The sequence below is a fragment of the Fukomys damarensis genome, unplaced genomic scaffold (genome assembly GCF_012274545.1).
Source record: "Fukomys damarensis isolate Sample0158 unplaced genomic scaffold, DMR_v1.0_HiC HiC_scaffold_15, whole genome shotgun sequence".
Lineage (NCBI taxonomy): Eukaryota > Metazoa > Chordata > Mammalia > Rodentia > Bathyergidae > Fukomys > Fukomys damarensis.
Genome location: NW_022900927.1, coordinates 35682044 through 35754132, shown reverse-complemented (window position 1 = coordinate 35754132; position 72089 = coordinate 35682044). Strand labels below are relative to the sequence as shown.

The window sequence follows — 72089 nt, the reverse complement described above, 5'->3', positions numbered from 1 at the left end:
AAGTCACGTGATCCTGGCATCATTCAGTGGTTTGCTTGTCACTACATCTAGACTCTACGGCTGTAGGATGGCCTGCATGTCATTGCCCTGATGACACAGGAAGCTGACCTTGGGATAACAACTACTTAAGTACCACACTCTGTCATAACTCATTTGATTGGAGAGGACTTCATTGTTTATCAAACTTAAGAGAAACCTGATATCAAAGGCTCCTATATAAAAATTCTCACATATCTCTACCGACAATGAATATTCTTAATCCAGCTACCTTGCTCCCAGTCAAACTGAGAGCCTTCATGATTATGTGGAAATTGTAAAGTATTCTCAAGCAGGGTTGATCTCAGAGATGCACTCTTCAGAGAGATGTTAAATATTTCACAGATGAAAAGTGATTTTATGCTAGAAGGAGACCAACAGGCAGGATATACATTTGTAACATTAGACTCTGTGGCAGAGGCCCAGCCTCTGCCCACCAGAACCTCAGCCCAAAACAGATTTAATAGCTTTGACAGACAAGGGCTCTTTTTCTAGCAAAAGACAAACAAAACAAAACAAAAACAAAAAAGTAGAAAACCTAATATCTATACAGACTCTAAATATGGTTTTGCTATATTACCAGTACATGGGGCTATTGGAGCCCCTTGACTGCTGGAGAAAAAAGTATAATTTTTTTTTAACACCTGCTAGACATAGTATGGACAACCAGAAAAATGGCTGTTGTACACTGCAGGGGGTACCAATGGACTGGAATATTAGAAGCCAGAGTAAACAAACAAACAAAAAGAAACACAACAAAAAAGGCTATTATGACTGACCCCAACCTCAAAGAGGGATCCTAGCCATGACCCTCATCCTGGAACCTTCTCTTCCAGAGACCCCAATTATTCTCCAAATGAAAAAGTCTGCTTTGTCCTAGAAGCTGAAAAGTGTAATTAGTGATGGGAAGCTAACCATCCCCAAAGTACTGGGCCTCAAGTTTATATAATAGTTCCACTAAGGATCTCACACAGAAAAGACATCATTAGAAACATTACCAGGCTGCTATTTATGTGTTCCATGGCTCACTGCCATCACCTGAGCTGTTTCTGAATAATGCTCAACCTGTGCCCAAAACAACCCAAGACAAGGGCTCACTCATCTCCTGAGTGTCCGAGAAACATAAGTTGCCCCATGTAAAAACTTGCTTGGGGATTTTACTGAATTGCTTTGAGCAAGTGGCTATTAATATGTGTTAGTGCTGTCTACACCTTCTCAGGATGGGTTGAGGCTTTTCCCATCTGAACAGATCAGACACAAGAGGTGACCAAGGTGCTGTTAAAGGACGTCATCCAGTATTCACCTAAAGTCTTCCTGTTTCCCATTGGTCTCTCCTGTTTCTTGGATTCTGCAACAATTTCAGAAGGTTTTGGTTACATTTCTTTCTTTTCTTTCATTTTGTCATAGTTCCTCTACCTCTCAATGTAAGATGATTTTGGGTAACATAGTAAAAAGCCTAATCATTCTTCTCTCTCCTAGTTCTAAGACTGAATAATGGAATCATTGTAGTTTTCATCACGTGTCTGTTCCTTTACTCTCAATCTTGGCCCATGTAAGTACTGCACATTGTATGTTGTGTTCTGAAACAACTCTTGGATCTGTTCCAACTTTTTCTGTTCTGACCTTGCCCTGTTGCCTTCTGTTACTCACTCTAGTCCCTTTCTGTACTGGTTTTGACCACAGTAGGTACCATGATGAATCCAATCTACTTCAACTGACTTACTTGTTTAAAATACTTGTGCTACCTCTCATTGCAACCCAGGTAAAGTCCCTTAAATGCAACTAGATATCCACAATTAAGACTTTACAGAAAAATTCTATACTTTATTTTCTTAATATTAGAATATTACGGGCATTAAATTCTCCTATTGACTTAATGGAAGCCTCTCAAAGGGAAGTAAAAAACAAAAGACTGATTTTGTTTCTGAAAGAAGGATGTTAAAATACAATGTGAGAGCATTGTATTTAGTATGTAGCTCATAGTTTTCCCAAGTTGATGTCTTCCAGGTCACTTAGAAGCCCTTTAATTGTTGTGATTTAACATCTAACCAGGAAGGGACTCCTTCAGAAAGCACCATTTCCCCTGCTAATCTCAGATAGTTCGGTAGTTATTTTCAGAAAGAAATAAAACTTCTCCATTCTATTGAAAGCATTTAATTAGTTTACTTTAGTTGTATAAGTGTGAGAAAGTAGGAATCATTGTCCTGATGGAAGGGAGTAATTATCTCTTTCATTTTCTGACAGATTCAAACCATTGTCCAGGAAAATATACTGTATCCTAAGGACAAAATGGTGCTAAGCAATATGTTGGGTGCTTTCAGTGGTAAAAGGAAGAATCAGCCCTCTGGAGAGTGGCTAGTGAAGATCACTAAAATGTGCAAGCATTTGTGATCTAGGAGAGCCAGGACCTTCTGTTTCAGCTGCTACCACATGACAGGTTAGGATTGAGGCGTCTTCAGCAGTGGAGTGTAGAGGAGATGGCTCTCAAGTTCCCAGGCCCTCACAGCCAAAGAAGTCTAAACCCAGAGAGTTCTATTATTAGAATATTAAGAGCTATTTTGATTCTAGAGCACTTTGTTTCATATTTCACTTTTTATTAGACATGTGTGGCAAAAAAGATATGTTTAGTCTTTATTACTGATTTAAATCAAACACATTACAAGCCCCAATCATCCTCTACTCTTCCCGGCCTGAAAAATACTAACCAAAGAGAGTTTTTTTAGAGGCAGTCTGCTGCTGCTGCTGCTGCTTAGTATGAACTTCCGTCATTCTGAGTCTGCCATGTAAGTTAGATTTGAAATTTTACTAACTCATCCAGCTTCCTTTTAGCCCAATATGCCTCAAATAGAACTATAGATCCTTTACAGAAGGTACATTTGAATGTAGTCTCAAAATTCATGGGATTTTTAAATGAGGTACATCTCCTAGGTAGCAAGGATGGTATAACCTCCACCTAGAACTATAGTTGAGAGAAGGCAGATGAGAGGACACCTATATAACTAGCCAAAGGCACCACTCTACAATAGACTAAACCGAAGAGAAAATCCTAGTGTATTATATTGTTTTTCCTCAGCCTTCAGATTTTAAGAGAAAGAGGCAAATGGGTAGAGTATAGTATTACTATACTATAGTATAGTAATACTATACTATAGTATGGTATTACCACAGAGATTTATCTAAAATTTAAAAATCAAGCAAATAATTCTAAAAGCATATGTCACATGTGTTTTCTTTCACCTATGAGGGTAAACAAAACAAAACAAAGCAGAGCATCATGTCTTGTGCATTATGCTTTTTGTTAATGATTTCTTAACCAAATAAATCTTGTTCTCTTAATACACTTGATTGACCTCCCTATACTTTCTTAATCCTTTTGTTTTCTGTATTTTTAGATGTACTTGTCATTAATGTCCAGAATGTTGATGCTAACCATAACAGTTAATATATAGGATTCTTGTTATGACATTATAATTATTATAATAATATTATTAAAATATTAGCATGCAGATACATAGATATTACCATAAAATAACCCTCAGAGCCTAAGGTGTACTGCTGTTATTTTGATTCTAAATACTGGACTGAGGTATAGAAAGGGTTAATTGCAAGGTTGTATAGTTTATTAGTGATGGGATCCTCTGCTAAGTCCTCAGGTAACAAAAACATCTTTAAGTCTGTCCTTCTTAGCTTGCTTACTTAAAGGAGGGGAATGGAGTTGTATAACCTCAGCTAGAAAACCAATCACTATGAGTTCTAATCCTACTTCTTAAATTTTCATGCAGGAAATGGATTAACATGGTTCACTAGACTGAAGGCGCCTCTGTGCCAAACACTGTCCTGAGCCCTCCTGCAGACAACATGTCTGAATGCATAGAGGCTAGTGGGGAAGAATTTCTATCCTTGTTTGACAGGTGAGGTCTGAAGAGTGAAGATGGTTTGCTGAGCTCACGTTGTTGTTAGACAACTGAGCTGGGACTCAAATCTGGGCCCATCTGACTCTAGTTTATTTCATCCCTGTGCCACCTCAGCATTTTAGGCTTTTCTGATTGATTTGTCTTTCCAACATTGTTAGTGGCTACATGGCAAATGATGTGTGTTTTAATAAACTAAAAATTCCACAAATATTTTCTTAAGCTTTGTTCTTACCACAAAATGCTAGTGAAGCAAATAGTAGAAATTTTTGCCAAACTCAAATTGGTGCTATTCCTCTTATGTATTTTCCTTGCACATGGTTGGTTAACCATTACAGTAGTATTGAATAACCAAGGTATTCTGGCCACAGATATGGAAAAATACAAGCAAAAGAACCATTCAACTCAGACAACATTATACTATAGAATTCATTATGGGTTATTCTGAATGAGAATGGAAGTTCTCAGTTAACTTTGGCTTTTCTACCAGAGAATAATTGATCTTTTTATTTAATCTTAGCTATCAGTAATCAAGAAAGAAATGCCTCAATCTCATTTCTGCATTTTCAAGTATCACGAAGGTAAAACTTTAGTTGTCAAACACTGAATTCATCAGGAGCCCAATACGTGTTGGGGAATGAATGACGGAGATCCATATAACTTGAACTCTGGCAGTTTGAGTTTTCCCTTTTTGTTGTTCCCTTTATTTTCCTGCTTGAGTGCCTGGCCACCCTTAACTCCTACTTGCTGATTCTGTTTCCGCCAAGAATTGAGAAAATGAGCTGATTTATAGCCTGATTTCTTTGAGAAGTGCTGGAAAATTCACAGGTAATGACAGCCCATACTGAGTGCTCATACTGAGTGCTCTGTTGGTATCCAGTAGGCAGGACGCCTCTTAGCCCTGTCAAACAAATTTTGGAAGTGGTGACTGTTGATATCTTTAATATACTAGAAAGATGGGAGAATGCTGCACTTGATTTGCAGGTAGGGTGGCATTGTTTTATTTTGTCTTGAATCCTGTCTTCACCCTCCAGTGTCATGGAGGTTCTCTGCCAACCACATTTAGGACTCCAGGAACTCTGCTACTTCTCTTTGTTTTGATGACACAAGGGAGGCTTTCTTTTTCTTCAGAGTGTTTACTTTATTGAGTGTCTCTGATCCACAGATGTAAAAATCGTATGTTATAAAAGGTTGTTGGTGTTGAGAGCAATTAATAATCATACTATATAACCAAAATGGAAACTTCAACAGAGCCAAAATGAATACCCTCTATAATTCCTTAACATTCATCTAGCGGTAGGTATACTAAGGCCCTTGGGCTAAGTCTTAGCTAAGGCTTACTTCTGTATTCACAAGAACTAAGAGTATTTTAAAAACATTTTTTTAATAATTAAAAAAAAATCTATGCTGAGCATGGTGGCGCACACCTATAATCCCAGCACCCTGGGAGGCTGAAGCAGCTTGAGCACAGCTTGGCAATTTAACAATTTAGCAAGACTTGTATCAAAGTAAAGATGGGCTGGGGGTGTAGCTCAGTGCCAAGCTCTGGGTTTGATCCCTAGTGCGAAAATAAAAAAACAAACAACCCCCCCAAAACAAAAGAAAAATATCATATGACATATGAATAGTATATGAAATTCAAATATCACTGACCAGAAATAAAGCTTTATTGAAGCACAGCCATGCTTATTCATTTTCACATGGCCTTTTGCTACTTTTGTACTAGGATGGCAGCTTCTTCAAAGACCTGTAAAGCCTGAAATATTTATAATCTAGTCTTTTATAAAAAATGTTTCCTGAACCCGATTTAGCCAGTCATCTGGCATCAGCTAGAAGAGCTGCCTGGAAATCATTGTTAAGCAGATCCATGCCATTTTCCCCTCGTTGGCATTTATTTGATTAATTGCATCAGGAGATATAATACTGGACAATCAAGCTCAAATTTGCCTGTTTTCCTGCCAAACTGTCTATGCTGCCTAGTAATGGTTGTATGTTCCCAGTGCCCTTATGGAAATAATGAAATAGAAATAGTAGATATAACGGGGAGTTGATAACATTATTAGTTGTATAATATAATTTTCCTACCCTTTTGTATTTTGGCAACTGAGTCTAAAAACCATTATGAGTAATGCAAGATAGATTAAAGCAAGACAAACAGACATAGTCCCTATCCATTATCAAAATGTAAACAAATGAAGGCCAACAAAATTAAATAAACTTTCTAACATCATAAAGCTATGGAATGAAAAATCTAGGTCTAGAGATCCAATGCCTCACGTTGTAATTTGCCTTCTTGATAATGAAAAATGCCATGTATATGATGTTTTGAAGGATAGTCTCATAGATTTCAGACTTGGGCTCTTCTTTTTACCCATCTCCCTGAAAAAGTTATATAAAGGTATTTAGCTAATTTGTTCTGATTGATTCATTTTCTTCATTAATGGACAATGAAATTAACTATATCTTGGGGGCATTTCTTCCATTTCTTTCATTTGAGAAGATAGGATTTCTTTAGATGGAGTTTGAAATGAATATTGAATGCATCTGTTGACTCTAGATTCCCAGCTGCAATCAGTAGATCCCAGAGTTATACATTATGTTTTAGACAGATTTTTTTCAGAGTAAAGAATCTTCTACAACATAAAATTTTGTTATATGGTAATGTACCTGTAGTCCAGGTTGTCATGTGTGAATTCACCACTGTAAGTAGTTGTACTATAAATTAGCATTAATGAGTTTTGATACTGAAGTTTTGCTTGGTTAGGTTTTTTTAAAATTAAATTTTAATTTATGTTGGTACGTGTTTGCAGTACATAATGATTACATTTTTCATTTTAAGTTGGTTTGTGTATATAACACATCTTAATTCTTTTCCATCCACTTCCCCTCCTGGTGATGAACAGTTTCCTGAATATGTTGCCTTAACAAAGAAGCATGTGTTTTCAAAGTTTCTTGTTAGACCGCTCTAAAGGAACCATATTGCTTTAGAGAACAATGCAAAGCTTATGTCATTAATATTTCTTTATATATGGAACTTTATAGCACAAAGATCACCAGATATGTGAAATTAATAGAATTAATACTATACTATACATTAAAAAATGTATACAACTTAGTGCCAGAATTTCCTTTAACTGAATCCCAGGATTCAATCTTAGCAGTTGTGCTTTATTAATGGTGCTTATATGTAAAATGTACGATGGCTATCCAATTGTTTTATTAAAGCAGAGTATAGCTGTGTTCATTTTAATGGCTTAAATGTTTTATTTAATTGATCTTGGACTTTTAATCACACTTTGATTCTTTCTTTTTTCTTCACACTTTGATTTTTTCAGAAAAATTTGCTGAATTGTAACCAGCTGGAAACAGGACAGTGAGGCCAGGTTATTAAAACAATGGCAGCAATGCGGAAGAGTGGTTTACCCTTTCCATCTTGGAGAGTATATATCCACTGGCCAACTGTGACCATGACAGATAATGTGTACTATTCATCACTATATTTTATATATTAAAGTTAGTGACAAGGTGGTTGGTGGTCACAAGAGGATTCTTCCTTTTTTGTGTCCAACTTTTTCTGTCCCAGTGTGTAACTGGTTTATGCTAATGAGAATACAACTATCAACATGAGAGTTTAGCATGATGAATCATGCTAAAACAGAAAACAAAAATGTTTAGGACAAACCCTTATAAGGAAGTTCTCCCCTCGCTTCTACCTCAGCAGCTTTTCTTTCCTTTTCTTTCTCCCTCTCCTTCCCTCTCTTTGTACCTTCCCTCTTGCCCTTCCTCTATCCCTCCCTCCCTTTATGTTTTCCTTGTTTTGATAAATAGCTTATTTGTTCTCTCTATGAGAAAGTACAGTAAAGTTCTTCACTTAGTCTTCTACTCACCTGGGGGAAGCAATAATTAGCTATGGACCTGCAGGCAAGCGGCTGAGCAGCTTTTTGCAAATGTAGTTAATCAAGTTTAGAGCAGAAACAGACCAAAAAAGAACACTCCATAGTATCAGTGTGGAGGGAGAGACCTGCACTGCAGCTGTTCTCACTAAGCTCATTGAAGAGATTTTAAATGAAACAAACTGTTTTCTTTGATGAAACAGTAATACATGATGTAGCATGAAATGGGAGAAAAGCACTAGTCTCAGAAAGTCACACAAGTGATGAGATTTTTAAATTTGTGTATGTCCCTTGGGTGTGACAGCTTCATATTTGGAATATTTTGCATAATTAGGAATGTGGAACTGTTTTGTATTTTATAGTTTGTTGTGGGTATAGTTGGCAGCTGTGTGCAAATTCATTCTTATTCCTTTTCCAGTTAAATAAACTTAGCTTCTACAGTCTTCCTTATGGAAAGAACAAAATCTATTGAAGTAGGCAAAGCTTTCTAAAAATTGTATATATAGTATGTAATATATAGTGTGTATAGTATATATAGTATGTAATGCTGTACATTTTTGTCTATTTTTGGTTATGTTAATATATCCATGTCCCTCAGAGGAAAATTTCACTTTATATCAGTTTTTAAAAGAAATAAATAAGAATGAATAGGATTTTTGGGCAGTGAGAATACTTTGTATCATACTACCATATACATTACACATTTATCCAAACCGAAGGGATGTCTACCACCAGTATTCAAAGCTAGCCTGAGCTAGGGTCTTTGAGTGACAATGTCACTGTAGGTTCATAGCCTGTCACAAATATACAAAATACTCTGGTGGGGATGCTGATAAAGAGGAGATAATGTATGCATGGAGACCAGTAATACATGATTAAACCCAAAACTGCTATAAAGTTGTCTTTTCATTTTTAAAGAATGAATTATCCTTTTCTAACTCCTGAGAATGCAATTTATTTTTGAAATGGTCTTGTGTTACGCTAATCTTTCTGTCAACTCCAACTGAAATAAACAAGGATTTTCCAATAATCAATAAGATATGAGGAAAGTAAAAGTCACGATTAAATAGCTCAGGTAGTGGAAATTTCCCAGGGAAGCTTGTTGTGGGTATTCCAGGGACAGTTTTCACACTGACTGTACTTTAAAGATGGGTCAAGTTCGGGATAATTTTTGTGTGTGCGAGGCAAATCTCCCATAAAAAAAACATGATATTGTTTCCTAGTTTATCATAAAAAAGGCTGTCCTTTGAATATTTTAAAACAAGAAAACTCATGATTAGCATGACTGCTATGATAGGAAAAACATATAATCTTTCAGGGAAGTGCTTTTATTTTTTAAAAAGACAAGACACACCTGCTTGTAGTATCCACTAGGGATTGTTAAACCTCTAGTCGTATAACATAAGCTCTATGAAAGAAGAGTCATTATATGCTTTTATACCTATGTGCAAAGAATATTTTTAGTCTGTTCTTGTGTCATAAAAAATAGCGATGGGTTTAAAAACCTATCAGTGTTGCATCTAAACCACACAGTAATTAGGATGCACTTTTTGAGTGTCTTTATATAATATTATATATGCATATATATAATTTCCTAATATAATTTTAATACAATTGTATCACATGCAATAATATTATTCATCCATATCATATAAAAATTAACCATATTCCTATATGGATACTACCAAAGAATGCTTATTTAGAATTAATAATACATATTTACATACATCTATTAATGGGTTATGCTCAAAAGAACAACAGAGTGGGAGAAAAAAGCTATACATTGTTATTCCCAGCTACAGAATTCAAGGTTTGGTTCAAAAGCTGCTTCTGTTGTGGTAGTTACGTTCAGAATCTCTGGCCTGGCAATCTCAAGCTGTTCAAGAAGGGACTGCCACTTAGTCATGTGATTTTCAATTTCCTTCCCATAACAGAAGGAGAGTAATATATAACTCATAGGGCAATTGCTTAATTTGATGAGATAACATATCCATAGTTTCTGGTATGTACATACACAAGCTTATATACAAACTTTAAATAATCCAGGAAGGATATTTACAATAGGAAGGAGGGTTTATATAAAATTTTGTAACAGGTGTGTCAGTATTATAGACTTGTATTAGTTAATTTATGGAGTGAAAAGGAGACAGTGTCTATGCCATCTTTTCCAAGGCCATTACCCAGGTTTAATTCCTCAATATTGCAGCTGGTGAAACAAAATCACCAACTACTCTATGTAGGACTTTGATTAGAAAGTGATCTGGGTTTGAATACTGGCCTGTTCACTTCAAATTCTTTAAAACTGGGCTAATACCATACTTTTGTTCAAGGGTGCCTATTAGAAGACTGGAATAAATCAATGAATTAAAAGGCTTAGCACAGGGCCTGATACATTGTATGGTCTCTATTCATAATAGTTAATTTGAAACATGGCAATAAATGATATAATAATAGGTACATTAACATGAAACCATCTGAGTTGAAAATTAAACACCATTGCAAAGAGCTGATGTAATTGATTTCATATTGCTCTGGTGCTAAAATTTATTATTGGAAGATGTGACCTTACATAACAGTGTTGGTGGTATCTCAGGTCACAGGAGAACATAGAAACATATGGACAAAAAATTTGGTTAACATACTGTTTGATGATACAATGACACAATATTATAGCATTTAGGTGTACTATCTTCAAGATCTAAACTAGTAGCTACCCCCGAAGGCTAATTGCCTCAGTCTTCTTGAGAGATGCACATATGAAAAAATGTTTTAAGAGAATACCAACATTCTGTTTACCATGCCAACAACATAGTTTCTCCAGAAGGAATACTTTGAGGAATGAGATAACTACCAGTGAGTGAGAAATGTGTGTATATTTGTGTGTGTGCATGTGTGTCAGTGTTTGCTACAACAATAGTGACTTGAACAGGAGTTAGAAAATAATCCATGATCAGTGATGGAATTTAGAAAGTAGAAAGAGTATTTTGAATGTCTACTGATGGTCCACATTCCGTAAATCTTTGGGTTTGAGAGTTCAGCCTCAGAAGTTTGAGTATTCTCTTTTCCTTTCTGCCTACATCACTCATTCGCTCGGTATCTGCATGTATTTGCCCTTCCTCTTGTCACACTTCAGAAGGATGCCCTCTCTTCCCCGAACGTACGCTCTACATCTTCAGCCAGGTCTTCCTGCCCCGCATAAAGGCCAGGAAACTTTGCCTTCATCATGTCCACTTTGATGTGCATTTTCAACCTCTCCTGATTTTCCAAATCTTGTTTACAAATTGTACACATGAGTGAGCCAGCATCTTATGCACACTTTTAAAAAATAACCTCCTGCTTCTTTCTTTACCTACCTCCTGTCAGTGGCCTTTCTTTCTCTACCAGGTGTATTGAAAAGTCGTATAAGTGTTCATCTTTTCCTTCTTAACTACCATTCACCTTTTTACAAATTTAATTTCTTTGTCAAAATGTGATATTTGATTTAAAAATCTCATTTCAAGGGTTCAAAATATTTCTCAAAGCTTATAATAAATACCAGAAGTCTCTCAAGCTTCACCTCTTTTGCAGCCCACAGATGACTCACTTATTTCCTCCACATTTGTATAGTTCATATTGTCACATAACTCACTACTTACTGTTTTTTTTTTTCCAATTTAGGCAGTATCTGTTGACCACTTCCATGAAAGATGGGGTTTTGTCTTTTAGTAGTATACCTATTCACACACACACATTTCCTAGAACTTTCTAAGATAATTAACTATTAATTTTCATGTTACATGACTATGGCTTTTAAACACATTCATGGGTGAATCACATACTGATATCTCCTTTCTGCCATATCTCTTTTCATTCCTTGGAGTTAATAATTTTTCTTTCTCTCATCTATTTAATTTTTATATATACTGACTTAATCCCTCTCAGTTGTCTAAATCTGCTCTCATTGTGTTCAAACACATCAGGGATCATACCAATTTCATCTTTCATAGACCTCTTTCCTTGACCCTTATGACCTGTGCCAGTATAGATTGGTTGTTACCCACACTTGTTTTCCTGGGATCTCTGTTTATTATTCAGAATTTCCTTTTCTTCACCCTTGATTCCATGGATACTTTGTACAACCTCATTTTGGTAGAATATGCTTTTTATAATTTCCAGAGAAAGGCTGCATGGGGTGTATGAGAATGTAAATATTTTGACTCCTTGAATGCTTGTCATTATGTGCATCTATAACACCACGTGTGAGACTATCATCACACTAAATGAGTACCATGGCTGTGTAGAGAATTTTGAGTTAGAAATCACTTTTCTTCAAAATTCTCAAGCCAGTTTGCTATTGCTACAGTGTTAAGAAATTTGGGTCAGGAAAATCGCAAGAGCATTTCAATTCATGTCCCCTCACACAAATAGCGAGGTGGTACTAGGTGGACTAAAGTGCCTTTGTGGGAGTTTTGAGATCCCCGTGGAGGGTTGTAAAAACCTTAGTGAAATCCAAGATGAGCCACTTAGAGAATATAGACCTATGCCCTGGTAGCAGCTCAGTGAAGACCAAAAGCAACCTCATACCTTTATGGTCTGGGCTCCTGCTGTACCTAGCCCATATATTTATAAAATTGTACATTATATATTCTATGTATATAATAGTGTCATCTTCGGAGATAATTTTATTTGTTCTTTTCCAGTTTGGATGATTTTTATCTATTTTCTGTTGTATCTACTTGCTCTGGTCACTATATAAAGAGGTATGGTCAAAGTGGAAAGCCTTGCCTTGTACGAGAACTTAGAGGGAAAATTGAAAGCTTTGCTCCACTGGTTATGATGCTAGCTTTTTATATATGATATTAGGTTTAGATAACTTCAGTCTATATCTATTTTATTGATAGTTTTGATTATGAGCAGATGTTGAACATTGTAAACTATTTTCTGTGTCTATGGAGGTGATCATCTGGGGGAATTCCTTTCATTTTCTACATGTGTCATATCACAGTGGTGGATTTGCATATTTTGAACCATACTTGAGTTCCAGAGATTAATCCATTTAGTTATGCTATACATTCTTTTTAAATATGCTGTTGAACTCATTTACCTAATATTTGGGGGGGATATCTGTACTTATAGTCACAGATATTGGCCTATACTTTTTTCTTGTGTCATCTTTTTCTGGCCTTGATTTTAAGGTAATATTATCCTTAAACACTGAATTGGGAAGTGCTCTTCTTTTATTTTATTTTGGAAGAATTTAAAAAGAAATGGTATTAATATGTGATATTAGAAGTGGTAGGAGGGCCAGAGATTTAGCTCAGTGGTTCCGCTGCCAAGTTCGAACCCTGGTACCAAAAAAAAAAAAAGATTCAATCTCTTTGACAAGGATGCTAAAATTACATAATAGAGAAAGGATAGTCTCTTCAATAATGTTTGAAAAATTGCATATCGACATGGAAAAGAATGAAAGTGAATCTTTTTACCATATACAAAAACCAACTCAAAGTAGATTAACAATTTAAATGTAAGACACAAAACTGTAAAGCTCCTAGAAGGAAACATAAGGGAAAAGCTTATTGACTTTGGTCTAGGAAATGATTTTGTGTGTGTGTGTGTGTGTGTGTGTGTGTGTGTGTGTATATGCATGTGTATGTGTAAATTATGAGGAAAAAAGGTAAAAATAGACAAATAGATTTATATCAAGACAAAAAGCTTCTTCACATAAAATAAAACAATCGATAGAGTAGAAGGCAACCTATGAAATAATATAACTCTTATAGTTCTCAATTCCTCATAATGTAAACATTTAACATTTGGCCTAAGAGGTGCTCCAAGATTCGGTTGACACAGATCTTGGTACATTTGCGCATGGGGTTCTCTTTCTTTCTGGAAACCTCTTCTCTGAGCTAAGAATGCATAAAATTACCTTGAAGAATTCAGCCCAGTTTCCTCTAGCTTCTCACTTTCACCCCTCATCCTACCAAGATAGTATTAAGTCCTCTACCTTTTGTGGCAGGGCTGTATAGCATATGGTTTGGAGTATAGACTCTAGAACAAAACCTACTCCTGAACATATTCCTTCCTTCCCTTCTTTTTTTTCCATTTTTTGAGAGGAGGATCTGAATATGTTGCTCAGACTGATCTTGAATGCTCAGCTTCTTAAGAAGCTGGGACTATAGGTTTGTCGCACAGAACCTGGCTTCTCACGGACATTTCCTTAATTCCTTACACCTCAGTTTCCTCATCTAAAATGGGTTTAGTAATTGTAACTACCACATGGATCTAAGAAGTTTAAAGGAAAAATCATGCAAAAAGAATCATGCACAAGAACACTTACTAAACATCAGTTCTTATTTCTGACCCCATTGCTTCCTGTGTAAACATTTATTGTAACCTTGCTGACACGGTTATCTTTGTTAGCACTTATGTCTCTTCTTGAGGTATTTTGGGCTTTTTGAGGACAGGAACTATCTGTGATTCACTCTTGGATCCCTGGAGCTAGTCTCGTAGGACGCATGCCTATTTTCGTATACATCATGGCTGGATGAGATTTAGAACAGCCAAAGTATAAGAGCAACTTATGCTGTAGGGAAAAGCTCGTGTTTCAGTGAGAAATCCTGCATTATTAGAGAAATCCCTCCTGGATTGTTTGATTTTGATTTTATAGGGCCTCTGGTCTATCACTGTCTTTGAGCTATTTTACAATTCTGAAAATTATAGATAACTGAGAGCAATGAATAACGATTACTATTGTGAACATGTAAATAGACGCAGCCCATAGAGGTTTTCTCTGCTAGGGCAAGAGGAAGAGTTTCACCACAATTTGCATCTCTGTTTCAATATTCTTGACCTTCAAAGTATCTTTTAATTCTCCTGGCATCTTTCTATAACCTCTTTCCAATTCCTTCATTAATGATAAGTTGATTAAAATCTGTAACACATGTTCACTTGATAGCTGAGAGATTATGTTCTATTTAAAAATTATTTACCTTTCACATTGCCCGAAATTCATACAATTTAAATCTCTACAATTGAAAGTATTTTGTGCAGGGGTAAGGGGAAAAAATGAGAACCAAGACCTGTCATGTAAAGGTACAAGATCCCAACGATGAATGTTAACTGTACTGTATACCTAAAAAGTACCAATAAACTCAATGAGGAAAGAAATCTTAAAAAAAGAAATAACTGTTTTTATCATCAAAAAAATATTTTGTAAGATAATATGAAAAGTACTCACATTAGAGATGGTCTGAAACTATATTTACTGTGGGACCTTAAGATTGTCATTCAAGGTTATTAAAGCACATCAGTCATTTGAGGTCAAGTTTGGGACCTTTTGTCTAATGGGAGGCCTGACTTCTGGGTGTCTGCTGTAACTTACACAACTCTTCTAACAACTCATGTCTTCCCATGAGACAGAGAACAAAAACATATATGTGCATTTAAGTAGGTAGAGAATCATATGGGGCCCTTATGGGGCTCTGGGCATATGGGATCAGAGATGCGAGAATAGTTTTGAGGATTACAGAAAGGAAGATTTGGCAGAATGATAAAGAAAGAAATGTTTCATCTTGAATACCCATTCAAGCCTTATCAAATTATAAATATAAAAAGATAATTTAACCATAAAAGAGTCTATTTTAACTGAATCCACTACCTTCTGGGAAATGACAAAGAATAAACTATCAAAGTTTCTAAAGGGAAAAGATCATACAGAGAGGTCTAATTAGGATTAAATGAATAAAATAATAATCTAAATTAGCTGCATAACTCACTTATAGCAAACTTTGTCAATAAATACACGTTTACAAAGGTCAGGTTACAAAGTAAGTAAAATCATTTGCCTTTCCTTAAGGAGAAAATTCAAGTCCTTCGTAGCCAACACATTATTTATATGCAAATGGTACAGTTAAAGCTTTCAGAAATAAAAGGTTTGCTTACCTAAATTAAATATCCTGGTTCCTTATATTTTGATTATTCATTTGCTTCACAGAGCAAATGTGAAATCCCTAATTATCAGCATGAATTAGTGAGGTTTTGCCATTATACAAAAATTCAGATGAGGGATTAATCAAGGAAAGAAGGGAAAAAAGTGGCTGAATTTCTTATGATTTTTTTCCCATTTAGTAGAATGTCCTTTATACTTCTTTCTTCTTTTAAAAATGTATCTGATGCTTATTTTAGTGTTTGCTAGAGTTTAAAAGAGTGTTCAGTGATCCTACACTTTCAAAGTCTGGCCACAATGTATATGAGGTCAGTAGCCACAACAATAACAAGAGCAATCACTTGCTAACCATTTACAAAGTGTCAGTCCTATACCAAATAGTATATATGTAAACTTTCTTTAAAGTATATATTTGTTCTTTTTATTCTCCATTCTTAGTTATTTCCTCCACGCTCCTTGTATGGCTGGTTTTGTTTGTTTGTTTTGAAACAGAGTCTCACTATGTAATTCAGGCTGGGCTTGAACTCACTATGTGGTGATCCTCCTTCTTCAGCCTCCTGAATGCTAGGATTACAAGCATGCACCACCACACCTGGCAGGCTTCTTATTTTTTTCTTTTTTGGTATCAGGGATCAAACTTGGGACCTTGAGCTTGTGAGGCAGGTAGCAGCACCACTGAGTTAAATCACCGGCTGCTCCTTATTTTTTTCCATCAAGTAAAACATTACCTTCTAATAGGAAACTTTCTAGACCAGGCTATCAGAATAGGTTCTTACAACAAATAACTTCACATTTTGTGTTTTTCCTTCATAGCATTTATCACAATTGATTGGTGCTCATCAAAATTTTGTTCATTTATTTGTTTTCTGTTTATTCCTTGTTAGCTGTAAAATCTATCAAGCTTGAGATTGCATTCGCCCTGTTAATTATTGTATAATCAGTACTTCATAGGTGCTTACAAAATGTTCGTTGAATAAACAGGAACATTCTCTGAGTTGGTAATAAACAGATTTTCATGTTTCAAACCCAAAACTTTGTGACACAAAGCCCATGATTTTGCCAGGAGCCTTTCCTTTGTACTTGTCTAGGTAGCTCATTGTCTTCTCTGTTTTGTCCCTTTTCCTTATAAGTCTTTCTGATTAAGCTCAGTTGTCTTCCTTGTAAGCTGAGCTGCCTTGTATGTCACTGTTTCAGGGGAAAAAAAAGCTGTGAACTTTTCATTTCTGAAAACATCGTGTTATTCTGACCTTGGTGGACACTGTTTGCACCCTGTTAGATTAATTGGAACCTGCCCTCCTCTTGGGAGGGCTGGATTGTGCAAGGTAACTTCATGACTAGCCAGGCTAACATGAAAGCATTCAAAGGATGTCAAACAGGAAAGCTGGAGATGGATTTTAGTTGAGATAAAAGGGGAAAAAATGAAGGATGTTGACAAGCTAGAATGCAGCCTTTGGTTTTGCTTTGCTACTTTCACATTAGGTTACAAATATAACAGATTAAATAAAAGGAAGCACTGGGTTTTGTGTTAAAATACTTAAGAAGTCTGAAAAGAATGTCTAATTATGGTAATAGGGAGAAAAGTTGATTAGTTGGCAAATAGTGATTTTGTTAAAAGGTTATTGTTTTTCAAAATTATATGCTTATTTCTCCAGGATACCTAAGAAAATCCAAAACCACAGCATTTATTTTTACTTTTGTGCACTCAAAAATTTGCTAGATGTAGTTCTTGGAATGAAAGACACAGAACTGAAGAAATATAGAGCCTTGTTGATTGCATGCTAGAAGAGAGAATATACAAATAGTAAAATAACTGCAAAAGAAAGTGCTTAAGGGCTGGGAATTTAACTCAGTGTTTCTGCCGCCTGCTTCGCAAGTGCAAGGTCCGGAGTTTGATACCCAGTACCAAAAAAAAAAAAAAAAAAAAAAAAAAAGGACTTAAATTGAATTATGAGATGTGTCATGGTATGGATCATGTGTGGAAAGCTTGAATACCAGGTTGTAGTGCTATTGGGAGGTGCTGGACATTGAGGAGGTAGCCTACCAAGCCGGGGTGAAGTAAGTTGGGTCCCTGGGAATATGTCTGTGAAGAGTCTATGAGGATTCTCAGCCACTTCCTTTCTTTCTGCTTTCTGACTATAATGAAGTGAGCGGCTTTGTTCTACTATGTGCCTCCTGCCATGAGGTTTTGTCTCATCACAGGTCCAAAAGTGACAGAGCCAGCTGACTATGGACTGAAATCTTTGAAACTGTGAGTCAAAATGAGCTTTTCCACCTTAGAAGTGATTGTTTCAGGCATCTGACCTGGGAATAGAAAGCTGACTAACAGTGGGAAAAGTGCTACGGAGTTCAGGAGACAGAAGAGATTAAAAACTTTATCTTGTGTGGAGGTATCAGTTGATTTAATGCTTGAGCAAATAGATCTGATTATATTAATTAAATTATTGGTATGGGGAGCACCTTTGAGACAGGGAGAATGGAAGGAATATAAATACAGAGCTGGTTAAATAGGAAAAGGGCAGACATGCCATACAGGCTGTATAGATGATATATATTAGGAAATTTTAGGTACTGAGTTTAGAAAGAGTAATTTGCGTGACTGGTATTAAGCAGCCTTGATTCCCTGCAAAGGAGTTTATAATTTGTTTGGGTAACGGAGAATTACTACAGATTTTTTAAAACATGAGGCATCTAAAATATAGAATATTTTCCTTATCATCTCACCTTGAAAGATTATGAAAGATTGTGAAAGATGAAAGACTATGTTGGGAGAAAATTCTGTATGTTTTCCCCACAGGTCTGCACATCTACTGAGCTTAGGCATCAACAACTTTTGTTTCAGACCAACTTTTAAAGAATGTTTGCACCACACACACCCTTGGAAGACAGAGATCATGGCTCCCTGTGGTAGAAGAGAAGGAAGCTCTTTAAAATATTGGGGTTTCTCAAAGTCCGTCAGTGGTGACATAAATTTACTGTTTTCTTAGCATCCACCTGTGCTGGTGGGCATCTCCCCCATGGGACATGGGGAATGGAGAGAACCCATGCAAATATGAAAGTCACAGACTTATTGTACCATGACTTATGAAGTCCTCTGTATCCGACGCATGAATTCCATGTGTTTTGATATAACGAGTAAGGTGGGAAGCTAACTTGTCAGTGTGCAAAATGGTAAAATCTCAGAACCTTCACAGTCTCAGCAACTGAAACCTCAAAGTCCTAGGTGAAAGATAAAAAAAAGTACCTTCATGTTGGCCCAGAAGTGAACTCTAGAGCCCATCTACTGAAACACCCCCCCCACACTAACTATATAATCTGTGTCTATAGCTTATCCTCAGCTAGAGCATGTTCCGAGAAGAACCACAGAATGTATCCTGAAAAAACCCCATCCCTTAACAGCCGGTCTGCTTCTGGAATCTGAGCCTTGCTCCACCCCGCTTAGCCAAATTCCCACTTGCTGCCCTATAAAGATAGGTTTTTTTCTAAAGTTTGGGGCTCCACTCCCTTTGAGAGTGGGGTTCACGCATGTGAATAAACTTCTCGTCCTCTGATTTTCTGTCTCCATGCCAATTATTCTCATTTGGTATAACACTAGGAAGCAGGTTTCTACCAGTGAAAAGCATATACCTTTAATCCCAGCACTCAGGCAGCTGAGGAGGGAAAATTGTAAAGCAGTGGAGGCCAGATCGTGTTGCATAGTGAGTTTGAGGCCAACCTGAACTACACAGTGAGACCCTGTCTCTCTCTCTCTCTCTCTCTCTCTCTCTCTCACACACACACACACACACACACAGAAACAAAACAAAAAAACAACAAATAAAACAATAAACACAACACAAAACCAAATCCAATAAAAATGGCATGGTTAGGGGACAGCCATTTGATTTAATGGGCTTGAGTCTAGAGTTATTACAGAAATAATAAAATGTGTCTAAATTTGGAAAAATAGTTGCTCAAGAATAGTAGATTTTAGGGCTGGGGATTTAGCTCAGTGGTGCCGTGCCTGCCTGGCAAGCACAAAGTCCTGACTCCCATTTCCGGTACTGGAAAAAAAATAAAAAAGGATAGTGGATCTTAAGTCTCATTTTACATGAGACGATGAGATTTAAGGACAAGCTGCAAAAAGAAAGAAAATATTCGTAAAACACATGTTGGGACTCAAAAAATGTAACCCTAAGTTATGTCATTTTGAGCTTTAAACGGAGAGCACTTGGATCTGCTAAAGGAACACAGGAAAGATGGCAGACACGACAGTGAATGTGTGACTGTTGGACCTATCTGCCTCTTGAGCTCTAGTCCTGAACTGGCCTTGGACGTGATCTTCTGTGACACTGCAGATGTACAGGAACAGTGTAAGAGCAATTGAATCCTAAAAATACAAATCTTAGCAAATGCAGGGAACAGCTAGGCTACTTGAAGCTAGTTCTACTGGAGCTTAACTTTCTGCCAAATGCAGGGACCACATTGACCAAACAGCAGCTTTTTCTGACTAGTAACATTCTGAGATCCTGGCCCAGTGAATATCCTGTGCAACAACCTTCCTTCCTTCCAGCCTTCAAGGTGCAAATGAAATGCAGCTACACTGATTATAAGGAGCAGCTTCCCAGTCACCCTACGTACACCAGCCCTTGGGTCTAAACTTTCTGTTCCTTCTGTCCCAGAAACTGGGGGCTGAGTTCCGTGCAGAGGAAGAGTGCCTGCCTGTCAAGGACATCCAGACCAATGACTACATCAAGCACATGTGTCCCTTGAGCAATCTCCGATGAAGCACAACTACAACAGTGCATGCCTGGTGAAGGGCAACAGCTCAGATGAGAGCTATACCTGTGCATCTACTTCCTGTTGGACCTTATCATGGAGCAGATTGTTCCTATGAGAAAGACCTATGAGAAAATGGCTTTCACTGAGGCTAACTGGATCTTCTTCAAAACTGCCAAAAAGATGGCAAAAGCAAAGTTGGGTCCTGGGTCCCAGCAGTTACTACACATATCCGTGGAAGTCAGAAGATACCACGTAAGCCTGACATGGTGGCATACGCCTGTAATCCCAGCACTCGGGAGGCTGAGGCAGGAGGATAGCTATGAATTTGAGACCAGCCTGGGCTATATAGTGAGTACCAGTTCAGTCTCAACTACATAGTGAGACCCTGTCTCAAAAAAAAAAAAAAAAAAGAAAAAAAAAAAAGAAAGATCACACAGGTTGCTGAGTATGACTGGCACGTAAAGGTGATCCTTCAAGCAGGACATGTGTTATTTAAAACAGTTACAATTCAGCATTTCCTCCAATAAAAGTAGATTAACATTTAAAAAAATCATTTACTTACCCTCTGCAATTGCATGCATCCTGCATTCTAGCCTCCACATGAAGAAGATCTTTAAGCCTCAATTATTTGGCCCTCCTTTGAGTTTCATATTTTGTATAGGTCTCATACCCATGTGCACATAAAGTACCTGATATGCCTTTTTATCCTGTTGATCTATTGACCTATTTATTTTAGCACACTCAAACATTTAGAAAGGGAGGAAAAGTTTTCTTTGCCTCTCCACAGATATATGACAAGAATGTGTCTCCAAAATATGCAAAGGACACTTAAGACAGCAATAAGCAAAACAAACAGAAACAGACTACTTCAAAACCTGGCAAAAGGCCTTTAAAAAGCCTTGCAAAAGAACATATACAAATGACAAATAACCATACGAAAAAGATATTTCATTTCACTCATACGTCATCAGAGAACTACAAATAAAAGCAACAATGAGGTCTTAGTGTCTACCAATTAGAAAAAGGCTAAAATCTAAAACACTGCCAACATTATATAACACTGTGTAAGGAGCAACAAGAACTTTTATTAATTGACGGAAGGAATTTAAAAATGGTGTAGCCCCTTTGGAAGATAGTTTGACAGTTTCTTACAAAACAAATCATGCTCTAACCAAACAATTTAGTACTTATGTTCCTTGGTATTGGCTTAAATGAGTTAAAAACTGGCTATACCAACATCATAGCATGGATTTTTTTAAAAGACAGTATTTTTTTAAATTTTAAATTTTATTTTTTTGGTACGTGGGATCAAATTAGGACCCTTGTGCCTGCGAGGCAAGTGCCAGAACCACTGAGCTAAATCCCCGGCAGCATGAATATTTTTATTGCGGCTTTATTCATATTTACTAAACAACCATTATGACCTTAGATGGATGAATGTAAAAATAAACGGTTATACCCGATGAAATATTATTTTAAAAAACCAGCTTTTGAAGCCATAAAGACACAGAAGAAACTTAAACACGTATCACAGAGTGAAAGTAGCCAATCTAGAAAGAGCACACACGTTATAATTTCAACTTGATTGCATTTGGGAAAAATGAGACATGAAAGTGAGTGGTTTCTGGTGGGTAGGAGGGGGGAAGGGATAATGAGTTGCTGGAGTGAAAGGAATTTTTAGTTAGTGAAGCGACTGGGTATGATACTGTAGCGGTGACGGCTTGCTATCATACGTTTGTCAATATCCTTAGCATGTACAGCACAAAGAATGAAATCTAAAATAAACTATGGCCCTTATTTAATAGCAAAATCTCAATATGGGCTTATAACTTGTAACAACTTACATACTAATGCAGGATGCTGATAATAGGGGAAAATGTGGGGGATTAGAATGTGGAGATGTGGGAATTCTCTAATTTCAGCTCAGTTTTTCTACAAATTTCCCACTGCTCTAAAAATTGTCTGTTAATTGAAAAAAGTAAAGCATGATGACTTTTTGTTTAGAGAAACAAATATAATTTTAAAAAGCTTGAGTCTGATGTGCTGAGAGATGTAAAGAAATCAGTATGACGTGTAAAGACATTTAACAGTTGGGGAAGAGTGGGCCCCTAGCAAAGCCACAAAAACTTGCCAGATACACAACACTGAAGCTGAGAGCAGTAACTGAACCTTGTGGGACTCAGGACTATCCACTTTTAAAATATTGCTTACACCTAGCTTATGTAATGTAGGAAAAAATAAAAACGAGATAGATGGAGAAGGCTTCAACTCCAGGTACCCTTGGGAAAAGCCAGTTTTCTTGCCTTTCCATTCCCATTAGCTTTACCTTCGGCACAGCCCATGTATTACTTTTCCCAGGGAAGAGTCTAATTAACATGTGACAAACTGGTCTTTGTACTCAGAAAAGATGAAAACATGGAGCAGAAAAACTCTCACTAGAATGGATGCTATAGAACACTCTTCTCATATTTGTATCTGCCTGTTGTGTTATATTCCTGATAATTGTGCTCAATTCTCTGATCCTAAAAATCCTTCTACATGTTTGATTGGGCCCCTGGTCACTGACTTGCCCTTCATTATATTTAGATTCTGTTTCCATCCAGCCAACGTGGAGCTCATACCTTGCTATTCCTCTCTGATGTGACCCAAAGCAGATGAAATGCACCATCCCAATCTGACAGCTGAGACTGTTCAGGTATCTGTCACCTTTGCTTTGAATTGCAACTCTGGAGTTTTGAAACTTTAATTTTATGGATAGTTAATGCATTTATTTGCATAGCCTCAGAAACTGAAATAAAAAAGTAAATAAAACATGCTCACTGAGACATCTTGCCCTCATATGGACCTCATCCATTCTGTTACCTTACATTTTCTTATTTATTTTTATGTACTTCACTCACACGTATAGTTTCTGAGCTGCCCAATATTCTTTCTGGAACATGCATAATATAATTATTAAAACCCACACTATAGTTTTTCCTTCATTTCCCATTTGATACTTTTCATATTTGATTGCATTTTTAATTTAGCTGCTATATGACTATTGTGTAAGCTACTTTAGGCATTCAACTAGATATAACTTCAACCACCTTGACTTGTAGTCATATAATCTAAGTTGTTTTTTCTACATCGTTTTCTAGCAAACCATAAATATTCAAAATCATTAAAGTGGTAAATAGAGCTTTACAAATCAATTGTGGACACAGGAATGTGCCTGATTTTTTTACATAGATTAAGTAGGCTAGGGTCATCACAGCTAAGATAAAGTCACTTTTGTCCTTCTGATACAAACTGTGAGGATCCACATGGTCTTATTGCTCCCAGGACACACTTCTATAAGTTGCTCAATAAAATATTTTCTGTGTAATCCTGGATTTATCTCTTTCTTTGATCTCACAGTACCTCGGGTCTGGGGCTGGGTGATTTCAGAACAGGTACAATTCCTAGTATTTGTAGAAAAATGGATGCACCTTGAGACTGTAATGTTAAGTGAAATAACTCAGATAAACAAGCTTAAATATCACATGGTTTCTCTTATATTAATGCATTTGAGAGAGATTTAGCTGAATTCCTATATAGGAAATTGTTATCTTAGAAACTCTATATTTATATATATTCTTGTATTATTTTAAAATAAATTTTTATTTTATGAAAAATAAAACAAAATTTAATACTAAAATAAGAGAATAACAACAGTTGATACACATTGCCTTCAAAGTAGTTACAGACAAAAAAGTTCTCTCCTACAAAGAAATAAGCAAACATTAACACAAAACTTTCTTCTCAATGAACTAAGACTAACCAGTAGAAAAAGTGAAACAAATTAGCATATATTAAAATATTTTTGAAATAAAATAGGTAATTTGTATAATTGCTTGAACATCTCTCCACTTCCTATTTATTTATTTTCTATTTTGCTCTTTATTTTTTTTGTGTATATGTGTGTATGTGTATATATATATATATATATATATTTATTTCAGTTTCTCATATAAGACAAACCATGTGACATTTACTCTTGTGTAACTGACTTATTTCACTTGTGTTCTCAAGATGCATTCCTGTACCTACAAATTTAGCTGTGATTTGCATTTATGATTTCCTACAGCCATTCATGGAGCCAATAAAGAGTTTAAATCTAAATGATACGACATTCTAATATCAATTGTACATGTGGTAAGAAACTTTCCTATTCATTTCATATGGGAACAGATTCTCACATCATTCTGAGATTCCAAGTAAGAATAGAAACCCATAGTATCCCGGACTTCACATATTGAGACCTTCCTTTTACAGCAAAACTTGAAATACTTAGAGTAAATGATTTCATCTTCATGCTTCTCACCTTTGAAAACCCTTTCCATTTGGGCTCTGTCTCCACTAAATGACTAAAACTGGTCTGCTTTCAAACACAGCAGTAATCCCCCTGCTGCCTAGACCAGTGGTGATTAGTTCTCATCTTACTGCACTTCTTTTTCTACAGCTCCTGGCAGCTGCCCATTTTTTTCTGTAAGACACTTTTTTTTTTTTTTTTTTTTTGCTTCAGGGACATGATGCTGCTAACTCACTATTAACAGCTTTTTAGTGCTATATATTTACACTTCCTTTGTGCAACTTTAAATATTGAGCTCTAAGGAAAAGGTCAGAGTTCTGATGTTATCTACTCATGCCTTGTCTTAGGCAATTTTATCGAGTTAATACTTTGCTTTTAAATAACACCCATATGTCTTGAATCGACAACTCTCCATCCACAGCCCTGAAAATTTCCTTTAATTCCATGTCTATGGTTTTGTTTTGTTTTTTGTTTTTTTTTTGAGACTGGGTCTACTATGTAGTTGAGACTGACCTGGAACTCACTATGTAGCCCAGGCTGGCCTTGAACTCACAGTGATCCTCCTGCCTCAGCCTTCCAAGTGCTGGGATTACAGGTACGCCACCATGCCCAGCTTTATGTTTATGTATTGAGTGGTCTTCTTGATATCTCCACTTGGGCAGCTGATGAGTTTCTCAAATCTAAAATGTTCAAGACAGAACCACCTCTTCCTCAGCTTTCTCTCTTGCTAGCATTCCTATCAACTGAGTTGTTCAAGTCAAAATCTGGGCAATATCCATGTTTTTCTCTTTCACTCTCAGTGCTGCTTCACTTTGGAAGCATATCCTGAATCCACTACCCTTTCTGTACTAATGTCACCCATGAGCAGCCATCATCATCTTCTGCCTGGACCCCAGGGTCATGTAATTCCATGGCTTAAAACCTGCCTGCTCATTCAGCAACTCTTGAATGACTTCATTCTTTTGGGGGGGCATTGTACAAAATTAATTTTATTGGTATATTTAATGTATACAATTTAATGACATTCATTGTTGGAAATTTGTACCTTTGTATAATCAATCTTGGTTCTTATTTTTTCCCCATCCCCATGACCTCCCTTTAATCCCTCCCTCCCTATCTACAGAGACTTTGTTTCTATTATTTTTCATTTTCTCATATTAATTCCATTCCCTTCTTTACTTTTCCCTTCCCCTCCCATTTCTCTTCCCCCTTTGCCCCTTGTCTTCCTATTTCACATTATCTATTATACCTTTTAGTCCTTATTTACACTTTCAGTTTTTCACACTAGAGAAACTATTCCGTATTTACACCTGTGTGTCCTATTTATATCACTTACGAGTGTCACCTTGCTGGGCATTTAGCTCAGTGGTTTTGGTGCCTGCTTTGCAAGTGCAAAGTCCTGAGTTTGATCCCCAGTACCAAAAATTAAAAAAAAGAGTATTGTCTCAATGTGCCTCCGTTTAGTTATAAATGTCTCTAATGTCCCATTTTTATGGCTGAGTAGTATTTCATTTAATAAAAAAACACATTTTCTTTATCCAGTCTCCTGTTGATGGGCAATTGGGCTGCTTCCAAGTTTTAGCTATTATAAATTGTGCTGCTATGTGCGTGGAATGACATCATTCTTTTCCTGCTGGCCTACAGCTGTCTGCAGTACGCGGCCTACACAGCCTCCTCTCTGAAGTCAGCTCATACCATGCTACTCATAACTTTTTCTACCCACACTGACTGACCTGCTCTAGCATGCCAAGTTCCTGCTTACCTAGAGCTCTTGTGCTATTTTCTTTCTGCCTGGAATGCTCTTAACCTCTGTCTTGGCAAGGCTTGTGTCTTATTATTGTCAGGTAAGACCCAGTTTAAACCTCACCTCCTCAAGAGTTCCCACTAATGTGAAGGAGTTCCTCCCCTTACTTTGTAACAAAGAATACTGCAATTTTTCTCTTTCTGGTGGTTCCTTGAATAACTCTTTGTTTGCTATCTGAGGTCAGTAGACTATAAGGCCCATTTGAGCAGTGTAGGCTTTATTTTTCTTATAATCTGGCATTTATTATGTTGCAGAGTAGGAATACAATGGTGGACACAGACGCTTTTTTATTGTCATTAAAATAAACTAGTACATTTAAATAACTTACAATTCATTCATTAAAGAAGTATTTATTGAATATGTGCTATTCAATAGGCTCTGGCAATATGGCAGTGAACAACAGAGGAAACACCTTTGATCTCCTAAAGTTCAAAACTCTAGAAAGGAAACAGGAGGAAAAAAAGTCAATAATTACATAATATAAGAAATGGAGAGGATGAAACCAACAGCTTTGGAGAAAAGGATTCTGGAGGAGCAAAAAAGAAATGTGAAACCTCTGAGTGAGGAATATACTTGTCAAGTTCAAGGACCAGCAAGGAGCCCTCTGGGGCTGAAGCAGCATGAGCTAGGGAGAAAATGAGAAAGAAAGTGGTTGAGGATGGAGCCAAGGACCCATCGTGTGCGGTTTTGGATTGTGTTCTAATGGTGATGGGACTCCAGCAGAGGGTTCAAAGATGAGGAGTGACATAATCTTTTACTGCACAGGGATTTGCTTTATGAATTATTGCTTTCTCAGGAATTTCCTCAGGGGATTCGTTGAGGAAACAATGATTCTCAAGAAACTTGACACTCCTGGCTTATGTATCAGGCCCTGTGCTGGTAGCAAGGAATCTTGGAGTGTGTTCCCATCTCTACATGTTCCTCTTGAAGGGTCTTAGCTGCCCTGTCTATCTGGCTTCATACTTCCATATTCAAGGAAACATGAGGGAAGAGGAAGGTGAGCAGAGCACTCACAGATAGTCTCTGGCTCTCTGAAAAGTCAACTAAGAATATTGTGCTAATAAATTAGCAAGTAGAAAGAGTTTAGATCCTTTCTAATAAGTTAAAGAAAAAAAAAAAAAGCAAAAACCCAGAAAGGTGTCTTTTGGAATATCTTGGGAAGGTTATAGATTAGCATGGGCAAAATTAGACTCTGCACAAAGCAAAACAGTCCCTGAGATTTATTTTACCTTTAGGCACTCGAATGATTCCCAAGGGTAGCTTATTTAAAAGAAAATTCCTGACTCCCTCACGTAGTTGGCTTATGTGGAAGCACTTTCTGAGTCAACCAGGGTGTTAATAAGTAAAAGAATTCCTGAGAAGGTCCGGGAAGGATGCATTAATAGAAAAAGAAAAGAAAATTCTAGGAGAAATGGTACATTGCATTTTTGGTTTGGGGAAGACTGCATTTGGATAGTGTATTCTTAAAGATATACATGTTTATTTTATGTTATTAAAATTGCAGTGGTTCATTCATATGGGATGATGGTGAGGAAAATACAATCAGACCTTTGACTTCTCTTCAGAGTAGTGGTTTAGGTGTTCAATCACAGGTGTTCTGGCATGTCTATTTCTTTCCTACTCTCCTCACACTAAGAGAAAATCAAGTCTTGCAAATGCTGAAGGAACACTTCAAATAGAACTCTCTGTGGTAAAAAGAAATCATTCAAAATTAGAGCATGAATTACTTTTTACCTGAGCTTATTTGGGACACATTTTGTTGTTTCTTATAAAAGAACAAAATGGGGGCTTGGGATTTCCTCATAAACTTTACAATGACTTCTTGTTATTTTATTGTTCTCTGGGAACCAGAATAGTCCTGCAATGTATTCTCACATGTGAGCTTGAATAAATCTTTCTAATTTGGACTTAGTCACTTGTGAGATCCTGATTTGTATTATGAGTAAAATGTCTATGTTTATTTCTGACTGGTCATAGGACAAAGCTCTGTTAAATTCAGAGTAGCATTTTGTGTGCTTCTTGGGTTTGAGAAGCTGGTGTCTGATAAAAATGTTAAACATCTCCACCCCATGTTTCATTATTATTATTGTTCCATTTTACATTCTTCATTTGTGGCCTCTGCTCCCTTTTTTACCTCTTAATCATTATTAACTCAGAACTTAATTGATTCAGCAGCTAATGTGTATCTTGTGAACTTAACTAAACAAAGGACTAATTCAGAGAACTCATAGAAAAGTAGGTTGGCATTTAAACTTTAAACCTGGAAAGCAAATAACCAGGTAAATATTCACTTCAAAAAGGGATCATTCAGTAATTGTGGGCTGGTGATTACAAAGCCAGGTTTTGTGTTCTTCATTTTCTTATTGAATATTAGTCTGTATGTGCCCAAGTCCCAACTTGAAAAGAAGGAAAATAAGGTTGACTTCTGAGAAAAATTAGCTAGTGAAATATATAAAACTGGACCAAGATATCAATTATGTGTAAGTGAAAACTTTTAGAAATATCTAAAATACAATTAAAATGTGATCTCAGAAGGAAAACTGACCTATGATTCTAGTAAATGGAAACCAATAAATTACCATGAACCCTGTCTTGAAGTAGACTGTGATGACAGGGCGAGTAGGGACTGAACAGAGCATAGGGAAGGAAACTCGGAGAAGAGAGACTTCGTGATATGTCACAGAAATACTAAGGAAGAAGGTGCTATGACCACTAAGGGCTTTGTTTGGAGGGTTTGCTTGCTGGATCACTATGGTGGTTCTAGACTCATCAGCATATCAAATTTTGGCAATACATCCACTGCCTTTACTGAATTCTTTCCCTAGATGCCACCTGGGCATGCTCTCCCTTATATGGCACTGTTTTGTTTTTTATATCAGGGAAAGGATTTTCTGAACAACTGCTGACTTGTGCTGGATGGTTCTTTGGACACACTTTTTGTGATAAACTGAAAAATTGCCATCCAGGCTCCTGGAAGAACATTTAAATTAAAGCTTTCCTAAGAACAGATTACCCCAGGCCAAACCAGGAGATGACAAGCCAAGGACCTGAAACTAGGCTTCACTCAGCAGCAAGCAGGCTTTTTTCCCTACTTGCTGTAACTACCAGAAGTATGAAAAGAATATAAACACTGCAGTGAGACCTCCTAAGAATCCATAAGCACCTCTCATTCACCATGAGTGTAAACTGCATTTTTACTCTGTGTACTATTTTGTCTCAGTTTTTATTTATAAACCCTTACTGACAGATTTGGTGTTCCAAAATCTGCTTTTCTTATGCATAGCTTCATATTTTTCCTTAGGGGACCTAAATGGCTAGAAATTTATATCGGGTACAAATTATGAATATTTTACAATAAAAACACCTATAGAAAAGTGTTGAAAATTCAATACTAGATACCAACAATTTTAAGCCATGCTCTATTTCTGAGCCAGAATTAATACTATAAGTACATATTACTGTTTGTAAGTGTCTGGCAAAAGAAGAAAAGCCACCATCCTCACATCAGATGCTTTCCACCTACACTGGAAATACATAAAGGGATTTTACCAACCAGATTGTTTAAGCACACAGTCTAGGGAGCAGAGTAGTGAGCTCACATGAAAGCTAACAAATGTTCCTCTTCTGGGGACCAGAATTGGATTAGAGAGAAAAAATAAAGCCAAGGCTCTGCTTCATAAAGCTGACAAGCAAGCTACTTCAACTTTCCAAAAATAAGAAAAAAGATTGCTTGTAAATGAGAAATGCTAAAGAGAGCCATAACGTCCTCCTCATTGTAATTGTATAGGGTGCATGACCTGTTGTCCTTACACACCCACCTCTAAGTATGGTCATAAGGAAAAATCTCAACATCATGTTCTAAAAATGAATTTATCACTCACAATGTCGTGTGTGTGTGTGTGTGTATTACACAGTGACACTGAATAGGAAGGTAAAGAATCTTTTCTCTAAAACACAAGGTTTGTCTTTTTATTACATACTCCACTGACAAATACATGGGATCACTAAATTTTAGAAACATATACCAAGAGGTAAATATCATCTTCTCACTACAAGCTCCATAAAGACAGTGATTTTTATTTTGTTTGTAAACTTCTGTACCACCAGCACCTAGTACAGTCACTTGGAATATAGTTTGTTGAATGAGATTTTGAACATGCCTTATAGAGGGGAAGGTAATACCATTATGAAAATATGAAGTACCCATCTTTTCCTGCTTTCTGGATCAGGACCTATCTTAGCACAGTTTGTGCTGCTATAACAGAATACTGGAGAATGAGCAAGTTTTAAAGAACAGTGATTTATAAGACTACAGATCTATTTGTTTCTTTTAGTGTTCTGGAGACTAGAAAATTCAAGTTCCAGGGGCCTGCATCTGGTGAGGGCCTTTTAGCTGCATCATCCTACAAAGGCAGTGGGGAAAGAGAGGATATGTGCAGATACAGGAGAGAAAGAGGAAAAATGAAAGCATGAGAGGGCTGTATTTATTTGTTACAACAAACCTATTCTCAGAATAATGGACCCACTCCCACAGTGATGCCAAAACTATTACGCTCTGATTTACTCTTTGAGGTTCCATCTCTCAATACTGCTGCACTGGGAATTAAGTTTCCAACAATAGGGACTTTGGGGACACAAACTGGATCAAGCTCCAAATGTAAGTCTGGTTTGCCTGATGGCCTGGAGAAAATGCCTTATTTTATATAGGGCATCTCATGTTCCTGCTTATGCCCTTCCCTCCACTGTAAACTTAAAGAATCTCTCTCTTTCTTTTCTCTGCCTGCTTTCCCAAGTGGTTATCAAAGCCCAGTACAATGGTGACTATCTCGTAGAGAATCTTCAAGACTAATAGGTTTTGAATCCATGTCTTGTTTTACCTGGGCTTCCCCTATGAGTAATAATAATTGGCATGACTGTAACATTGGGGAAACTTTACTTAAATATATTGGGCTTTCTTCCTGTCTATCCCCCAGTTGTCGTTTGCTGTTCTGATATCCCATTCTTCCTTGCCTTTCCTGGCCTTATCTTTCACAGGTTGTAAGTTTATTATCAGCACTTCCGGCCCAACCCCACTGTACTCCACACTGCTAAATTATCTTTTCTGTGACTACTTCTCAAGGTTTAAATGACTCACATCTTATAACTAAGGAGATGGTTGACGCCAGCGGACACACTAGAGATCTGATAATCAAGGAATCTCGTTTCTAGAAAAGGGAGGTCACTATCCTGTTTCATGAACTTGATTTACTCAAACTCCCTGGATCCGTTCATCTCATGTAGGTGTTTCTAGAACAGTGTTCTGTAAATGTAAATGTATGTTCTGTAACATGGGCCCAGATATGTCTTTGGAATTATATTTACTAAGGAATTACTTACTATACGTCACCTTCTTGAAAACTGTCTGAAGTAAGAACAAATTATTCTTCTCTATCTGAGGACTGACTTTTTAGGAGGTAAGAATAGCGTGTTGGTACTTCCACAGGGAGCATATGAGGAATCACTATTTGAACTTTCTGGGGAGCTGGGTGGAGTTTTATCTCCAAAGCTAGATGTTGGATATACAGAGAGGAGGTCAGGATTTCTACCTTTGGGCAGAAAAGATCAAATTGGAAGAGATATAAATGGATATAAGGTGGCAATTGTAGAGTAAAGGTTTTCTCAGATCACAATGGACATAAGACTGAGAAGCAAGTCAATCTGCTCAGAGAGAGGGCAGGCAATGAGGACGAGAAGGCTCTGAAAGTGAGGCGCCATTGGGAGTAGGCACTGAGGGATGTTTGCAGGAATCCAGCAAATGCAGAAGGCGGGAAAGGATATTTCAGGAGAAGGAACAACATGACCTACAGGCATGCTCTAGGCCTGTGAACAAATTCTGTGGTTACTCTTCTAGGAGTGGAAGCTGTCAAGGGAAAAATGTAGCAAGAGAGAGACCTTCATGGTGGGTGCAGTGTATTTTGAATGCCACCCTAAAAAGTCTGAAATTTATACTATGGATAACAAGAAACCCTCCTTAGTCTGGCTTTAAGTCAAGGAACTTACAAGACTAATAACTGTTTAAAATATGAATTCTGAGCCCAGCCTTGTGGCACATGCTTGCAATCCCAATACTTTGGAGGCTGAGGCAGAAGGAGCACCATGAGTTCGAGGTAGCCTATGCTACATAGTGAGTGCAAGGCGAGTCTAAGAGAAAAGAGGCGGGAGGGAGAAAGAGAGAAAGAAAGAAAGACAATGGAGTGCTTCAGCAGAGGGGAAGAGACTGACAAGGATACTATGTTTGTATTGGAAGGGCTTAAGTTGGAGATGAGAAAAGACTGGACAGTTATAGCCAAAAGATGAAATGGAAAAAATTAGGGGCCTTGACAAACTCTGGAGAATGATATCTGTGAGGCAAGAAAGAAAGAGACATATTATAAACCACACTAGAGTATTTAATTTGGGAAAGTCCTGCACAAATTTAACTTACTGGGATAGAAACTCAGAGAAGTGCACAGCATTGTTATATTGGTTTTGAATTAGACTGGGAGTTCTATCACACAGAGTCATTTTCCAGTGCAAACACACCCAGTGATTGTGTTTCAGGGTGCAAGAATGATTTAAGTAGTCCCTACGTTCCTTTTAGGGGGAATTCAGTATCGACCAGGAAGGCAGCTCCAAACTGAAGGGAAATAAGTATATAATACATTATTTGTCAACAGAACAGTATTTCTTTTGATCTTACTTCTCGATGACAAATAATCATTTTTAGAATTATAAATTAGTTAATTAATTTGATCTAAAAGTCTTTTCAACCACAGATTATGCTTTAGACACTAGTATCTCAGTATAAATGTATGAAATTATTTCCATTTTTTAGGAGGAAACAGCATAGAACACCAGCAACATTAGTGATGAGTTAAATATTGTTATTATTTTTGGAACTAATTCTACATTTGGCCTTTAATGCTAAACATGATTGCTAACAGTACATTAATTATACTGTTTATAGTTACTGAGTAGGATCATATGTCAGTGAAAATTAGAAAAATATTCTTTTGGAAGAAGGCTAGGCTCACTTATTGTATATAATCTAATAAAAATTTTAAAATAATTATTTTCCCAACAACATTTTGAAGTATGGGGTTCTTTTATTGGTGGGGGAGAACTCCAGTTGAGAGGCAGGATGTGGAAACCAGTCTGACCCAGTTTGTTTAAACAAAGCAGTCCACACCTTCCTGGTTAGGTCAGAGAATGTTGCTTTTACCTGGGGATAGTTGCCTTCTATTTAGCACTAGAAACTAATTGTATTACCTATGGTTATTAATCTATGACCACTTCCCCATTTTAGATTTTTTTTTTTTGCCAAGAGGACCAGGAATCCAGAAACCAATTTGGTGAAATGGAGCTGTTGCTACACATAATTTATAAGAAACAGCACAAAATACCACCTTAAAAACAAACCCAACTATCAAACATAGCCACACATTATAAGGGGAACACAGTGGGGGCAGTTAAGAGAGTGACTCCAGAAAATATTTTTCTTTTCACATCATGAAGTAACAGAGATAAAAATGGAATGGTCTTAGCAAGGTAGAAAAAAGCTGCTTCTTCTTCTTTTGTACTTTCGGCAACCATGGTGCATTTAAAACAACTCTGGAAATGTTTTGAGAAGAAAACCTGCTTTGGAAGGCAGGTAGACAATAGCTTTTTCACTATCCAAGCTTAATGATAAAAGGTTTCTGTGCCTAAGCCTGGAGATTTTGCAGATTTCTAAATTTGTTTTATTGTACTGGAATAAATTTTGTCAACAAAATACAGTGCACAAATGAGTTGAGACAAAATGTCCCTTTACCTGAGAACAAAACAACCTTATTTCTCTATGGGGAAAGTAGAGGGCAGGAAAACCAGGCTGTTTTTTCTGAAATCTAACCACTTCCCATCTCGCTGTGCCATTCTCTGAACTGCCCAGCACCACTCCCTTAACTTGATATCTGTTTACTTTAGAGGAGGCAGTTTTTGAGGAAGGATCATAAATATCCTGGCCCAGTGCCCCAGGAGCCATGACAAGCAAAAGAACGTACTCGCCTGCAGATAGCCTTTGTGATATTTAAATGTGTGGGTTAATTTTTCATCCATTTTTCTAACTATTTTTCCCCTGTATATTTCTTTGCTTTCTATTTCTGCTCTGAAGCTGTGGGCACAGGAGGCTCTGCAGGCAAATCACTCCAGAGCACATTTCAGGACAACCCTATAAGGAATAGTTGAATTCACAGCATCTGGATTCTTGCTCCTTTTCTGAAATGGCAGGTGTGAGTGGCTGTCTAAAATATTCTATGTTTATCTTCAACTTCTTGTTCTGGGTAAGTGCTTTTTTTTAAATCAATTTTATGAAAGAAATGGGATCTTGATATAAATATCATAAGCAAGAACAGATTCTACACTGGAGAAATAGAATGAGGAAGAAAATGTATTTTCCATTTATTTGTTTGGATTTCTTTGCTCTTTCTTTGGTTGTTTCTGTAATTGAAAATAATCCAATGACTCAAGAAAGCGTACTTCAGGATCTGTGAGGATAAACATTTCACAAATGTTTTGATATTGTTGCAAAAACAGTCACAGAGGAGAAAAAAAAAAAACCCTTAATGAAACGACAATTACTCTTAGTTGTATATCTACCAGGGCTCCTCTGTTTCAAAGCTCTGCTGGGAAACAATCTGATTCCATCACAGTCTGTTCCCAGAGTCCTTCCCTTTAGCTCTGGGTCTAAACAGGTGACTAATGGGGTCCTGGGATGATAAAGACAAGAGAAAAGGGTTCTTTTCAGAGTCTCCAGACCCAAACAAACACACAAACAAAAGGATCAGGAAACAATGAATTTATATAATCTTGAGAGGGAAACAATGAATTTATATAATCATATGATTAAACTAAGCCAGTGAATAATTATTGGCATTTAAAGTCAGTATTTTGATGTGTCATCAACCCACCTTTTAATGAACAAGGCTTGTATATAGCACCTTACATTTCTTAAATGTCCATAGATATAGATATAGCAAATAAATTGAAAGTAGCATCTAACATTGGAGAATGGAAAAATAAAGTATAAAAAGGACAGGCTGATGTTAGGAAGTAGGCCTTTTCATTTTTTAGTACACATGGTAGAGTTAAAGGCTTTAAAAGTAAATCAGTTTAAATGATTTAAAAATAAATCAGCTTAAAGAAAAATACCATTTTGTATTCTGGATTAAAAAATAGCTTAAGCAGTATATATAGGAAAGAATTCCAGTTTTACTTTTGAACCCGATTGCCTTTGGTAAGCAGATAGAAGGTATCTGTATGATGATAAATTATTCTCTTGTTAAAGTGATGGATTTAATTGAACTTAACTGCATAAATATAGTCTTACTGTATAGAACAACTTTCCACACAATTGTCAGGAACCCTAGTAAGTATAGACGACATACTGGTACATTAAATAAGTGAGCTATAACTAAAATAAACCCAATAAACTCAATTAAAGCTGAAAAAAAAAAGAGTTTTGTTCTTGGTATGTTTTTTTCTTTTCCCTAGAAAAATGGGCTGCTTTTGCAGGTGTTAAATGAAGCTCATAAATTATGCCAGTTTTTAAATGTTAGTTGATAAATTTCTTCCCTTGAAGTATTTGAAACATTTGGAGTAGAATATAAGAAAGAAATGGCTAGGATCTTTGTCTTGATTTTGCTTTTTATTTATTCTTATAGAGAACCTCCAACACTCACAAAAGAAGACAAAATAGGGTGGTCAGTTCCATCACCCAGCCAGTCTTTCCCTGTTCATACTTTCATTCATTCTTCTACCCTGACTATTTTGAAGCAAATCTCCAATATATTATTTCACTTGTAAATATTTTAGTATATGTTCTTGAAAGGTAATACATCTTTAAAAAATGTAACTACAATACCATTATCACACTTTAAAAACATAATAAGAATTTTTGTCAGCTATAAAATAACCATTCAGTGTTCAAATTTCTCAATCACCTCATAAATGTTCCTGCTTGAATTCAGATCTGAAGCAAGTTCACACATTGTGATGCGTTGATATATCTTTTATGTCAATTTTAAACTGTAGGTTCTTTCTCTGACTTCATCTCCCACCCTTGAAATTTTCTGTAGTGGTGCATGATTTTTGTTTTATTACATGTTCTATGGTCTGGGCTTTACTATTTCCATTTATTTATTGAAGGTGTAATTTAATGTGCTTCTCTGACCCCTGTGTTATCTGTAAGTTCGTGGTTGCCTTGAGTAGTTTGATAAAATTTAGGCTTTTTTTTTGTACAATAATTTCATAAGTGGTTTTATGCTTTTTCTTCGAAGGCCAGGAAGCACCACGTGTGTCACTTTTTTGTGATGACTTTTTAAGTAAGGAAATCCATTTTTAGTTCACTAAGAGATTCAAATTGGTGATTTTCTAGTACTATGAACCTTTCTTCACACATTACCTGGAATCCTTTCAACAAGGGGGAAATTATCACTTACTAATTTATTGTCTAGTTGCTAATGGTACACAGTATATATACATATATAGCATAAATTTTTATATATGATGAATATCCTATAGCATTTATTAGCATAAACACAGCATATATATTAGCATAAATACTTCTTACATTTTACTTGCCAGACTACAAGGTAGTGAATTCACTTTCTAGTACCACTCAACAGTAGTAAATTGCTATTTCTTTGATTATTGTTATGAAAAGTTAAATTCCATTTTAGTTCTTTATCTTATTGATGTACAATTTAGTTCACTTTTGGCCAATAGGTATTCAAATTGGCTTTTGGCACAATTCTAAAAACTTTGATAACTTCTTCACTATTTGGTATGACAAGATGTTCCAGGCTCATTTGCCTATTTCCAGCTCAGACCTGGAATCAGCTATTTCTCCAACAAGTCCTGATCCTTTGAAGAACTGCAGCCACTGCCTCCTTTCTAGGATACAGAATATATAGGGTCCATTTAAACAAACCCAAATATTAGTATGCTAATAAGTGCATAGCTCCTATTTCAGTAAGATTCCTGAAGTACCTAAATAATATTCAAACTACAAAACAGTTAAAATATACCCTTGTCATATAAAAGCTGCCCAAGAAGTGCCACTGGACTGGCCTTTGTGAATACATCAGAGGTGCTTTCATCAGGGAACACATGATCTGTCACTTTTGAGAGGTGCTGACAGAGATTGTGAATAAATCTTTCATTTAATCATGAAAGTGTAATCAATATGAATTTGAAGTCAAAATGATAAAGATAACCTAAGAAAGGGGTATATCATAGATTCAAGATCATATATTTAAGATTAATGTCAGCTGTAAAAATCTGTGCCATGCTGTATCCAGACACTACTGTGGCTTTTCTGGGGAGCTCTGATTATTTTATGGTTACTAGTAACTGTTTCTCGGATAACACAAAGTCTTTCCACTGCTGTAGATTTCAGTTAGGTAGTTCTAACTTCCTTCATCAGTTCTTTCCAGTAAGTGTTTTGGATCCTACAATTTCTATAGAAGAAACTTTGAATGAAGTGTTTCAGTGTGAACAACAGTTAAAAAGATTCAGTGGTAACTTCTTATGTGACATCAATATTTTAAATTAAAACTGTGTTACAGGAGGAATTTCAGAGGTTATGGAATGCTCCTATTTCTACTTTCTAGACTACCACTAAGCCAAAGCTCACAGCTGGGATTTTATGACTCTTCATAGGAAATCAGCAGTTGTCACATTCTTAATGTTTACTTAAGCAAAAATTTTAATGGGTCCCACTGATGTGGTTTTCTTGTTCATATCCATGGCCTTATGTTTTCAAATGCATTCTTTCTGGTATAACTTGCAAAATTAGGTTTCTGCAAAGCAGGGGCCAGATGTTGAGATATCTCTAAGATATTCTTATAGTCATTTAATCTAAATATACTACTTTCTTTTGGGTGAGATCTGCCATCACCTAAGTATGAAGTGTTTTCCACTTGTTAAAATTACTAATTGAGTAAAAACTTGTAAGTGTGTCAATCATTTCTAACCATTCATACTACCGTCTGTAGCAAATTAAAAAGTTTGAGGGTGTAGAGATAATAAGTTATAAATTCAAAGTCTATTTTCCTATTTTCTTTAAAAAAACAGATGAAAACTCAGTTTTCCTTATGTTCTTCTCAGACATGACTGGCCTGGGAGTATTATAGTTGCTTAGAATTTCTGGGGAGTCTGGATAAACAGGAAACACAAGGCCTTTGGCCAGGAGATGTGCTGTGTAATAAGGAGCAGAGATAGAGAAATGGCAAGGAGAGCTCTTAGTGGGGAAAAGCAGAGTGAGCAGACATTACCAATCCCGAATAAGGAAAGGTGAGAAGGAATCAAGCTGCGAAGCCAAATGTGTCAGCAAATGTAGAAAGTTAATCCATAAAGGTGTTTGAAGAGAGCAGAAGATAGAACATGGTGCGAATCTAGCAACCAGTATTTCATTGTTCATTACTGTATTTATTTTATGGGATTCCTGGGCCTCTAGATAGGATGTGCTGAGAGCAACTAAAAATCGGAGGGAAGGCAAGTGTAACTCTGAGATGGGGTGCAATAAAAGTAATAGGACATAATTAATTGTATTTTATTCTAAAATTAATTAGATGTGCCAAGATAAAGATAAAACAATGATTGAAATGTATGAATGATTGTAAATACAGTGGTTGCATCTCATTATGTAATTAACGTTTTTTGAACTGCGACAGTGACAAAAGCTGCTGAGAGCTCAGGCTGAATAGCACCTCCTTCATCGCTAGCTGAGCTCCCTTGAAGAAATTTGTTAGGTTCTCTGTGCTTTATTGTTTATCCATAAAAACGAGGATAGCAATAGTATCTACCACATGAAGCTATTGTTATGATTAAAGGAGTTAATACACATAAGAAAATGAGAATTATACTAATGAAAAAGAAAAAAGATATTTCAATCCATATTGCATAGGCATTTTATGAGACAGAAATATGAAACTACCCCACTTAGTGTTGAAAAGTTTTCAATGCTGGATTTTGAAAAAGAATTTCAAAGAATTCTTTAAAAAAGAATTTTGAAGAGAAGGAAATAAGATGTAAAGAATTATAATAAGATGGAAATTATCCTACTAAAAGTTAAAAGTATGGAAAAGATGAATTCATACTACTAGAGGTTCGAATCCTGAGTCTACTTCTTACTGTTTTGAGATCTATAATATTTTTTTCTTTCTTTTCTTTTTTTTTTTTTGGTACCGGGGATCAAACTTGGGTGTTTGCAGTTGTGAAGCAGGTGCTGGAACCACTGAGCTAAATCCCCAGCCCAATCTAGACTATTTCTATTGATTTTTCTTGTGCCCTAGTCTCTGCTTTTGTAAAATGAAGATAATTTTGCCTGGAAGGATTAACTATAAAGATTAACTGAAATACCCTATAAAAGCCTATAACCAAGGATTGACAATTAATATTATTTTCTGATTCTAATAATTACATTGCTTTTTAATTTAAAAATTTTGAATAGGGTATGGTACTATTTTATACATAGTGAACTTAAAAACCTGTATATAATTTTTACCCCGAGTAAGAAATCTGTGGGGGAAAGAGGGAAAATAAACACTCTGAAGCTGGCATTCAATTTGGGCACCAAGACCCCAAGATTCCCTGCCGAAATGGCTTCATACCTGCTTGCAAGCACTAAATGAGCTCTTTTCCAAGACTGATCATGGCAAGCTGTTTGCTAGAAATGGGAGCAGAGTGTAAATTGAACTTGGGTTTCTACTCTGAGGCACCCACACCCATTTCTGTGAGGTCCCACACAGAGCTCAAAACTGAAGAAAGAGTGAGAAGAGGACTGGAGTTGACTGTCACATGCCACTCCCTTCTGGTATGCAAATTCGAGGGATCTAAGAATGCTAAAACAAATCTTGTGTTCCAAGTCCTTCAGCAGGTGCGCATTTTTTTTTTTTTTTTTTTTTTAGTGGTAGGCAGAAAGAACACACTTTTCTGTGCTCATTATCTTCACTTAATTTCTCAACACAGAGACCTAAGGTCTGTGGTCTGTTGTTTGTATTCTTGCGCCTGGTTTTTCAAGTGTATTTGGGGGCCTACAGGTGTTACTTAGATGGCAGTTGTGCTTTTGAAACACTGCAATGAAATTGCATCGTGTTATGATTCACAGAACATTAGAATGCAGAGAAAATGCTGAACATTCATTTCTCTTCACATATTTTGAAGTTATCTGAATTTTAATTATTTAGTGTTTACTAGGACGTTTATTTCAAAAAGAAGGGTGACTGATTTTTCTCTATAAATTTAAAGTTATTAAAAATAGGATTTGCTTCAGTTGTATGGGATGCTTCATTTCTTTTAATGGATCTAGAAAAATGCATATGAATGCAACCCACAGAAACACATATCCTGCATACTTAATACTCATTGATGCAATAAACAGTTGGAGATGTAGTTGTTTTAATTACTTTTTTCATTGCTGAGACAAAACACCCGCCACCCAAAGTTAAAGGAGGAAAAGTTTATTTAGCTCACAATTTGTAGACATTTCTGTCCATAATTGCCTGGTTCCAAGGTAAGGTGGCATGGCGGACAGACATAGCAGGGAAGAAACAGTTCATGGTGGGCAGAAGGTAGCAAAACAAGCAAGGGAAGACTGCAGCTCTTTCTATCCCTTATATCTTATTCATACTACTTAGGGCAGGTAGCACTCACACCCTTAATCCTCGTGCCTTTGTTCCTAGCATTGCACCATGAATCAGTCCGAGTGTCACACATTCTAGATCCAGTCACCTGTAAAAAAGCCCCATCTATGACTGCATGAGACTTTGGGGGTGGCATCTAAACATAAGCTGTAACAGAATTTAAGGGGGAAAAAAAACCACATTGCAGCAGTGTGAAGACTGTAATTCACATCAGTGGTTGAGAGAATTAGGAAATCAGACATTGCATAAAGGATGGATACTATTGAAGGAAATCAGAATTGCTTTAGGCCACATCTGTAAAGAGAAGTCATAACAATCTCTCCTCTCATAGAAGATCTTAGAATTACATTAACCCATGTCATTAGAAAGTGGAGCAAAGCCATTATCCTGTTCTTAATAAATAATGACTCAGAATAGGCCTCATCCTATTCAAAGATGAATAAAGAAAAATTTAGATTAAGGCCTAGAAGGAATACTGTTTAGTAAATAAAAGATAATACCAGCTGAAAACTTATAGGACAGGCACGTATTTCTGATGAAAAACACTCCGGAATCCTGAAAAATGTAACTGGAAAATGGTGTCCACAAAGTGATGCCTGAAAATAACCTCCATGACATTCATGAAACAGTGTTTGGAGGACATAAGACATGATAAATTTAATTGGACTGTCTTAGAATGAGTTGAAAAAGGAAATAGATGAGCAAAGACTTAATGTAAACTAGAAACTCAACAGCAGAATTAAAATGCACTGTAGAGAGCACACTAGAAACATTGATATAGAAATAAAAATAATGTGAAGATGCTAGAAAAGAGTATAGAGAATGAACATCTAAAACAAATTGTTTTATTTAACAACACAAAACACACAGAATTAAAAAAGTCAAATGTATATGGGGAAATATGTGGTGCTAAAATTATATTTTGCATGTAGATGAACGTGCTTTGCCACAACATAAGATGTTGATGCCTAGATAAATATTAGGAAAACTAATTTTGTATTAATACTATGATCTTACATGTGAATTTCTCCAACAAGATGAAAAAGCACTTGTTTCTTTTCCCTTTTTAAACTGAGTTTATTGGTACATTTTAGGTATACAGTACAGTTACATTCATTATTGGGATCTTGTACCTCTACATGACAGGTCTTGGTTCTCATTTTTTCCCCTTACCTCTGCCCTCCCTTCACTCCCTCGTCCCCTCCCCATTTACAAACACTTTATTTCCATCTTTTCATTTTTATATGAAATTTGAAAAATAAGGAGAGAAATAGGAAAGGAAGTCAGAGTTCAGCTAATTTCAATATTCCTAAAATAACTTTCTCTAACTGTAAAGATTGAAGCTGGACAAATGTTCTTTACTTCTGAAACAAATGGGTGCTCTTTATTTCCATGTTCACATTACAGACAGTGCTCAGGAGCTCAGGCATTTGAGGGACAGATGTGGCTAATTTCATAAGATCCATGTATGGTTTAATTTCTAAATACTTTGAAAACATGAAATAAATAATAACATATAGACAAAAAGTAAAAGTTTCAAAAATTTAACATACTTTCTGAGATGTCTTAAGGTATCTTTCTGTTTAATAAATACTATAAAACATTGGTAATTACAATACCTACTAGGATAATTAATGTTATTGTCAGTAAAGCTAAAGGCTAGAGCAACTATTAAGACAATCACTGTAAATCTACCCATTAAAAGAGAAGAAAAAGAGAAAATATAAATAAACAAGTCAAATAATAGCAATAAATCTAATTGACATTAAGTTACTGAAAATCCTGGAGCATTTCAATATCATTTGACATAAATTCTTATGGACTTATTGACAGATAACTGCTAAAATGAACATTGTCTCTATTTGAAAGTGAAATTAGGGATTTAGTGGAAGAGGTAGGAGTGGAGACTTAAGAGAGGTTTTCAAGCTCTAAAGCTGTCTTGTTTAATAGTTTGTGTTTTAGAGAGAGAGAGAGAGAAAGAGAGAGAGAGAGAGAGAGAGAGAGAGAGAGATGAATTATGCACTTAGTAAGGGCAGATTGATCAGGAATTGCCCTGAATTTTCTAGATTTGAATATAATCTCTCAGGATTCCAATTTTTTTTAATCCAAAATGAAGAGTGTGGACACAGATGATTTTTGAGGTCTTTTAGGGAGTCCAGATTCTATGGCTATTCAGCTGTACACTGCACTCCCGATTCTTTACAAAGCCCTTGAGTTTATTTTTACTGCATACCTAATGAGAAACCACTAAAAGTGCTGCTGGGAGGGGGGTTCTGGACAACAGTTCAGTCATGCCTGAAAGCTGTGACACTTCATGGTCACTGGCTTTTGGAGGACTCAGACATTTCTGTGTCAGGGAAAGATTAGAAACATCTAAAAAGTCCTCCAAGACCTGCTGTGTCTGGTATGTTACCAGAGTGCTCTCAACATACCTATCTAATAATATGTCTGATTTTTTTGAGCCTACAATATATATCTTTTTTGTTAAACCATGAAAGACAAGAGTTTTCCTTACATTAAAGTAAAATGTATTTCACATTTTTCTTTTTGGCCTTGACCCAAATTAAATAATCTGGTAAAGTCATTAAAGGAATTTAAGACTTTAACTAGTGGTTTCCATTGTTCCTTCTCTCTAGCTAAACTTTACCACCTAAAAGTGCTTAGTTTAAAAAGTTTATTTATATTAAAAATATCAGTTATTATATTCCTTTGTTGCTTAGTTGTACATTTTATCCAGTGCCCTACTGTTTTCTGTGAAATCCAAATTTAATCTCTCTCTTGAATCTTGAAGGACTAATCGGTTATTAGTCAGTTATTCCTTTCCCTTTTGGTCCAGAACAGCTTCTCTGAGATTGACCAAAGGGCATACTAAGGATATTTTCTCTTTAAACTGTTTTAATTTACCTTATGTGTGCTACAATCTAGCTAAAAATAAATTAAATCATGAGAAATAATCTTTTCCTGCTTTGTGTCAATAGGCCTATAAATGCACTGTGGATGAGGAACAGGTATTCTTATCAGGCTTATGAATTACAGTGCAACAATTCAGCAATTATCTGCACATGAATATGCCTCATTTATGTCCATCACACTGTAACAGAATAGTTCGTGATAAACTATTACAACCAGATAGAAGGAATATCTGACATTAATGTTTTATTTTATCTTAATTGTACTCTGACATTGTTTTTCTTCTGCAGTTATGTGGTACCGTGATCCTGGGAATAGCAATATGGATACGAGTAAGCAAAGATGGTAACGAGGTAAATATATAAATGTATAGATAAGGTAGTTGATTTCTCATAATAATGAAAGTAATGACAATAATCAAAATACACCTTTCTACAGCATTTTTAAACCATCTCATATAATTGTTAATGATGATATGAGTTAATAATTATTTATTATATGCCTGACATTGTGGTAGACAAGGAACAATCTTTCTGGAGAATGGAGGAGGTATTATCTCAAATCCAGGAAGATTCCAATGAAAGTGAAAATTTGCTACTTTCATTATTTGTTTAAGGCCAGTTTGAGGAAAAATACAACCTCTTCCCTCCAAGAAAAATAATTTTTATAGTATAAGGTATTGACCATAAATTAGCTGATGTTAACGTGGTTGATCCAAAAGAAAAAAGGTAAGAAATTCTCTTGGTGAAGGAGAATATGAATCTAAAAATCAAATGAAGTCTTCTAAGTTTTAAAGGCAGCAAAATTCAAGGATCCAGGTGGTATTTGCCTGTAGCAATCGACATTAAGGTCAAGCCCTCCAACAAGTGCTGGTCATTATAGGGTAACTCTCCAGTTAGCGGGAGGTGACCCAGTTTCTTACTAGCTGGTGAAATTAACATGACCCATTTCTCCCACACACTCCATTCCACGCCCAGAGGCAAGACTTTTTACCAGTATTTCCACAGTCTGGAAACAGTGAGTTCTGGCTCCAGCCTTTGGGCATCACATGTGTAATTTCTCTTCCACACCACAGTGTCACAGAGATGGACGGAAGGGGAAAGGAGTGAGTGTGTGCGCCTCTTGTTCCGAGACACTTTCCTGGTATAATGCCATGTAGCACCATCTCTCAGCTTCCTTGCTTCCATTCTTTTCTCTCTCTTCCCTTTTTCAGTGGTGCCTCTGCTCCTAAATATTATTTCTACCTCATACGAAGTGGGCTTACTTGTATTGTTGGTTGTGTAGGCTCTTGTCACTATTCAGAATCATATATTTTATCACAACAGTCTTTTCAAAGGCTCTGCTCAGATGAAGTTCCCCTGTCTTTGGAAGAAGTTTGATTCCTTTTTGATAATTATAAAGATAGTATTAAGCCAACAAAGAAGACAACAAATTTTCTCTCAGAATGTATTATACCATACCACCGGCACCTAAATACCTTTAGAGACAGTCTAGTGGGAAGAAAGATTAAAAACAAATTAGCATCTGTTCTGTTTCTTTTCCTGAAGTTGCTTGGCTTTTCTGGAAACTAATCTCCCTCTATTCCACACAAGAACCCAGAGTCTTAGAGGAAGTTAACTGCTTCCTTGTTTTATGCTAGATAAAGAAACTGGGTGTGGCAAGTAATATGTAACTTATGAGTTTCTCTGAGTTACACTTATTACTTACATTAATAAGTATAGCTGATGGCTGGGGGCTTTGATGTTTGGACTCAAGAGGGGATGAAGGTGTGCAGAATCTCAGACTGACTTTGGGACTCATAATTAAGCAGAGAGATATCAGCCATTAATTCCTGGGTACTTTGGGCTTTTAAAGATGTGTGCAGGCTGAATTTTATTTTATTTCATTCTTTTATTTCTGGTGGATATTTTCTTTCTCTCCAGCATTTTTGGTAAACAAGTTTGATATTTAGTCTGTTAAGAAATTGCACACAGTGAACATACAAAGGAGAGCCGTTGTCCTTGAGAGGTGCGACTACACATCTGGGATAGGAATGAGCATATGGAGCTGGATAGCATCTTTATTAGCTACATTTGGAATCATGTGCTGTTTGCCTCTTGCCATGCACACATCAGCATCACCCAGCATGACTTACATGAAATTGACTTGGTTTATATTTTTCTGAAGTTATTGACAAGAAAAATCAAAGCTGAGGAAAGAGCTGAATTTTATTACCGGAAAAACCGGGTAGTAGCTTTAGAAGGGAAAACATGAACATAAAGGCAGAAAAGGATGCCAGGGAGTTATCTCTTTCTGCTGAAGTGTCTCAGAGGGACATTTTTTCTCCTTGAAGTTAAACTCTGGACAGGAGGCAAAACATATGAGAGGCCATCTTTGCCTCAGGAGAGCCCTTTCAATCCAGAGATGATTCTGAAATCCTTTCAGGCCTCACAATCCCTCTTCTGTAGAATTTCTCCCCTTCTCTTAGGACACACAGAGACTCAGTATTTACTCAAAACAATCTTTAAAACCCTGCTGTGTCTGTGCTGGAGCAAACGTCTGAATGAAGAATTTCTCTTCCCTAAGAATAGCCATCTGTTGGACTGTCCACACACAGCTTTCTGGTCAGTCAGTCGCAGGCAGTGGGTTCCGCTGTCCTAGTGAGCCTCAGCAAAGCATCTCATCAGTTGCTGCCCAGGGGTCAATTACACTACTCAGGCCTCCTGTGTAGACTTGATCTATTATTTCTGTCTGGACTAGCTATCTTATCTGAAGTTCTGATAAGCCAGCAAGAATGTCTTTTACCTTCTCAAAGGCCATAGAGTTTGCCTGTAATGGCTGTAATGTTCTTGTGAACGTTGTATTTAACAGTGGGATGATAGAACTGCTTTCCAAGGCTGCCTTTTATGACACCTCTATTTTAACCCAGATGACATGCCTTTTTATTAACAACAGGGATTTCTTAGTTCCAATCTTAATGATAAAATGGATACAAATATCTGCTGAACAAACAAAAATCTTTAAGACTTATCAAACTTTTGAAATATGTAGATTGAAACATTACCTGTTAGCACAGAATCTGAGAGACAAAAGAGGTTTTAGAAAACACAGAGCTGACCCACTTCTCTTTATAAATGGAAAGCTGGGGCCTGACAGGTCCACTAGCTATCCTCGGGTTACAAACTTAGTTTCTTCTAGGATTCTGAGTAAAATGAAGATGTTTGTTTTAATGCTTATATAATTTTAGCACATTCCTTCCTACTTATTGTTGCAGAAAGGTTTCCTGTAGGTCATGAGTGGATTTTAAAAGGTTGCAAGACAAAAGGCAGCAGTTATTTTTGTACTGCCTGTTAAGGGTGGTGACCCACAGGTTGTATGGAAGATTCTGGGATGCAGAGTCTTTCAGGGAGTGGGGACACCAGCACTCTCTCTGGAGACAGCCCAGTAGGTAGAGGGTATAGAAGACAGGTGGGCTAGATGCAGAGTGCAAATAGAACATAGGCACAAGTTCTTGTTCTTTATGTGATGAATTACTGCACATTCATGGACAACAGGGGCAGGTTGAGGCTGAGAGTTATGAGAGCAATAAAGATTTTCCCCATTTTGCTAAAAGAACTGAGTTATGCCAGAAGAGTAGCCCACCCACCATAAAGGGTCCTAGAATATTTCCTCAATATCCTATTACTTATCACAAATAGTTGATGAAATAATGAGTTTCTGGAAGAACTGTTCCTTCTGGGAATGAGAAGATAGACTGATATGGAATTTCAGGAACTGGACTTTTTAAAAAACCAAAACGCAAAGAATTTTTATTAACTTATAAAACTTCCATCCTGTCTCTTTTTAGTCAATTTCTGCCTTCCTTCCTACTTTGCTCAAAGGCAAACACTGCTTTGATTTTTATCTCCACAGTTTTGCCTGTTCTTGAACTTCACATAACAGGAATCCTACAATATTTACTCTTCTATATATGGCTCCTCAAATTCAACATAGTGATTCTGAGGTTTATTTATATGATGTCTTTAAGTGCTTTGATGAATTTAGGCTTTTTAAAAATTAAAACAATTGAATGACCACCAAATATGCTTTATAATTGTACTTTATATATAAAATGCCAAATGTGTGAAGCAAAAATTACATGAGGAGAAAAGTACAGGTCCCTTAAGCTTTTAAAAACAGTTTTAAAAGAACCATGACATTTCTTCCATCCAATGTGTAACCTGTCATTTTAGAACAACTTAAAATTGGCAACATTATTTAGCAAAGTGCAATCTCAGCAAGATGTAAGCTCCAGGAGGGGAGAGATTTTGGCTTGGAAGTATTTCAAGGTCCCAATACATGTAGTAGCTACTCAGTTGGTATTACCTGATAAAAATAAACATCAAAGAAATGAATTTGTCATGAATGTCATCTTTATTTCCAGATTCTCAGTTCTGGGAACTCTGACATCAATCCCTTCGTTGCTGTGAATATCTTGATTGCTGTGGGTGCCATTATCATGGTTTTGGGGTTCCTGGGATGCTGTGGTGCCGTGAAAGAAAGCCGCTGCATGCTTCTCTTGGTGGGTTCTCCAGACAAATATCAATATTTAACCTTTGGATTCCTGAGGATTATTTCCTGTCCCTCTTATCTGTCAACAGTATTTGACAAGATTGATGAACTCTAACTTCTGCTTAGAGCATTTGATTGTGGAACCTAATATGGTTTAGATTTATCTTAGTTTGGCTCAGACTAGAGGATAGTCTGCAAGGAGGCAAATGTGATTTATTCATTCATTCATTCATCCATTCATGCAACAGAATAGCACACCTCTGAGGCCCAGATGCTGGGCCTAAATGATGCATAAGGCCTTAAGAAAACTAGAACCCTCTGGGGACGGTGAATAAGTAAACAAATGGCTGTAGTGGGAGTGAGTGACCCAGAAAAGAAGGGCAAAGAATGAAGAGAAATCTTTCAAGCCAAGAGCAGGTGAAAAGTGTCCTAATGGGTGAAGGTGGAAAGTCTCCAGGAAGAGAGGTTGGCGGTCAGCCCATGGCTGGCAGCTCTGGGAACTGGCCTGCGTGGGTGTGGTTGGAAAGCAGCAGAAGCTGTTTTCAGTAAATGTTGGGGGATGAGACTGAATGTGGACCGCGGTAAAATCATAAAATTTACTACATGTTGTGCTAAGTAAATTGTAAGGCAGCAAGAAATAACCAGTTTTGTTATTTAGTAAGCTTCTGGGAGGCTCAACTGGGTTAGAATAGCCTACAGGAACTCACGTTTAACATGGTAGAAAATAATGAATGAGTATGTTGTAGAAAAATCAAGTGTTTATCAGTTATAAATCTGACACATTTATCAAAGCTAATATAAACTATTTCTATAATATAATAAGGATTATGTTAGTTCCTAAAAATATTTTTTGCTTATTGTGGGAGACAGTTTAACAAGACCCGAACAACATCCCTAGTGATTGTTTTTTGAGCAACAAGATCTCATTTGCAGTTCGGGGAATTAACTTGTAAGGCCTGTTTAAAAAAACAAAAAACACAAAACAAAAAAACTGAGCTACATTCTCCAAAATTATGATTCAGTAGATGTGAAGGAGATCTCAGAATTCTAAATATAAAATAAGATGACACAGGATTTGATACTGATAGGAATACTATTTTGAAGGCAGTTCTGAGTTTGTGTGTGTTTATATTTTATGAAAAAGTAAAAGAAAAATAATATTTAAACAAAATTTCTAAGTTTTAAAACTTCTCTCCCTTTTATATTACACAGATGCCAACGCTTCTGTCAATAAAATTTCATTTGAAATACTTTCCTTGATCAATTTTCAAAGAAAATGTTTCTGAGAACTAGTGGATCAAAATTTGCAGCTTGGCACAAAGGGTGGAATAAGTGAGGATTGTGGCTCATACTCTTAATTGCAGTAAAATCCCTGATGTTAAGGGACGTGTATGCCAAAATAACCCAGATATTACTGAGTGTACTGAGGATAATAAATACGGCCTTTCTTTTTCAGTTCTTCATAGGCTTGCTTGTGATCCTGCTCCTGCAGGTGGCTGCAGGTATCCTAGGAGCTACTTCCCAACCTGAGGTGTGTGCATTGCTGATGTTTGATCATTTGGAAAAGTCTAAACAATCGGAATACTACTTTCTGGTGTGAATAATTTAACAGTGATTTTCAATTTTCAGACTAAACGCATTCTGAATGAAACTCTCTATGAAAATGTAAAGCTTTTGAGTCAAACAGGGGATAATGGAAAAGTATTCCGGGAAGCCATGACGGAATTTCAAAAAAAGGTAATTAGGCTTTTATGTCGGAAGTTAGACATAGTTCTTCAGAGTTTAATTTTTAAAGTGGCTTATCCATTACTGATTTAATGCTTCCATTTTGTAGATTTTGATTATTCTGGTAATGTGCAGTAAGATAAACTCAAGAATATTTGTATTTTTTTCCATCTTCTTATGAAGGCTTTAAGCAGTTTAGGACACAGGTTAAAAGCTATGTTGTGACATATTGAGATTTAATTGTCAACCAATAATTGTCTTAATATTTACATTTAAAAGAGTTAGTGTGTTTGGGGAGTCTATCTGTGTCTCTGCTTCCATAAAGTGAATATAACTAACATCTACTGCTACTTACTTCTGACTGTATCACACACAATAGCTCATTTGATACACAACCCTATGAGGTGATGTTATAGTCTGTTTTGTGTTACTGTAACAAAGTACCTGAGGCTGAGTGTTTATAAACAAAAGAGATTTATCCAGAACTCATGGTTCTGGAGATTCAAGAGCATGGCAGCATCACCTATGTGACTCTGGTGAGGGCCTCATGGAGGATGGCATCCAAAGGTGATAGCAGGGACGGGAGAGATCATATGGAGAGACAGACAGCAAGAGGCTAGGAGCCTGTCTCAGTCTTTTTATAATAGCCCATTCTCTTTGAAATTAACTCACTCTTTAGGACTCAACCAATTCTGCAGACCAGCTGTAATCCACTTGTCTTGAATTAAGCAGACTCCATTTCTTAAAAGTTCCTTAACCACTACCCTGGGGTTTTTAGCAGATGAAATTTAAACCATGCCCAAACCACAGCAGATGGTAATATTATTTTAATCTATTTTATAGATGAGGAAACTGCGATTTAGAGAGGTCTGACAACTAGCAAGTGGTGATGGAGTTAGAATTTGAATCACATTTATCTGAGCAGTCTATTATTTTTTAATGTGTACACTAGCCCTTCTTTCTTTTCTCTGTCCTCATCTTCCTCCTCTTTCTTTTTATTCTTCCTTCTCCCCTCTTCCTCCTCCCCCTTCTCTTTCTTTTTCTTCTCCCCTCATTTTTATCTTTGGGATAAATTCAAAACTCAGGCAGGCATTGAAGTTATTCTATCTGGTTCCTACCCAATCTTTTAACTATCCTAAACACTCCTCCCTAAATAATTGTGTACAGCCAGGTTTGTGATGCAGCCATTGCACCATTCCTCTTCCTTGGAATGTGTTTAGTACTTTTCTCTTTCTTTCTGAATCCATGCACTTTATGGTTTGACTAAAGTATTAGCTACTCTGTGAAACTCTCCTTAACTATACCTTTCTACCTAAAATTCCCATCATGTTAACTACTAGTGGCATTCACTTTAGGCATGTCAGGGGAATTTTTAGAATCTTAATGGAGGGCTGGATTTCACGGGTCAATTATCTTGACTTTTCACTGATTTATTATATATCCATGCCTATCCACCAGTAGATACCAAAAAGCTGAAAGTACCAATTTTTACCTATCCCACTTATATTTAAGTCTGATTAATGTGTTCTTTCCTATTTTCAAACAAAGTCTATCTGCTTAGAATATACAGTATTTATTCTCAGTTACAGAGTTTAAGAGGAAAAACAAAAAACTACCCACACTCCTACACATGGCAGGGTTTTTGAAAGTGGTTATTGCTTAACTCCTAAAGCCTTGCCTTTCAAGTTGAAACATCCTTCGTTTCCTGAGAGCTATTCATCAGATGAAATTGTTTTCCCATAGCATTTACCAGTTCCTATTTGGATTTACTCCAGTTTATAAAATATTCTGCCTAAAGCATGGTTTCCCAGAACTGAAACCTGATATGGGTCAGTCCTTGTTTAACTTCCTCCATTTTGTGCTTTTCCCCTAGCTTCCCTGTAGCTGCATCCTTTTTCTCTCCTCCTGGATTATTCCCACTCTAGATCACAAACTAATACAGTTAAAGCAGTAAGAGTTTAGGCAATCACTGTTCTTTCATTGGAATAGCGGTAACCACTGATCTTCTGGGCTATGTCGTCAGTCATTTTTGATGCACATTGTTCCTGGAATTTAAGGTCTGGGGCCAACTGTGAATTTCTGACTGTTCTGTCTTTTGCAGCATGTTCTCCTGATACGCTCCCATTTTGGGCTGAAATTCTATGCTGGAAGCTCTTGTGTTTATAGAGTCTATTTCTTTCTTAGTATCCTTTCTGAATTTGTTTTTATTTTCTGTTCATTTATCTACTTTGGCTTTTTTAAAAAAGTTATACTTCTTTGAGAATAAAAGACCCTACTCTAAACCATAACGTCCGACTGAGTGACCTGGGTTACTTGTATACATAGACAGTTGCAGATGCTGATTGGCTTTCTCTTGGGATTTCAAGAAATTCCCACACAATTTCGCTTTAACTTGTGATGGGATAAGCCTGTTACCGATTCTTAGTAATAACTATTTGTCAAGAGGTGCTGCATAATGTTTTTTTTCCCATCCAACTGCTACTTAATTTTCATTAAATTGTGTCAATTTCTGGGCCAGGGATTTACCTCAGTAGTTCGGTGGCCTGCCTTGCAAGCACAAGGACCCAAGTTCAATCCCCGGGTACCCCCAATCCCCCCCCAAAATTCTGTCAATTTCTTCCCTAACTTCTCCCATTGAGGATATAGAGATCAGAAAAGCTTTTGTCTTGCTATCTTCTCCTGTATTTCTTTCCTGCCTTCCTAAGAAAACTGAGGTATATTGTATTCCTAATATAGAGTGATCTGTGTGTGTATAGAGGGGCTTTATTACTATTTTATATAGAGTATGTATTAATACTATTCAACATTATTTAATGAGAAAGCATAAATATCTAGTCAGTTCTACCATGGGATCAGGAAAGGAGATTGTTTCTAGACTGTCCTCTTTGCTAATATTGATCTTAGAACTAACTGAAATTTCCAGCTCTTTGCAATTCCACCTTTGGGCCAAAGTTAAAAACTTTATATTTGCCTCAGTTAAACTTGTTAGTTTAAATTCATTGTTGAACCATCTTTGAAACTAGATTTAGTTCTGTAGCTTATTAATCATTACTCCCAACTCTAAATCAACTGTAGTGAACAGATACTTCTGTGTCTTTATGCAAACAAGTGGTAAGAATTTTGAAAAACTCATGTTCATGTGTGACCATAGGAAAAAACTACAACAAAAACAACCACAACAGATAACAAAAACAAAGTTATAGCAGCTAATCATATTACTGAGTGTTTTGTTTAGCCAGGCCCTGGGCTGAGCAGTTCCTAACATCACATAAATTTTCTCACTATCTTTACAACAAACCTCCAAATGAGATGGCATTACTAACAACTATTATTATTTGTATTTGACATATGAAGAAACTGTAGCATAGAAATGTTTAACTAATGTGGCTAACATAGTTACCTAGCCATTAGGAGGAGGAAGTGCTTTCAATATTCTCACATTTCAATGAGTCAAACCCTGGAAAAGATCACCCAGAATTGGCTCTATTTTCTTTAGCATTTTCTTCCTGCCATTTCTTCAATAATAATCTTTCCCCCAGCACAGCATTAGGAACAAGATGGGAAATAATACCTTTCACTTTTAATAATATTATGTACCACATGTGCTGAGTCATTGGGCTTATCACTTCCTATTTTCTTTCCTCAAATATGGCCACAGTATCCCCACACTCCATCACCTGCGTTGCACCATGTTTCCGTTTATTTTGGTCCTTCCTGTTCCTGTCATTAGTCTAAAAGACTCATGTTTTGTTTGTACTCCCTTACCTATGTTAAAGTACCCTCACCTATGAAAATTCAACCACAGGGGATGTGCCCTGGAATACCCTCTTTGCTCTTCGCAGCACCTCTCATCCTTTTCCTTTCTCGCTTCCGAAAGTGATCAGCTATCACGAGATGGAAATTTCATTGTTAAAACCTTCCATTTCTTTTGAATAAGATTTCTTTAATGAGACCTTCACTCTTTCATGCACTCTTTGGAAGCTTCTTTGCTAAAATGTAAGATACATGAATCTAACTCTGTTCTCTCTTCTGTCATTAAAACCAGAAGGAAAGGTTTTTAAAGCAATTTTATTCCAAGTTCCTCAGACTTTAGCATCTTAGCCCAACTTTTTTCTCTGTTACTATTAGGACCAAAATGAAAAACAAATCTGTCATTTTTCTGCTACATTTAGGGAAGTGGGTAAGGTGACTTTCATTGTATTTACATTTCTGAATAATGATATTCAGAAGAATATAATTAAATGTATTTAAAATATTTTAATCTTTTTGGTAACTACTTTTTATCCTTTTTTCACTAAACAGTTTGAATGCTGTGGTTTGGTCAATGGAGCTGCGGACTGGGGAAATAATTTTGAATCAATTTCTCAGTCATGTGCATGTGAACACTCATCGAGTGCTTGTGTAACATATAGAGGAAAAAGTGTTTATAAAGAGGTAAGTACTAAATCAAACTTGGTAGAGTAAGTGAACCTCTTGTTTTCTTTGTGCAATGAAAATCTTTACAAAAGAATGAAATCATCAACTACTTATGGGAATTGTGATGTGAAAATCTCAGAAATTACTCAAATTTTAAAAAAGTCATTAAAGGGTAAAAGCGATATAAATTTTGAAATATTTCATTTCTCGTATGAGTTTGGCATCATTTAGATCCAACTTTAAAGATCAAAGTAGCATTCTAGAATGAAACGCAAAATACAAACTAATACAGAAGTTATTTTTTTTTTGTTCTGTTTTTGGTGAATTTAATCATTATTCTCTTCTTCTCTAAATAATTTTGTGTTCTAACATAAGTTTTAGAAATCAGTATTTCACTTTAACTTTAGAAGTTTAGTTTTTTAAATAATTTCTTTTTCAATAGAGCATAATGGCCCATGAATATCTGTAATCCCAGCATACAAGGAGGCTGAGAGAAGAGGATTGCAAGTTCTAGTCTTAATAAGATCACGTCTCATGTTTAATAATAAAAAATAAAAATGGTTGCTGACATAGCTCTGTGGTAGAGTGCTTTTGGGTCCAATCCCCCGTACTACCAAAAGAGTTTGCTTTTTCAAGAAAAGCTGTGTAAGAATTAAGTAAATATTTGACATTTAGTGGTTTGATTTCTCAGTCTTAAATGTACCTATCAATTTACCTGGTAATTGTTGCCATCAAAAAGTTGCATGAAATTTTAAAGTCAATTTGAAAAAATGAGTTTATATTTTGTGTGTTACAGATATCATATTTATATGACTTGTGCACATTGATATGTTGTTTTATATTTCTTTTTATTGATTAATTTATCAAATATTCATGAAGCACCTCCTATAGTCCAGACCTTTTATCAGTCACTGGAAACCCATTTCAAATAGGGTAAAATGTTTGTAATCATGAGCTGATAAGAGATAGATAATTAGACAACTTTAATCCAATGGACTATTGGTATTGCTTGGATAGGTGTTAGAGGTCCCCATCTACCTAGGCCTTGGAAATTCAGGGTATGACTTCATGAGGGACATGACATTTGTCTCTCACCACAGAATTTACCATTTGCTGTTCCTTCTGTCTGTCTGGAAGGAATGTGAACACGAATGACAGTACATATAAGTGTTTCATTAATTTTCTATTTTTCTGTGGTTCCTACTCTGTATCAGATAGATTCTTGATAAAAACAAACATACTTAAGGATCTTCTGGAGATTGTGATCTAATTAATTGGGGGTGGGATACATAAAAGCTGTCCTAATGCACAATGAAGTAATTTATAGAATATCTAAAGATTATTTTCAATCTAGCATTGTTTTAGTTTAGTGACTTAACTGAAGTTAATATATAAAAGGAAATACAAGTGGTACCTTGCTTTACAGTTGTTTTTGTTATTGATCTTTTAAAAATTAAAGGAGCTTTGTCCTGAAGAAGAATTGCCCTCGTTAGTATCTGACATATCTCATAGGGGAGAAATTATTGCCAGAATATAATGTGAGCATGTTGTGCTACTGTCAAAGTAAAAATTTTTATTCTTACTTTTTATAGTCCTTTCTGCATTCCTGTTTTGTACTTAATCTTATTGATACAGCATCCATAAGGAAGAGGGGGAAATAAATTTGGCACAAATAAATACAGTTTTCTCTTAAGATAATGGGCAATACTAAATTCAATTGCAGACTGATGTTTACCTCCTGTTAATGATTCAAAACAAAGACGTTTTACTCAAGATAGGTTCTGAAAAGTGTCCCCCATAGACATTCCCTACAAGTTCATGTATTGCAGCTAAATATATGCTGATAGCTGCCCTAGTTCCCCCAGAAGAAGGTCATAAATTCAGCACACACTTCCACCTGCCATGCATCAAGAGGTCTGGAAAAATACGAAATCTGGAATTCACCCCTCCCCCTCATGTCTTGTCATCTCTTCTTGCTTTTTCATTGCTTTTCTTTCTCCTCTCTTTTGCCAAGGTCACCACATTATCTTGGGAGAATGAAAAGAGAAAAACTTCTCAACTATGACGAATGTGACATTGTAGATGTGCTTAATCTCAAAATTAATCCTAAATGACATAATCTCCTCAATCGCTTACTGCTTTGAATTTGTTGTAAATGGAGAAACATCTTATATTCAAGAATGGCAAGAGAAAAGACTTAGCCTTACGAAATACTTATATCTAGCAAGCAACAGTGTTTTGTTATTCTTTTGCATACATAGGACTGTCATAGAAATGATATATTGTATGGCAATGCAACCAACATCACTATTACATTATGTAGCTAGCATTTTTCTATTTAAAAGTTACAATCTATGATTGCTGGAATTTTTAGATTTGGTCTAAACTTCTATAAAGTTGGAATTGCATAATGGTTTGAATAAATTTCACAAAATTTAGCAGAGGGGCATATTTCTAAATTCTTTTCTTTAAGTACTCAAATAATGATAAACGTAATGATCTTTTCTTTCTAATGTTAAGATGACCCTGATAGATGCTATTAAAAGATTTTGAAAATTAATTTCTTCAAAAATGATAATTTATAATATAATTAGCTAAAACTTCAATCAAAGACCACTTTACTATAAATTACAAACCTGAAAATTCTAGTCAAGATGATATAAATTCCATAATGAATAATCTGAAGTTAGGATAAAATTATTTATAATTTTTAAATTATAAAAATTATAATTTTAGAAGATATTGGTGAAAAAAATTATAATTCTCCATCTCTAGATTTAGCAAGTAGGTTGTTTAAGCAAAACTTCACTTTTTAAATGCTTTATAATTTGGGAAGGTATTTGTGAAAAAGATTATTCATAATTAAAGATTTCCTTTTTGTGTGCCAGTACCTTTGCATGGAACTACATTCCCAACTCATTTTCAATTTTAAGACAAGATCTGCCTAAGTGCTTCAAATTGGGCTCAAACTTGTGATCCTCCTGCCTCAGCTTCCCAGGATGCTGGTGTTACAGGCCTGTGCTACCAGGCCTGCCTTTAAAAGTAACTTTCTGTGTGATTTTTTTAAACAGATATGCCTTTCTTTGATAAAAGAATCAGTTGAAAAACACATTATCATAGTTATTGGAATAGCGTTTGGATTGGCAGTTATTGAGGTATGTAAAATATTGCATGATTTACTTTTCTTTCATTCTACTCTTTGTTCATTGCCTTCTTTAATGACTATCTATGGTAAACCAATTTTTAAAAAAATCTTGCTTTGGAAAAAACTGATAACGAGTGCTTAAGGCCCAGCATCTCCCTAAATAGCCTTGAATCTGACATGGAGGAGATAAAAGTCCTATTAGCTGAATAGGCCTAAGAATGTTATTTCTGAATGACTTTGTGAGAAAAAAACAGCACCAGTTTTTACAGAGGCCTTAGTGTAGGTATCCTTTTGCCTTTGAAAACCAGTGTTAAAAAAAAAATAACAAAAAACCAGTACAAGGGCTAAAGTTTCCTAAAGTGAGAAAAAAAGCACCAAAAAAGAGCAAAGAATTAAACTTTATAAGCTCTGAAGTAGATCTCATGATTCTGAAATAGAAAATGAAAACTGAACTCAAGAGTGTGGGAAGCTGTTTCCATATTATCCATTCTACATAAATTTAATAAATTCTAAGCTTATGTACTATAAACTCACTTGAGGAGGCTTTCACGAAAGTTCTGATTAAGACTTCTATCTTACTCTCATTAGTAGAATTATGATGCTGAAAAAATATTCTGCATAGGATTTTTAACTTGATGGGTTTTTTTGGCATGGCTTTTTTTTTTTTTTTTTTCTCCGAACCTGAAGAATGCTTTTCACAATGGCTCAAATACTTTGTTGAGGATGTGAAGTAAAACTGTTTCAGAGAAGTATTTTTAGAATTATCCCAGATGGTAGGTAATTCAGATATGAAGAGGGTGAAAATTCACCCACAGTCCTGCGCCAGTAAGAATGCAATGTAAAGCATTTCCCTGGTTAATGCTTCTGGAGGCTGCTGAGCTTAGCTGAGAGACTTTTGCTACACTGTCATGGAGTGTTGTGCAATGTTCCCTTGGGCCCTCTAACCGCTTCCTACCTCTTGTGCTTCATCACTGCCACAAAGGAATTTTAGTTGGGATTAAAACAAGTTAAGGCTCTAAGAAGTCATTCGGGCTACTGGTGGAGTTTTCCACCCAAGTATTAGAGAAACAGTAGGTCCTATCAGCAGTAAATTTGACTGTTCAGTATTGAATTTTTGTAACCCAAATGAATGGGTTAAAAGGTAAAGCGTTCTCTATTGATTAGATATGGCTTTCTTTATATATTCAGGGTCAAAATCAAACTACACGGTACATTAGATCTGTTACTCTAGATTCTGAATTTTATAAAATGACCTTTCTCTACACTGTATTTTGGGTTTACTCATGTTAATGTAAACATATAGCACGCATACACATATATCTTGATAGCATAGATTTAAAATGAATGATTGGAGCTAGGAGTGTAGCTCAGTGGTAGAACACCTGATTAGCATGTCCCAGGACCTACATTCAACTCATAGCACCAATATATCAATGATAAAAACAAGCAAACAAATGAACAAACATGATCAAGAGAGTGAGCTTTAAATGAGAAATTCAGTGTTAATGCCAAATTTAATGTTAGACTCAAATTCAGAAAATTTGCTATGTTACAACTCATGGATGATTTTAAGAAGCTTATGAAAAGCAAAGCTGAAAAAATTTTAAAAAATTAAAAGATAGAGAATATTGCCAAAGGCATTGCCAAAAATCTGAATAAATCTAGTGGAAATAAAATTTCAAAAGGAATAGTGCATTTCAATAGGCCTGATGAGGGAAATGGCTTAATAAAAAATCTTTTGTACAATATACTTTTTTTTTTTTTTTTTCGCTTCCAGGGATCGAATTCTTGCGAGGACCTTGCACTTGCGAGGCAGGTGGTAGAACCACTGAGCTAAATCCCTGGCCCTGTATAATATACTTTTTTGTCATAAAATTAAACCACTTATTGTTAGACCAGTTAAATGTGAGTTTTAATTATGTAGATGTGGTTAGTTCAAAGAACTATTGGAAACCTTTTTTTGGGGGGGTTCCTCAATTAAAAATCTGCCCTCATTGTATGTTTGAAGCAAAAAAGAAAATCATTATGTATTCTTTTATTCAAAAAGCAACTTTGAAAATTGTCTTGTGTTATCTAATTTATAAAAAATCTATCCCCAAATACACTACAGTTTCTCTTTTTTTGGGGGAGGTACTGGGGATTGAACTCAGGTCCTTGTGCTTGAGAGGCAGCAAGGCAGGCAGTGGAACCACTAAGCTAAATCTCCAGCCCTATAGTTTCTCTTAAAGTCCTAATCGCCTAAAACTTAGGCCCATCTCCCTTCTCCGATTCTTAAGTTCAGATGCGATCAGGTACATTCAGGGTCACATGGCCATAGAATGTTTCTCAAGTTCAGATTAAAAGAAAAACACAGCAGTGTGTGGAGAGGAAATACCTTCCAGTGAATATTTTAATAAAACTGAAGCATTGATCTTCATGCAAAAATATATACTCAGGCCATCTATGAAGAGGAGTACCCACATTTAAGCCTTTGGAATAAGCTTTGAAGGGATGAACCAAGTGTCATTTTCAAGGCTTTGCTGAGAGTGTAGACCTAAGGGGCTCTTCTCAAATTAGATATTCAGAATTTATACAAAATGCTTTATTGTATTAAAATAATCTGTAGACACTTTTGCAATTTTCATTATTTAGACTTATTCAGACTACCATAGTTTTCATTTGACTCCAGCAACTGAGAGGCACCAGAAAATGATCAACACTTTCACTTCTCTCTTTAATTTAAAAAATAAAGTCATTGATGTTGATGGTCATCGCTTTATAAAATGAAAGTTAACCTGATGAGAAGTCCTGGGGAAAGAGAAGTTGAAAATGATCATTTGATCGCATTTTAAAAATGGCTTCAAAATATGGGCAACTGCACATTTCATCTAGGAAGTTTAGGAAAATTGTCTCTTTTATTTGCTATTTTTCTGAACATTTAGGCATGTTAATTTCACAAGAAAGTGTGATATTACTTCTGTTGACATATGATCTTTTTTCCATTTCAAAGATGTAGCAGTAATAGATAATAGTTGTCTTATTCCATTATTTTGGCCATTTTCTTTAGGCCTTCAGCTTTCTTCTCCCCCAGACTTAAGAATTTTGCTCAAGGCAAGAAGATTGCATTTTAGTCCTGAATTTTACACTTGATCTTAGCCAAAAGGCCGAGAAGCGATTAGTCCTGAATTTTAAAACATTATGATCTAAAATCATTACTTTAGAGAGTTGGTGTCTATTTTATTTTTCTTTTTATGAAGGAAGAAATATTGGGTGGCAGTTTCATCACATTTCCAGGAAGGATTAGTAAGCAGAAAGTTAACACCACAGTAGTGTTTGAAATAATTCAACATAAAGGACACCTTGCCCTAATTTCTGCCTCCCTTCAAAGGGGAATAGTGGGAAGGAATTTTCAATCTGTAATGCACACAGGTTCTTCCTGACATTTCAATATCAAAGCCACCGCCTGTAAGTCACTAACTGCAGAGGCAATTAGAGCAAGTTTTAGGGCTCCTTAGTGTTAGAAGAGCTAATTAGATAGAGATTGTGCCAGAGTTTTAGCAGTGCTTTTCACTTCAAAGAAAATTCCCTAGTTAAGCTATTCCCCATAGTTTAGAAGTATTTTTTTTTTTTTTTTTTTTTTTTTTTTTTGTACCGGGGATTGAACATGGGTCCTTGTGCTTGCAGGGCAGGCCACTGAACTGCTGAGCTAAATCCCCAGCCCTAGAAGATTTTTAGAAAAAGAACAAAAAGTTACTTAATATTTTCATTCTACTAGGCAATAACTAAAGTTATGGCAAGAGAAATTCTAGACTCTTTGATTTTTATGCAGATGATCTAAACCAGATGATTATAGACTTTTTATATACGTGATAGATATATGTACCCCCTAGAATCCTGAGGTCCTCAGAGCTCACAGGGAGATACCCTGCAAAAAGATGTACATGCTGGAGAAAGGAGGGGAGAATGCTGTGGTGACAGCTTCTGTGCACAATGAAAAGGGGCTGTTAAATATTGATTGGCCAACTGAAAAAACCCTGACACACACACACACACACACACACACACACACACAAGACAAAAATAAAAAACACCTTTAAGTGCTCTTCTAAGTGTCCTTCTGTGTCAAACACCCAGGAAAGATTCAGTAGTGAGAATCAACAGAATATTTTCATATATGTTTTATTTTTGTTTATTTATAATGTCTCCAGTGTTTTGCCTTAAATTCCCCGTTAATCCTATTACTTTCCTCTCTAGATACTTGGTTTGGTGTTTTCCATGGTCCTGTATTGCCAGATTGGGAACAAATAAACCTGTGAATGAAGCCTTCACCAGTCAAACCCCTTTAAAATTTTGCTTTGGCTTTATAGTTAAATTGAGTGATATATAGGTCAGAAGCAGCTTTCTTACTAAAATGCCTCATTTTGCTAGACAACAAATATCTTCTTCACATGCTGAACATTTAAGATTTGATGTATATAATAAGAATTATATAAGTGTATATTTTTACTCAAAGTTAAAATAACCTTGTTTACATTGGTGTTTTTGTCTTTGATTCTATGCTTACAATGTTCATCTGGAGCCACCCAGTGGACTAATCTTCCCTTCAAAGTGCCAGGGCCTTAGATAAGGTTGGGCATCTGAAATGTTCAGAAACAAGAGCCATCATTAGTGATAAGATTGAAATAATTGAGAGTGGTCCAGCTGAAAGGGTCACCATCTCTTTTCTATCGTATGTCACTGATTGCTACTACTATCTCATTTTTGTTGCCTTCCCATTGTGGGGACAAGATCTGGGTGCTTTTCTCCCTATCATCGAGTCTCTGGTACCTCTCTGGATCTCTCTGTGAGTGAGGCATAGTAGTTACAACTCTACTGCTTCATTCTACTTCTGAGAAGCATTTTACCATTTTACTTATTATTGCAGTATTATATGCAGTAAACAAACCTTAACTGTATAGCTCTGTGATTATGTATACACTTGTATAAGCACAATCTAGATCAAATGCAAAACATTTCTAGCACACCAGATTTCTTCTCCATGCCATCTCCCAAGGATGTACTGCAGCTGGCCCAGGCAAACGTGCATGTCCTCCCAAGACTATTCAGTGACATCACTCTGGTAGTGTGTGACAACATGGTGGGAATATTTGCACCATGGAAACTGGCAAATACTGTAAAATCAGAGCAATTTGTTTCTATAGTTTTTCTGAGAGCTGGATGGTAAATATGTACCAGTATATTCCACTTCTCAGCAAATATCTCCCTAAAAGAAACCACTCTTCTAACTTCTATGACCGCACATTCTTCATTTTTACTCGGTCTTAAAATTTTTCTAAATTGAATAAGTATGCAGTCTGGCTTCTTTGGCTGAGCATTTTGTCTAGGAGATTCACCTACAATGTATGTAGCTGTAGAAATTTATTCTCACTACTATGTAATATTTCATTGTATATTAATAAATTACAGTGTGTTTATCCATTCTTCCCTTGGTGGGCATTTGGGTGTAACATTATCAATAAAGCTGCCATGAACATTTTTTATGTCTTTTGGTACATATGTGTATTTCTGGATATATTTATGTATACATATTCTCCATATACATATATAAAGAAGAATAAAATTCTTCTGTATTCATTCATGTGTTTAATAGATTCTGTCAAAGAACTTTCTGGCGTGCTTTAATAATTTATACACATAGTAGAAAAGTATGAAGGAGAAGGAAAAACAAGGAAGTCAATTGTTGTTAAGTGGCTCAACCAAGGAGTAGGAAACTTGCTGGAGCCCTCCTGAACTAGGCATCTCTGTTTTGTGCTCCCCTATTAATGATAAAATCTTTAAAAACTGTCCTTCTGTGAAGACATGTCATATCCCAGGAATTGTATTAGAAACTGTATTCTTATTATCTCATTTACTTTCATCAAATTCTTGTGAAGTAGGCACTCTTTTTTTTTTCAGCTTTAATTGAGTTTATTGGTACATTTTAGGGATACAGAACAGTTACATTCATTGTTGGGATCTTGTACCTCTACATGACAAGTCTTGATTCTCATTTTTTCCCCTTACCTCTGCCCTCCCTTCACCCCCTCCTCCCCTCCCCATCTACAAACACTTTATTTTCATCTTTTCATTCTCTCACATTTTTTTCTTTTCACTCTTATTATCCTCATTTTGTAGGCGGGAAAAATTGGAGTTTAGAGAAATTAGTCAACTTGCCAAGACTTAAATGGTTACTAATTGGAAAACTGAGATTAAGATCTTGACAAATGTCTCCCAAATCTTGAGAGTTAATCATGTTGTCTTTCTCATAATACAGCTACATATAACTTGCCATATTCTATTATAATTAGCCATTCATATGTTTCTCTCTGTCAGTACACTTGTTTATGACCCTAGTACACAATGCTTGGCACAGAGTTGATACTTAGTAAACTGTAGCTAAAAATGATAAGATTTGCTCAAATATTATATTATATTATTATTATTATATATTATATATCATAACATTATTATTATATTCCTGAAAATACTCTAAGTGCTTTATGTAAAGTAACTTATTTAATGCAGAACGATTCTCCTAGGTTAATATTATTATTAGACCAATTTACAGACGAGGACCCCAGTACTTAGATGAACTTGTCTTAAATCCTGTAGGTAGTAAGTGAATGGGTTGTGATTCAAAGTGGCTCAAAACCTATGCTCCTTATGTCATATCACTTATTTTACTTTACAATGTCATTGAGAGAAAGAGAAAACAAATGTAAAAGTACCGTTTATACAATGTCAGGCACATATCAGAATTTCAATAAATATTATACAATATTAATGATGTAAAGAAATTTTGCCAGTGAGGGTTGGCAGGAAAGCAGACACCCTTCAGCTATTTCAAACAATGAGAATATAATATAACATATATTAGTTTACTTGAGATGCCATAACAAAATAAGGCTGACTGAATAAAGCTGAACAGAAATGTCTCTGGAGGAGGAAGAATTCCAAGGTTAAAATACCAGCAGATTTATTTCCTGGTGAGGGGTTTTTTCTCCCCTAGTTTATAGACAAGTTGTCCTTGCTGTGTCTTCACAGTGAAAGAGGAAGAGGGAGAGGAGGAGCGCTCTTAGGTGTGTCCTCTTCTAAGTACAATCATCCTATCAGCTCAAGGTTCCACTCCTATGGCCTCATTTAAAATTAATTACTCATTCATTCCAAATATCTCCACAGTGGTGGTTAGAGAAACACATGGATTTTTGGGGAACAGAACTCACTCCATAGCAACTACTTAACGCAGGTTACAGAAAAAAGAAACCAAATAGAACAGCGCGATTACTAGGATTACCAGTTATAAGCAATAGTAGGAAGTTCCTGCTACCCTTAGGACTGGAAAAGCTGATATGTTATCAGAGCTCAGGTTTGAAGTCTACCTAGTGAAAGACAGTAACATTCAAGGACCATGGAAGAAGGACTTATGTAACAAAGCTAGGAGCGATGGAGGTTAACTCAACAGGTATTATCAGAAGAGAGAAGTGCTCTGGCATTTTTCCTACTGCAATCCAACTTTTGCCAGACCTTCCTGTTGACTGAACCCACCTAGAAACCAGAAAACAAAGGAGCCTGAAAACACGCTGGTAATCAGAGGAATGGTCTAAGAACAGACATAGAAGACAGGGAAGCGAGGGATAATTAGAGTGATAACACACAATGCTGAGCTTCTTAAGAAAGGATTATGAAAACTATATAAAGTATTACAAAGATTAACAATTTTCAAGAAAAATTTCATGAAGTTGTTTGGAGCCTTCCTTTTTTTAAAATTAAAGATTGCAAACATACATGACAATAAGAAATGAAGATACTAAATAAAAATTTCAAATATACATATATATGACAGCAAAAAAGGATATGAAATAAACAAAATTTATGCAACACAGACTGATAATCAAAATACATCATTAGTTTGATATTATGATCTTCAAACATATGTTCTTTCTCATTTTCTTTTCATATAATATTTTTGAAATATTGTATTTACAAATAAAACAAAGTTACATATTATAGTTGAGAAACTGTCCTCAAAATTTTATGATTCATAAACTCTTTGGTTTTATTAATTTGATAAATACCATATGCTCATTGATTGTATCAGTTACATTTTCTAACAAAACTTCCCACAGAAAAGAAATATAATTAAAATCCAAAAACAACTAAGAGTTCACATTTTTAAGATTAGATTTTTCTATTTCTTTTTTATTATATCCCATACTTATTTTTATTATATTTTTAAAAAGCATAATGATAGAATTTAACACCAGTACATATGTAATATTCTTCCCAAACAAATGACTATGAATTAAATCAAGCATGTAATTTAGAGAAATCATAAGGTTGGCAGAGAAACTATCAATATGCCAAATGTGCAAAATCCTACTACATTCATGACCATGTTTCTCATTTAATAGTGCACACATATGTGTAAAAAAATAGCCCCCCAAATATACACAATGCATATTTTCTAAAATACAATATATACTTTGGTATAATGAAACAGTGCAGTGATGCGTGGAATGTTTGTGATTTGTGTGATTTGAGAAAAACAAATATCATCTTTGAGGCAGTTGGAGAATTTGTAATATGTACCAGATACTGAATGATATTAATGATTTATTATCTATTTATTTAAGTATAGTTATGATAAAATTTACTTAAAAATTAATGTTCATCATCAGTAGAAAATAGATACAAAGATATATTGATAACATAACAAAATTTGTCTTAACAAATTTCCAACCAAACAAGCTGTAGTGACAGAAAAGGAAATTTGCAGAAGTCAGAGATGAGAGCGGAGAATGACAGATGGACCTTAATACTTTTCATACTACTCATATATACATATTTCATAAATTCTCAAATTAAAAAAAGCAAAGAAAATGAGAACCAAAATAACTCATCAATTTGTTAGACCAACATATAAAGACGAAGATTAATGTGTTGATAAATTTTAAAAATATGAAATGTAAAGCCTGAGATTTAGCTCAGTAGTGCTGCACCTGCCTAGCCACAGCAATGTGCTGAGTTTAATCCCCAGCACCAGGGAAAGAAAAAGAAAAAGAAAGAAAAAAGTAAAAAAGAAAAAAAGCATATGTGCTTTCTAACATACTCAATAGATTGAAAATGAATTATTTGCTATCTCTTCCTCTTGAATTGTTCCCTTCAAAAGGATGTAGTGGCCTTCTTTGTCTCTTTTAATCAGTTTAGGTTTGAAATTTGCTTTGTCTGTGAATAAGATTGCTACCCCTGCTTTTTTCTGGGCTCCTCTTGCATGAAGAAGTTTTCCGTCCTTTCACTTTCAGTCTATGGGCTTCTTTTTGCACTAGGTGTGTCTTGTATATAACATATTATTGGATTTTGCTTCTTAATCCATTCTGCCAGTCTATTTGTCTTGATTGGTGAGTTGAGGCCATTAATATTGATGTTTATAACTGATATGTACTAACTTATTATTGTCATGTTTTTTTTGCCTTCTCCTTTTAGTTTCTTACCTTGCCTATTTGATTTGCTCTGTTGGGCCTCATTGTGTTGTTACCTTCGTTGTCTTTTTCTAGGATATTGTTTAGAATTCCTTGTAGTGCTGGTTTGGTATTCATGAAGTTTCTTAGGTGTGCTTTGTCATGGAAGTATCTTATTTCCCTATCCATTTAGAAAGAAAGTTTTGCAGGATACATCAGTCTAGGTTGGAGGTTGTTCTCTTTTAGTACTTGAAATGTCTCATTCCAGGCTCTCCTTAAACTAAGGGTTTGTGTTGAAAAGTCTGCTGTGATCCTGATGGGCTTTCCTTTGCATGTGATTTGTTTCTTTTCTCTTATTGCTTGTAGTATTTTGTTCTTCTGTTGGGTTTCTGGGATCTTGATTATTATATGTCTAGGTGTAGATTTTTTTTTGATCGTGGCTAGTTGGAGTCCTATATGCCTCACTTATCTGTATGTCAAATTCTTCCCCCCTATTTGGGAAGTTTTCTATAATTAATTTTGTGAACAGCTTTTTAAAGTCATTTGTATTTTCTCCTGGTACTTCTTGGGTTCCTATCAGTCTTATGTTATTCTTCTTTGCACTGTCTAAGAATTGTTGGATCAATTTCTCGTCATCCCCTAATGTTTTTAAGATACCTCTCTTTTCATGGTCACTGACTGTAATTTTATCTTCTATATCTGAGATTCTATCTTCGGACTCTTTTATTCTGTTGCGAACACTCTCAATGGAGTTTTTAATCTCCTGGATATCTGCTTGAATCTGACCTATGGATTCCATTTCTTTCTTACACTGGACATTTATTGTTTCCAGTTCTTTCTTATGCTGGACTTTCATGGCTTCTATTGTGGTCCTGAGCTCATCTATTTTCCTCTCAGTTTCTGTTCTAGGGACATAAATTATAACTTTCATTTTGCTCATCATCTCTATAATTATTTAGGAAATTACTTCTGTTTTAAATTTCTCTAGAGCCTGATTGATCTGTTTTGCTACTTCCTGTGCTTTGAGTTCAGGGAGTCCTGATGGTTCACTGTCAGACTTTTCATCCTCATTTGCCCCACTGTTTGCCATTGGTGAATGGGAAATCTGTCCCTGTATCTTGCTTAAGTGTTTTTTCATTTTTACTATTGTTGTTGGGTTGTCCTTAGTTTAACCTTTAGGCTATTACTTAAATCTTCCTGATATAGTTGGGCTTCAGCCCATGGGTTTCTAATGACTTATAGACATTATCATTTTCATAATACCCAAGAAAACAGCTCATTGAATGAATCAATATCCTTTATCCTAATTAATACAATCAGCACCACAATATGATAAAGCACAACTTTCAAATTGACCATTTGTGGTAGTCATCAGTCTATCACCTTCAAGCCATGTGAATTAAATTAAAATCAAGAAGCAATCCAAAATATGTTTGCGGTGAATAAACTTTTCAGTAAGGATATTTACCATTTAGGAAGGGGGCTTAAGACAGAGTTAGGATGAGAGGAGTAGAGAAGTAAAAGAATTAGAGAAGGTTTCACATGAAGCCAGAAGGTGTAGAATGACCACACAGTCATCAGGAAACTGTTAAATTCAAAAGGGATAAACAGAATAGAAGTATAATAGCCCTTGAATGAGGTATAATGACATAAGAAAAGAACATAAAGAAAAGAGAAAAAAAATAATAAAAGAAGAAATCTAAGCTAGGACAGGAGCAGAAACAAAAGGAAGATGAGGGATAATATGGTTGAGCAAGAGACTGAGTTGGAGAAAGAGGACAGAAAAAAAAAAGAATTTGCAGAGTGGAATGAAAAAGAAGAAAGAAAAAAGATGAGTTTGAAGGGCCTCTTTCAGACTATGTCACTGCTGTCATAATATACAACATGCACTGCCATGTGCAGAACCAAGTGCCCTGATCTCAGCTAGCTGGTGGCAGAACCCCACAATGTAGACTGACCTCAGGCTGCAAGGCCCAGATTGAGTTCCCCAACTTCCTGAAGGGTTAAACTCCACTCAGTTCTACTACAGGTTTCCCCTGCCCCTTCTTTAAAGATATTCAAAGTTGGGAGCACCAGAAAATACCCTTTATGACCGCCTCTGCCTCTAGAGAGTAGTTCTAAAAACTAGCACAATCAGGAGGTCTGAAAGCATGCGGGGGGAGTGTAAGGAGGGTTCAGGGGAGCCCAGCTACCTTCCTGGTGCTAAAGATGGTGGCAGCACTGGCAGGGCAGGGGAGGGCACAGCCCAGCAGTCTCTCCTGGTGCTCTGGATCCTTCCTCTTTTGACCAAATCTCATGCTATATTAGAGATACAGAGGACTTTAGAGCAGGGTTCTGACTGTAAGCGATTTGCCCATCAGCAGGTACTTTTTCTGTTATCACAAGAAGAACAGGAAGGGTTACTGGCATTTGGTAGGCAAGAAGACAGAAATGCTGCCAAATTTTCTAAAATGCATAGAAAATACGACATAATCAATATTTATTTAACTCCAAATGTCAGTAATTCTGTGGATGAGAGACTAGAGAATTATTCATAAATAATAATAACCAAAAAACTCTTCCTTGGAGACAGTACCATGGACACAACTGTGGAAAGTAAAGTGAACTGGAATCAGAAGTCATAATAGAGCAGCCTGCCTGCTGGCTTTGTGACATTTTCAAGTCGCTTGAGTCCTCCTCTTCAAAGGAGAGACAATATTTTATGGAGATGATATCTAAGTCTTTACTCATTACTTGAAAACCTCTGTGCACAAACTTATCAAGTGTGTTTAACTTCTTGCTGTACGTATTTTAGAAATAAGAATATTTACTTTCTTATGATAGCTCACCTTATTTTCAATCCCCTCCTCCTTGGTGATGGTTATTCTGGAGAAAATTTTTTACTTCCTTCAGAGATACTACATTCTGGTGTGTGTGTGTGTGCGTGTGTGTTAGGGATTGGACCCAGAGTCCTGCACCTGGTAGTTGCTCTCAACTCCAATTGGCAGTTGCTCTCACTTAATTTCTTATCACTGAGATAAGATAAGTGACATCAGCAATTTAAAAGAAGGAGAGGTTTATTTTGGCTCATGTTTCAGTTCATACTTGGCTGGCTCCAAGTTATAATGGTATGCAGAGGGATGTGGTGGAGGAGAGTTATTCACAGCATGGCAGACAGGAAGAAGACAGTGATGGGAGGGACTGGGGAGGGAGATCAGTCCTTCTAGACTATACTCCCAGTTAGTACACCCACCTCTTCTGACTAGACCCCACCTCCTAATAGCCAGTCAGTTATGAGCTTCCATAATCCAATCACCTTCCAAAAGCCCTGCCTATAAGCACATGAAGCTTTTGGGAGACATCTAGATGTGGAGTTCCTTGTGACACCCAGTGTGTCAATGTCTCCTGGGACTGACTCAGAAGGCAAAAGAAGACTGCTAACTCTGATGAGCAGAAACATCTAGAAGACAGTATGTTTTAACAAATTGAGTAAATAGGCCTATGGAGAAGACAAGGGAGTTCTCTAGGGAACAATCAGATAAAAAGTTAATTATTCAGCCAAACTATCACTATGCCAAGCTTGGCTGCCTTGCTTCCTAAAGCAAACTTCTGCATTCAGCAAGGCTCTAAGCCTTTGTTGTTGCTCAATAATTCTGGGGGTTTGAGGCAGTTTGTGGCTTCACTGCATTCCAGTGAAGTCTCCTGGCCTTTAACAAAGATATTCTTGGTCTCTTGCATCTTCATTCATCTCTCTATAGGGGTTTGCTGCCCCAAACCTGGCATCTAGAGATAAACTATAAAAACATGCTGTATCACTGAGCTATATCCCCAGTGCTTAAAATCAGATAAAAGAAAAAGTTCATTATTTACCTTCATGCTTCCAACACCAAACCAGCATATTAAAAGATATATAAATTAACATGGTGTACTTGTACTAATTTTGATACATGAAATTTATATATTAAAGTTTGGCAAATTATTCTCAAATCTTCTCAGTTCCCTTCTTTGTCACTATTACCTTATCTTACTTGTTAAAATTCCTCCTGAGATAAGAACATTACAATAATCTCAATGAAATTTTCTATATTTTTTACTTCTTCAGATCTATTCCTTAGAGTGCCACTGAAGTGACTGGTCTGAAATGTAGAGGTAATAGTGTTGTACTTTTCTTTCCCAAATTTAGAGAATTGCTCATTGTCCTCTACTAACAAAGTGCTTCATAAGAATCCACCTTCTTTTTCCTCCTCATCTCCAGACAGATACTCTTCCACATGCATCCTATGTACTTCCTACTTTCTGTCTTTGCCCTGGGTTCCCCATATCTCTAAGGACCTTTGTATTTATTTGGTTGGATTTCTTCAAGATCTAGCACATATGCTAGCTCTTATGTGATGCTGTTCTGGATCCAATCAAAACTAAATTAAGTTTTCCATTAATCTGCATTTCCATGGTACATTGTATTTAAGTATCACTTATCATTATATATCTTAGACATTTTTTATGTCTACATTTAATTATAAACTTCCTGAACTGAATTTGTACAACAGATC

At 36.1% G+C, this 72089-nt stretch overlaps 1 protein-coding gene and 1 pseudogene across 1 annotated transcript; both read left to right on the top strand.

The window, feature by feature from the left end:
* The first annotated feature begins 18838 nt into the window (after window positions 1-18838).
* LOC117286117 lies at window positions 18839-20778 on the top strand (annotated as a pseudogene).
* Window positions 20779-34604: 13826 nt separating this feature from the next.
* Tspan8 (tetraspanin 8) lies at window positions 34605-63614 on the top strand. The gene is made up of 8 exons (XM_010617488.3): window positions 34605-34995; window positions 44559-44621; window positions 48671-48808; window positions 50255-50329; window positions 50428-50535; window positions 54826-54957; window positions 58011-58094; window positions 62318-63614. Exons 1-8 carry the CDS (start codon window positions 34936-34938, stop codon window positions 62369-62371), a joined length of 714 nt encoding a protein of 237 aa, XP_010615790.1. The 5' UTR covers window positions 34605-34935; the 3' UTR covers window positions 62372-63614.
* Window positions 63615-72089: the final 8475 nt, after the last annotated feature.

Bases quoted from the DNA above. Each gene is read 5' to 3' on its own strand.
- Tspan8 (XM_010617488.3), top strand. From the start codon at position 34,936: ATGGCAGGTGTGAGTGGCTGTCTAAAATATTCTATGTTTATCTTCAAC. The intron at 50,330-50,427 runs GTGTGTGCATTG...TTCAATTTTCAG, and splicing joins GAGCTACTTCCCAACCTGAG to ACTAAACGCATTCTGAATGA. The intron at 54,958-58,010 runs GTAAGTACTAAA...TTTTTTAAACAG, and splicing joins GAAAAAGTGTTTATAAAGAG to ATATGCCTTTCTTTGATAAA.